The 70,969-nt window shown below is 51.6% G+C and overlaps 1 protein-coding gene across 1 annotated transcript; it reads right to left on the bottom strand.

Annotated features, from left to right (window-relative positions):
- Nucleotides 1–35,196: 35,196 nt before the first annotated feature.
- Nucleotides 35,197–62,484, bottom strand: MAP2K3 (mitogen-activated protein kinase kinase 3). Its single transcript, XM_019715980.2, has 12 exons — nucleotides 62,232–62,484; nucleotides 48,070–48,136; nucleotides 47,668–47,716; nucleotides 46,491–46,604; nucleotides 46,208–46,327; nucleotides 44,612–44,728; nucleotides 43,554–43,605; nucleotides 42,060–42,187; nucleotides 41,461–41,538; nucleotides 37,798–37,937; nucleotides 36,739–36,784; nucleotides 35,197–36,154 (listed from the first exon to the last, which is right to left on the bottom strand). Exons 1-12 carry the CDS (start codon nucleotides 62,278–62,280, stop codon nucleotides 36,071–36,073), a joined length of 1,044 nt encoding a protein of 347 aa, XP_019571539.2. The 5' UTR covers nucleotides 62,281–62,484; the 3' UTR covers nucleotides 35,197–36,070.
- Between the last annotated feature and the right edge of the window lie 8,485 nt (nucleotides 62,485–70,969).

Below are 70,969 nucleotides of genomic sequence, written 5' to 3'. Positions count from 1 at the left end.
TGCTGTGAACTGCCAGAACTGGAGAGAACTAGGAAAATGACATTGTGTGACCTCTCAGTCCTGCCTTATTTGGTGGCAGCAGTGCTGCAATGCTTCAGTTACCAGTTTTTTCTCCAGATGAAATATAGAGAAGCAAAGATGCCTAAGTGATCTGTGCCCCTGTCCTGTGGTATGCACAAATGACCCTGGGCAGGGGCCACCAATGCAAATGCTGCAGGACTCAGGCTAGAGAGCATAGTGAGAAGAAACACGAGGCAAGGGGGTGGATGCTGTCTAACTCCAGATTTCCAAAACGAGGGCTCATTGTTGTCAGAGCTTTGATTTCTTAAGAGAGGCTGGAAATCTGGATTGTTCATGGGTACAAAAAATATCAGATTTTAAAATGTTAGCCACTAATTCAAAATTTTAAAACCATCAGGAGAACTAATTCTATGAAGGCCAGACTGAAGGTGTCTGCAGGCTGGACCAAGTCTGTGATCCCTGCCAGTTCTTAGGTAACTTCCTCAACTGTGCCAAGCATGTGCAGACCTCAGGGCCTTTGCACTTGCTGCTCTTCTGCCTGGAAAGTTCTTCCTCCAGACATCTCACAGCTTACTCCCTCACTTTATTCAGGTGTCTGCTCAAATGTCATCCCCTCCAAGAGGCCTTCCCTGACCTTTTCCTTCCCATTTCCCTGCATTCTTTTTCTTCATAGCACTTACTTCCACCTGGCATTTTAATATAGTCTGTTTCCCTGACGGGAACATCGGCTCCATGAGGTCAGGGTCCCTGTCTCATACATCCCTGGATGCACCAGGACTACCTAGCATGGGGTAGACATGCAGTAAACATTTGGGGAATGGGTGGTTCATCTCCTCCCCAGAATTCTGAGGCACTCAGAGGGGACTGACTTGGGGGTGGGTGCTCATGGCCAAAGGGACACTGAGGGTCCAGGACCTGAGAACATGTTGGCATCAGGCCCAGGGCTACTGTAAGGAGGCCAACTTATGCCTGGGGCAGGAGTCAGAGGGGCTGGTTCCTGACCCATCCCAACCCCCACAGCCTCAGTGGGTAACTTTGGATAAGCCCAACTCCACTGGAGGCCTCAGTTTCCTCACTTACACAGTGAGGGGAGTGGCAAACACTACTGTTTCAGGAGCACTCGTGAGAGCCCAAGGGGGACATATCCATGGATCATTTCAATATTTATGAAGTGTCCACTGCTGCTCAGAAGGGGAAGCAGAAGGCTGCAAAATGAGTGGAGTCAGGGCCCCTGAAGGAACGAAAATACATGCCACAGTCCCACTCAATGCCAGAGCCGGCTGCAGAAGGGCTGTGCTCTTGCCTAGGCAGGTTCCTTTCCCTGCCGCCTTGGGACTTCAGAGAGGCAGCCTGGTAGCAGCAGGAGGTTGCTGCCTCTCTTTGGGAGAGCAGGGGGACAGCAAAGCCCCCTCCCAAATGCGTGCCCCGAGGAGGCTGTCTGAGAGTTTTGATCACATCCCCACCATTGAGCATCCAGGAGCTGCAGAGGAGTGGGCCCCTGGCACGTCCATGCCCATCCAAGCCAGGACATCGCTTGGACACCTCTGACTGAGGGTGAAAAATTCATGTGAGGTTACCATGCTGATGCAGAATCTAGCTGAGGTTTGTTTTCACATAAAAGTGTCACATCCTGCCCAAGATCTTCCTGGAAAGCTGAAGCACCAAGAAGATAGGATATGAGTGCCCTGTTGCTTGGCTTTCTCCAGGGGTGTTCCATATGACACAGGCAGAAACAGTGCAAGGTCCCATGGGCCTGGGCTCAAGTCCCATCTCAGCTCCTCATTGGGCCAGGCCCCTTTCCCCTGTGGGCCTTGATTTCACCGTCTTGGGCCCCTGGCCAGAACCCCCAGAAATAAGGGAGGGAAGGAGCAAAGTGTAGCCTTGAGGGGACAGACAGAGGGCTCATGCCCAGAAGGGAGGACACATGCAGGTCAGATCACTGAGGGGAGCAGAGGGGAGGAGAGTGCTTCCATCTGACAAAGGAGGGGTGCTAATCATGAAGACTATGATCAAGGCCTCACCAGCAAGAAAACAAATCCTTAAAACACCAGGGCCCATATATGGCCCAGTAATTCCCCTCCAAAGTCTCTGCCAAAAGAACTGAAACTGGTGTTTACATCAAACTGGTGCATGAACATTGATAACTGCACTATTCATAATGGCCAGAGGAAGAACAACCCAGTGTGGATCCACAGATGATGGATAAACAGCTGGGGTCCATTCACACATGGAATATTACTTGGCCATAAAAAGAAATGAAGTTATGACACATGCTACAACGTGGATGAACTTTGAGGACATCGTGCCTGGTGAAATAAGCAAGACAAAAAAAGCCAAATACTATATGATTCCACTTATATGGAATGTCCAGAATAGGCAAATTCACAAAAACAGAAAGCAGACTACAGGTTGCCAGGGGATGCTGGAGGAGGGGAATGGGGAGCGACTGCAAATGAGTGTAAGGTGTTCCTCTGGGGTGATGAAAATGTTCTGGAACTAAAGAGTAGAGATGTTTACACAACACTGCAAATGTATTCAATGCCACTGAATTGTACACTTTAAAATGGGTAATTTTATGTTATGCAAATTTTACCCCAATAAATGTGGGTGTGAACCACCAGGGACACAGCAGGACCATGGCAAACACAGCAGCTGACATAGTAAGCCAGACTGCCTGGGTGCAAATGCCTCCTCGGCCACCTGCCTGATGTGTGATCTGGGCACATCCCTTTACTTCTCTGAACCCCGGTTTTCCCATCTATGAAGTGGGGATAAAGAGAGTGCCTGCTCTGGGGCTCCTGAGACTAAGCGAGTGTGTGAGAGTGCCAGAAGCAGGCTTGCCTTGCCGAAGCACTAGGCATCGTTAGTCTTCTTCTCTTGAAGAACCTGCAGCCACCACGAACAGGAGCCACGGGATGTGCAGGAAGTGTGGATGGTAAGGCTGGCTGCCCAGGGGGCGGAGGCTCCGGAGCTGTCCTAGTCCACGTCTGGGGCCATGGCCCCCACCCCGATGGCCCAGAGCTGAACCAGAGTGGCCGTCTCTTTGTGTCCTTGGATCTTTTCCCTGGGCTTTGCCCACCCATCTGGGGAGGGGGATGGACATCGATCTTCTATGAAGCTTCTAGGCGCAGAGCCTTTCTGCTTCTGGGATGTCCAAGGGAAGGCAGTCAATCGGTGTGCTGGAGGGTGTGCTGGAGAGGGAGGCGGCGCGGTGCACTGGGTCAGCAGTGGTGATTAAGCCACAGCGGAGGCTGCAAATCCCAGCTCCACCGCTTCACAACTCTCCACCCCTCAGGATCTGGTTGCTTCAGCTGGCCTCTCTGTGCCTCAATTTCCCCATCTATAAAATACGGATAATAATTGCAACTACTTAGTAGAGTGTTGTGAGGACTGAATGAGTCCATTAGAGCAGTGCCTGGCTCTACAGAGTGGATTCTCGTCGTGTCTAATTCCTACAACAACCCTTTCTTCAGCTGAAGGAACAGAGGGGTCATGAGTGCAGCTGGCTGGAATGTGATGCCACCGGCCATGGCCCCTCCATCCTAAATAGACTGGCTGTGCTAAGCCCAGGTCCCCCCAGGAGTGGAAACTCAGGCTGGTAGGCAGGAAGAGGGGAGGACAGGAAGAAAGGAGGCTGAGGAGAGGGCAGGGGAGGGAGCTGGTCCTCACACACATACACGTGCACATGCGCACACACAGGAAGAGCTGCCCGGAGTGGGAGGAGGGGTGGGGAGTGTGGCCTATGCCAGGGGTGGATTCAGCCCAACCAGCCACACTTTATAAATTTTGCATCATCTTGGCTATGAATAGCTTCCTCCACAGCACGACAGACAGTTCAAAGGGAAGAGAAGGACCTGAGGTGGGGAGCAGGTTCTGCAGACAAGGGTGTTGGAAGATGGGAAGGGCCTCTCACTACATCCCATAAGGGCCAGGTGAGTTTCCAAGTCCAGGGTGCGAGGCTGTGCAGGGGTCCCCAGAGAGCCCTGGCAGCCCCATGAAGATTTCCGACATTGGCCCAAGAGGATTAGGCAGGGGCAGCGGAGGGGTCTGGGAGCCTGGAGTGGCACGTGAGCCTGCCTGGACATCCCATCTTCCCCCAGCCCTTCCCCTAGTGAGGCTGCAAGACAGGGGCTGCAAGGCCATTTCCCAGATAGGCACACCAAGGCCTCGTCACCCTCCACCAAAAGTCACACACACTGGCCTGGGCCTGAGATAAATGTGCGAAGTGGCCAGTAGAGCTGAGAGAGAGGGGACCTACTAGAGAGGGGCTGGCTGGGCTCCAGAAAGTGGGGTTCAGCAGGGTGTAGGCAAGGGTCTCGGAGAGACCATGGTGAGACTTATGTTATCATGGTGACTTCCACAGCTTCTGTGGCTAAAAAGCCTGGGTTCAAATCACAGCTTTACCCCTTCCTGGCTGGGTGGCCTTGGGGAAGACACACACACACACAACCTCAGTTTCACCAATAATAAATGCATTATAAAATAATAAAATTACCCACCCCGTAGGGTGGGGGTTAAGGTGTGGCCTCTGTGACCCCCACCCAGGTTCAAGGCCCAGCCCTGCTGCTCACCAACTGTGGAACTTTGCCTCCCAGCTCAATTTTCCCATCTGCAGAATGGGTTGACTTTTCCTGCCACACATGGTTGTGAGTAGACAGAGCATTTAGATCAATCCTGGCACAATGTAAGGATCATGCAAGCGTTTATCATGGTTGTGAAGTTTTTGGTCAGTGAAACATGAAGGGGGCCTCTTCATCTGGAAACAGAGCAAGTCACTGCTGGGCAGACCCACTTGCCACCAGGGAGGCACCCTAAAGTGTCCAAGGCAAAACGTCCACTCCCCACCAGGCTGGCCAGCCCTGGCTGAGGCCAGGAAGTGTGGTGACAGGATACTCAGACACTGGTGATGGCCCCAGTGGATGAGAGCCGGACACTCAGTCCTGGCTGTCCCCTACGGCAAGGCTGCGGGGGGGGGGGGGGGGAGGCCAGGCCATGTCCCCATGGGACTCTGCTGGGCCCCACCACCTGTACCCACAGCCCATGTTCCCCACTCAGGAACCTCAGGACATCTCCTTAACCCCACGCCTCTGTGAGCAGGTCTGTAAACTGAGGAAAGTGTACCAGACACCTCAGCAGGCTGCAGGGAGAATTCACACACCCTGCACCCCAGCCATGCCAGTTATTCTTAAAACCATGCCAGCCAGCTTTCCTGAGTGCTTACTTCATATGTGTTAACTCACTTCATTCTCAAACTGTTCCTCTGAGACGGGTGCTGTTAACACCTCATCTTTCAGATGGGGAGACTGAGACCTGGGGAGACAAAGGAACTGCCCATGACATGGGGTCCCCCTCATCATCCCTTGATCATCGTTATCACCTGGGGTTTGGGTCCTCTCTCTTCTATTCAAGTGGTGGGAGCCCAGGGGCCTCAGTTTACCCAGCAGGTTCTGAGGTGAAAAGAGCAAGATTCCAGGGCAATCCTTGGCCCCTTCGTTAGCGAAGTGGGTAGGTGAGTCCTTAACCCTCTCTGTGCCTGTTTGCTCCTCTATAAAGTGAGAGCAGTCACAGCTTTTGCTTCTAGGTTGAAGTGAGGCATGTGTGCCAAACTTAGGGCAGCACCTGGCGACTAGGAAGTTCTCAAGCAATGAGAGCCGTGTTATTATTGTTGCTGCTGTTGCTATAAATTAAGGGGTCTCTAAGACCCCATGTTGCCTAGAGACCCCGGACGGGAGGACAGGATTTCCAGACAGCCAGGGCCCCTCAGAGCACATGGATTGGAGCCAGGTCAGGCTGCTCTGTTCTTGCCCACAGTTTCCCATGTGCCAGAGCATTCACCACAGCCAGGTCAAAGGGGAGCCCCAGGAAGCAAAGATTTGGAGAGTGGACCTTCCCTAAAAGGAAAGATGGCCTCACTTGTCCCTTGGAGCCCTACTCCTCAAGCAGCGTCTGGCCACATGCCCTGGAACCTGGACCGTTCCCAGCATGGCAGCTCAGGTTCAGGACTCTACAGAGTTCCAACTGCTTAGGACTGACTCCTGGGCTCTGCCACTTGCCATCTATGTGACCTTGGGTGGGTTGCTGTACCTCTCTGTGCCCCAGTTCCCCCATCTCTGAGATGGCAGGTGACAGCAGCCCCACATCAGAGGTGGTTGTGGAAGTTCTGTGCCATGACACAGACAAAGAAGCTGGCTGGGACCCACGGAGGCCGATGTCTGAGCTCCTGAGGCTGGTCAGCTTAGCAGGAACAAACAGGGCCGCTGGAGTCAGAATTCCCAGCTCCATGCCTTGCCTCGCGATCGTGGGCAAGCCACTCCCCTTTCTGTGCCTCTGCTTCCTCATCTGTAAAACAGGCTTCATAGCACCGAACCCGGGGTGTTGTCGTGAGAATGAAAGGAGGTAAGCCCCGGACAGTGCCTAGCAAACAGTGTTGCTACTATTATTGCTGCTGGTGCTGTCGTGGTCCCCACCATCCAGGAGACGCCAGCAGGAACCCAAGGCTGCCCCTGGGGCAGGCCCCAGCCTGGGAGACAGGGCCTTGTATTTCTCCTTAGATTGAACCTTCCTCCCCAGGGGACAAGGAGCAATTGACGGGTGCGTCTCCCTTTTTTCTGACTGACACACGACAAACACATCAGAAAGGAAAGGAAAGGAAGGTTGTGAGGCAGCCGGAGAGCTCAGCAGCAAAGCAGGCAGAGCGGGGGCTGGCGAGCAGGTGCCTCTCACAGAGTAGGGCCTGGCCAGGGCCCCAGGCCATTGTGCCTCCTATAGACCCTCTTACTGCCTGCATTTTGGAGGCTCCAAGTGGGTCTGGCCCAGCCTCCATGCCCGAGCCCCAGCCTTCTGCCTCTCTAAGCTCATCTGCGCACACACCTACATGTTGGGACCTGCGAGCATCATGGGCTCACCTGGGAATGTCTTACCTACTGAATCACCAGTTCAAAGCCAATTCGTCTAGGATCGGTGCAAAAAGATGTGATTTGCAATGCCAATGGGATAAGGCAAAGGCTATGCTGGGCCAGGCCTGAGACTAGGTCTCAAGAGGCCTTGCAGCTTCCACTGTTGTGCTGCAGACCCATCCAACTGCCACATGGACTAATGTGGGGACAGAGCCCCAGAGAGCAGTTTCCAGGCTCTCTGCCTCACATGGAAAGGTGCTGGCTCAGGTAGTAGATGGCCGTCAGCTGTAGCCGGTTAGCCAATTGGCCACTGATATAACTGCCGCAGCTGCACTGGTTGGTGAGTCAAGGGGAGTCGGTCAGTTGGCAGGTAGAAAAGCAGACAGCAGGTCGCACGTCGTGTGAATCCAGCCTCCAGTGAAACTATAGTGGTATGACTCCCCTACCTATGGCTCCATGGGTGTTCCTTTGTGGCCTCACCATGTCCTGCGTTCTTATGTGGGGAGCGGGACCAGAGACCCCGCATGACATTCTGCATGACAGAGCAGTTTCCAGGCTCTTGGCCTCACATGGAAAGGTGCTGGCTCAGGTAGTAGATGGCTATCAGCTGTAACTAGTTGGTCATCAGCTGTTACTGGTTAGCCATTAGCCACTAATATGAGTGCCGTGGCTAGGCAGGTGGGTGGGTTGGTTGGTTGGTAGAGAAGCAGACGGCAGATTGTGCATCGTGTGGCTCCTGCTTCCTTTGTCTCCAGCCCAGCCGTCAGCAAGACTATGGTGGTATGAATCCCCCATCCATGGCTCCGTTGGTGTTCCTTTTTGGCCTCGCCAAATCCTGCGTTCTTATGCGGGGAGCGGGACCAGAGACCCTGCATGACAACTAACATGGCTTGCCTGCTGGAGAGTGAGAGACCTCGTGGAGAGCAAGGCCCACCTATCCCAGCTGAGGTTGCAGACAGTGAGCAAGCCCAGTAGAGAAAGGCTGAGCCCAACCCAAGGCACCAACTCAAAGAATTGTGAGCTAAGTAAAATTTGTTTTATATCCTTGAGTTTCAGGGATGTTTGTTACAGAGAACTAGCTAATTAATACACACCACTTTACAGGTGAGGAGATTGAAGTTTCAATGGGCCTCATCTCCATCTGCAAAGGGCCATCCTACCCACTCTCCCATCAAGAGGAAATCAAGGGATGCAGCAGCAGTAAATGAAAAGTACACACCTAAGAGATGGGTGGCCATGACAGTATCTGCCAGCAGTTTTGGTTGCATTATTAAAAGCATCATTAATAAAGATATATTGCTGCAGATACAGCTCATGCCGAGGGTGTCTTCTAAGTGCTCCTGACATTTTTGCACTGGCTGCTCATTGATCAAGCAGGCAGCCTGGCCCCTGCCAGAGAGAGTGAGAGGGCCAGCATCAGCCTCCTCCTCACCAGCTTTGGGGGCCATGAGGAGGCTTCTCCTCTATCCCAAAGTTGGCTGTGCTCTGAATGGTAACAAAAAGGAGGCGAGGAGGGGGACTCAGAACTGGCTTAGCTTCCCACTGGCCAGCAGGGCTCGGATCGGCTGGGGTAGAACAAGGGTTTTTAAACTTGGCTCCAGAGCACTCTAGGATCTACAGTGGCACAGGGTGAGTGGAGGGTGAGGTGTAGGCTCTCTCCCTGCTTTGAATCTGGAACCTAGCTTCCAGTCTGTTCTATATATCAGGACTCATGGGCAAATGTTTGTTTTGTTTTGTTTTTTTCCTTTCGATGGGCTTATTAACTTCCATGTAAGAGTACAAGTAGGACAACCACGTTGGAAAGCAGTCTAATAGTATCTACTAGAGATACACAGAAACTATGACCAAGCAAGTTCAGCCCTGGGTGTGAACTCAACGGACACATGTCCCCCAGAAGATAACAGAGTGTTCTTGCAGCTTTACTCAGAATAGTTCTAAACTGGAGCAAGCCATTAAGAGGAGAAACGATAAACACATTGTGTTCATTGGTGCCATGAAATACAACACAGCTAGGAAGAGGACAAGCTGCAGACGCAGCCATACTGTGGATGAACCACGCAGATATTATTCTCAGTGAGGGAAGACATATGCAAACGGGCACATAGTGTACAAGTCCAGCGACATGAAGTTCAAGGACAGGCCACACGATTCTGGGTGATAGTGGCCCAAATGGTGCTGCCTGTGGAGGTGTTGTGCTGGCAGCGCTCTATTTCCTGAGCTGGGTAGTAACCACATGGGGGACACATGTAAACATGAATCGAGCTGTATTTAGGTACACGCACTTTATCTAAGCTGAATCTTGGGGGGAAAATTTTGACAAAATGAGTTCATTTAACAACCACTGGTGTCAAGGAAGAAACACTGGGCTCAGAGATTTTCAGATCCGGGTTCAATCCTGGCTTTGCCCCTCACTAGTCATGTTGCCTTGGGCAAGTCCCGTCACCACTCTGGGTCACGTGGTGACTCTGAACCACAGGAGGGGGTGGGGGAAGACTTCCCCAATTTCAGGGCTACTGGGGATGAGGGGCCTCTGCCACTCCAAGTGGGTGCTTGTAAAGGCCCGGGCCTCCCACTGACCCCATAAAGACTGCAGGGAGGGCCAGGTCCAGCAAAATCAGCAATTGGAAAGCGGGCATCAGTGCTTCCTCTGGCCAGAACACAAAGCTCTGTGCTGCTCCCCGAGCCCACAGCCAAGCCCGGTAGCCCTGCTGGCCTGGATGTCCCAGTGGCCTGCTCTCTGCAGCCACCCTGCTCTCTCTCCATTCCTCCAACAGACCTTACTTGTACCTCACCACAATCCCTTTGCACATTTTCCTGCCAGGATCACTGTCCCCCCAGCTCCCTGCACGTCTGGCTCCTTCTCATTATTCAAGTTTCAACTTTATGTCACCTCCTCTGAGCGGCTTCCTGTCAGTTCAGCCAAATGTTGGAAAAGCTAACGCCTGCCCTCATTCTTCTCCATGAGCGCCTCTTATGACTGTAATTATGATTGTTTGCTTCTTGGATGTCTGTTCGCCCCAACAGCTTGAGCTCCTCAGAGGCAGATCGTGTTCAGTGCTGCGTCCACAGGGGGTCTGCTCACAGTGGGGCTGGCAAACATATATCAGATAAGTAAGTGAACAAACGAATGGATAGCCAAACTCAGACCCTCCTGAGATTGTGAGCAGGAAAGGAAGTCTACAAGGAGCAGAGGCAGAGACCACCAGGATGAGGGGGTGGGGAGTTGGGGCCTCAGCAGAGAGTGGTAGCCATGAATGAGCCGGCATTGGGGGATAAGGCAAACAGCGCTGCCGGTAACAGCCATAGAACCAGCCTGTCTGAAGGGCAACAGTTCTGAGCCTCAGCCATGAAGCAAGACTACTTGGGCTTAGGTCTTTACTCTGCACCGTACCAGTGTGTGAGACCTTGTGCAGGGTACTCACTGCTCAGATAGCTGCCGCCTATGCAATCACTGCAGAGATTCATTGTGGGCTGGTACGGATTATACTCAGAACAGAGCTGGCCACACAAATGTTAGAATTGTTTTTGAGATTTGCTGTGGGCAGCGGCGGAGCTCACACCCACTACATGAGGTAGTGTTGTGATACCATTTTAGAGATAAGGAAACGGAGGCAGAGAGGTAAGGTAACTGCCAAGTCATACCATTGGGCAGAGCGAAGCCAGGATGTGAGCCACGTCCTCGCTCTTGAGCCCAAGTGCTTCCCCCAGCAAGGCAGGAGGGCACTGGAGTCTGGTGGTCCTTCAACTCCCAGCCCTACCCTCCTCTGCTGAAACACGCACTGTATGATCTTGGCCATATCAACATCCTCTGAGCCTCAGTTTCCCATCCTCAAGTCATGGCACATTGCCCACCCCAACACCTCCGAAAGACCTGGTCAGCCAGATGCTCTGCCCCCTACCTTGCCCATCTATCCTCACTAACGGCACAGACCAGTGCCTTCCTCTCAACTCACAGCCAACAAGGTTAAAAATGCACCCAAATGATGTTTCCATTGACTTTTCCTGAGTTATGGCTGCAGCTGCTGCCAGCTCTGACTCCAGAGGCCTCAGAGGAGACTGTGCTGCTTGGGGTGAGCCAGACCAGAGGCGCATCCCACCTTCCAGCCCAGCAGGATGCCCTCACTTTTCTCAACTGTGAAATGGGCTAGCGGCACCCCTCCCTGAAGGCTCAGGTGCGACTTTCCATGATGACACATCTGTAATTGGCTCCTCCAGTCCCAACACCCTGGCCTGAGGGGTGAGGGCAAGTTAAGAGTGTGATTCAGGAGAGGATAAAGGACCCTTGGAATTGTGCTGTGTCAGTCCCTCCATGCTCTGGCGTAGGGGGCCCACAGCTGGGGAGACCTGAAGAGGGGTTGGAACACTTAGCAAAAGCAGAAATCAAAGCCAGAGAGTCCTCGGGGATGCTGGAGAAGAAGCTATGCTTCCCAGAGCTCGAGGTGGGGCTGAAGCCGTGGAAGGGGTGAGCTCAGCACACCAGTCCACTCATGGGGTGAGTTCTCTCCAGCTCCCCTCCCAGGGAAAGAACCAGAAATGTTTGAGGTCAAAAAGGCCTTTTAATGCCTCTTTCCCACCTGCCCTCCCTTCCCCCGCCACACACCTGGATCTTCATCTATTTACAGGTGCTGCCCCTGGCAGGCCTCTTGGTTACCCTCTCACCAGCCATCTCTCTTCTCCCCAAAGAACCAAAGCCAGACCTTATTCATCCAAAGGCAAAGTGCCCAGCCTCTAGAGATGTGCTATTCATTACAGTAGCCTCCAGCCACATGTAACTATTTAAATTTAAATGAATTAATGTTAAATTCCATAAAAATTCAGTATCTCAGTCTCACTGGCTATGTAAAGTTCAAGTGCTCAATAGCCACACGTGGCTAGTGGCTAACATATTGGCCAGCACAGATCTAGACATGTTCCATCATTGTAGAAAGTTTTCTTACACAGCTCAGCTCTAGAGCATAAATCCTCGTCATGCAAGGTGTCATGCGGGGTCTCTGGTCCCACTCCCCACATAAGAACGCAGGACATGGTGAGGCCAAAAAGGAACACACACGGAGCCATAGATAGGGGAGTCATACCACTATATTCTTGCTGGCAGCTGGGTTGGAGACACAGGGAGCAGGAGCCACACTACTCGCAAGTTGCTGGCCACCTCTCCGTAACCCGCAACCCGCACTCTGCCATGCGAACTGCAATCCGCACTTGGCAGCCACCATCTTCTTGCTAGCCCCCATTTTTTTCTCTTTCTGCTAGCATAGCAACAGCAGTTATATTAGTGCCCAAGGGCTCACTGGTTACAGCTGACGGCCAACTAGCCACAGTTGATGGCCATTTACTACCTGAGCCAGCACCTTTCCACATGAGGCCGAGAGCCTGGAAACTGCACTCCTGGCTCTGTCCCCACAATCCTGATTGGTGTAAACCAGTCATGGAATTTCATTCCCTATTGCTAGTCACATTAGTCTGTTGTTGTCATGTGACTTCTGAACAGTGAGACATAAGGGAAGGCTGAGAAAGATGTTCTTCCTGGGATAAAGAGATAGACGTGGGAGGAGTAAACTCTTTACACATTGGCAACCTCTCTTGCCTCCAGCCTTTGAAGGCGGTAATAAAAGGATGTGATGGCTCGAGCTGACTCAGTGTGGGGACAGAGCCCCAGAGAGCAGTTTCCAGGCTCTCGGCCTCATGTGGAAAGGTGCTGGCTCAGGTAGTAAATGGCCATCAGCTGTGGCTAGTTGGCCGTCAGCTGTAACCAGTGAGTCATTGGGCACTAATATAACTGCTGTGGCTACGCTAGCAGAAAGAGAAAAAAATGGGGGCTAGCAAGAAGATGGTGGCTGAGCTAGCAAGCGCGGATTGCAGAGAAGCGGATGCCGCCAGTGAGAATATAGTGGTATGACTCCCCTACTTATGGCTCCGTGGGTGTTCCTTTTTGGCCTCACCATGTCCTGCGTTCTCTTGTGGGGAGCGGGACCAGAGACCCCGCAGGCCGCCCTGTATGACACTCAGCCATCTTGCAGCTACAAGGCAATAAGCCTAAGAACAAAAGTCCGCACATTGTAGGGGGCAAAACAGAAGAATGGAAGGAACCTGGGACTCCATTAAGCTGTGGAACTAGCTGACTCTGAACTTTTCTTTATATGAGTTAATTCAATGTCTGTATTATTCAAACCACTGTCCTTGGGAATTTCTGTCACCTACAGCTGCATGCTTTCTAATTGACACCTGCATGCAACTTTCAGGGCTCTGAGTAAATTGCTCCCTCTAACTGAAATGTCTCTCTTCTCACCTCTTTCAAAATTCCATCCATGTTTTAGGGCACAGATCAAGGGCCTCCTTCCCTTAGAAGGCTTCTCTTAAGATCCCCTACAAAGCCAGACGTGACCACTCCCTCCTGTAATTCCAAATTGATCCCTGCCTTCTAGCACTTGGCAGCAGTCACTGGCAGAGTGGGGGCAGGGTCTGTATCCATCGTCATGGAGCTGTACTCCCAGACCCTACAAAAGTGCTTGACAAGTAGCAGGTACTCAAGTTATATTTGGTGAATATATAAAGAATAGATGCTTTATTTTAGCATCCCCACCATGCCCTACACATGTGTAACTTTACACTACAGCTTATGAAATGAAGGAGTGAGTTTCTCACAGTTCTCAGAAGTGGAGAAATTCCGAAATTCCAAGTAGGCTGCCTACTCCTACCTCACACCATAAACCCAAAGACATCCTAGTAAATTAGAGTCAAATGTAGAAGCAAAGAGTTGACATTTTAATTTATTTTTAAAAAAATTCTACGTGGAGTCCACGCATGGTTAAATGGGTAAACAAAATAGGGTATACACGTACAATGGAATATTATTCAGCCTTAAAAAAGAAGGAAATTCTGACATGTTACAACATGGATGAACCTTAAGAACATTATGCTAAGTGAAATAAACCAGTCACAAAATGATTACACTTATGTGAGGCACCTATAGCAGTAAATTTATAGAGACTGTCGATTGGACAAATAATTCTCCAGGTAATCTACCAAAAGAGTGGTTTTGAGAAGAAAAAGAAACAAAGCTACCAAGGTGTATGTGTACGCATACTCGCTGGCCGCTTTTCCAACAAGCGGCCCGACGTGGGGAAAAAAAAAAAAAGGGCTGAGACAAATATGGCTTCACCCTGTATTTGCATCCCTCCCATGGAAGTTACCATAAAGTTCAACAGGAAGTCAAGACTAGAATTAACAAGGGGCCCAGCTCCACCCATAGTCCTTCCAGCTCTATGGTTAAGCATCTTAAGATGTCAGTTCACGTTTATCAAGACAGAAAGTAGAATGGTGGTTGCCAGGGGCTGGGAGGTGGTGTGAAATGGGGAGTTACTGTTGAATGGGTGCAGGGTTTCAGATTTACAAAGAAAAAATATCTGGAGATGGATGATGGTGATGGTAGCACAACAAGGTGAATGTAGTCAACACCACTGAACCATACACTTAAAAATTGTTATGAAGGTAAACTTGGTTATGTGTATTTTACCACAATTAAAAATATTTTAAATGCTATGTGGAGTATATATGTACAAAAGGGTGTATACACTGATTGTATTAGAGTTTAAACCAGAATGCTAGGCCCGCCACTCATCTGCAGAAATAGAGCATACAATATATTTGAAATTCTAAGTGTCCCTGCTCCCTTTCAGCCTATTCCTCCTGTAGAAGAAACTACCTTTCAGAGTGCTGTGTTCATCATTTCCTTGCTTTATTTTACAGTTGTTAATTTAAGAAATGTCCAAGCCTGTAGAGAATTTTTATAAAAGTTTATTTGAGCCAAACTGACGACATATGCCTGGGAGCAAGATCTCAAATGCTCTGGAGAACAACAGTTTTGCAGTTTCTTTTATGCATCTGAAATTAAGGAGGGAAGGTAAAAAAGATTACATGGAGGTGGGAGAACAAGGCGGAGATTGGATTACAGGCTAATTAACAAGATTATGTGCTCTTTTGAGGGTGGTTATGCTTATTTCAAAGTGTGCTAACCTAGAAGCACAGAAACAGTGGGCAGACCTTGCTTAAAAACTTTCACTAAAGAAGTGACATGCCTGGGGCAAATCCAGGAATATATCTGGCAATCTTCAAAAGCATAGGCTTTTGTAATAAAATACAAGATATATTTACTAACAGATCTTAATTTATCTCTTAACATTCCTGTAAAAAGAAGCCAGAAATAGATGAACTTGGACCTACCTAATAATTAACACCTCAGCATTTTGTTATTTTGAAATACCTACATATTCAATAATTTTTATCATTTAACACAACTTAGTAAAATTGAAATTTTGACTTACCAACAGATGGTGAAAAACCTTGTCCAAACATCCACACTATATTATTACTGAAAAATTTTATCTGTTAATAGGATTTTAAAAGTAGACTTATTTAGAATAAGTCTGGGACTGCAGTCTAAAGGTTCTTTCCCTTCCAATGAATCCCAGGGCAGGTGGTCCCTGGAGGACTCAGAGCAGTGGAGTAAGGGGAGGGGTCTCGCTTGAGAATTAGCCGCTTGGTTTTAAAAGTGCCACTTTTTTTCCTTCTGTTACCTCAGCCTCAGGAATTTCTGTTTATAGGTGGATTAGGAGATGGGTGGAGCTCCTTCCCCCCCCCCCCCCCCCGAATTAGTTCCCTTTTTTATGTCCCCAAAGAAGGTTTCTAGAAACCTGGCACATCTGGCCATGCCTTTTACAAAATAAATCTAACTGTAAGATAGTATCATAGTTGTCATTTCCCTCAGGAGGCCAAGTTTCCCTATCTTCTAATTTGTATTGTGGCCAAACCTCAGAACAAAAGACCAGGTGTCATTTTTTCAGAGTCTGAGGGTCAAATTTGTTTCAAGATGTAATCCAGCGGGGTGAAGGCGCATGGGGGCTGATTGCCCATGTGGAATGGAGGAAGAACAGAAAGGTGTCCCTTTGCAATTCATCTCCCACAACTTGGTCTAGGGCGTCCCTTAGAAATCTTGGGCCACGGAGACTGTGCCACCGGTTCCGTGTAAGTAGGGGGACACGGCATGCCAGGGTTAGTTGCGCTTACCTGGGCTGCCCAGCCCGGGCCTCTGGTGGGCACCTACCCAAATCCGTGGGAGACCCCGCCTGGTTGTTTAGCACAGGCACACAGGCCGATAAAGTCTGTGGCTGATAATGAGGTGCTTTAAAGTTGGGGGATGTATGGCTCGACTCTCGGCATCTCGAAAATTGATGGCGCCAACTAGGAGTGGAGACAAGGGAGCAAATGGCCCCGATCTGGAGGGAGGGAGCCTGCCTGTGGGATGTTACACGGCTAAGATGTGTAAGGTCAGTGGAGGCCTTCTTTCTTACATTGACTGCAGGACCATCAGGTTAGGCAAGAGAAGAGATGACGTAAAAGTTGGTATAGAGGTGGAGACAGGAGCTTGGGCGCCGCTCACGGAGTCCTGGCGGCCCGGTGCTCCGGAGGAGCTGCCCTCTTGCGGCCTTTCCCCCTCTGCTGTCGCTGTAGTGGCCCTGAGCTGGGGGCGGAGCCAGGCAGCAGAGAAGCAGCCGACTGTATCCCCAGAGGAGTTCAGTGAGATGGTGAAAGAACAGAGATGAAAAATCAAGTCTCCAGAGAGACATTATGCCGTACAAACACAGACCTCACTGGTTCTTGGATTTGTCTTGAGCCCGGCAGGTCCTAGATGACCTGTTCCAAGACCGGGTTATCCTGTCAAGGGAGCCTTCAAGCAGCGGAGGCCCTAATGGCCATTTAACTGTCCGACTGGTGCGTGCAAAGGATGGCAAACAAACAGAGGTTACAAAAAAATGAACAAGAAGTTTTGAGATCCCCTAAAAGGGGCTTACCTCCTGGCTGGCTTGTCAAAATATGTTCGGAGAGTGTTGAGGAGGTCTCACAGGTCAGGGACCCTGGACCAACATCTCAAGAGCTCTTCTTCAATCCATGGCGAGCCCCCAGATGATGTAGGAGATTTGTCTGTGCATGAGCGGGGGATCGTGTCTCGTGAAACCGAAGAATGGAAGCAGGGACCAAGGAGAGGCAAGGAGTTGCAAAAGAGGATAGTTTCTTAAAAGTAAAGAGTAAAGAGTCGTGGCTCTCAGAGCAACGGGGTCCCCGCTAGGTTGCCCAGTGACAGACAAAAGTTCTTACTTTTTCTTTTTTAATACTTTCCCCTGCATGCTTGGGGAAGGGGACTAGTGCCTTCTAAAGGAATTCGTCTATCGGGTTTGTCCTGTTTACCCACCCTAAAGGGATTAATAAACCCATTCCTATCAGATCTGCTCTTTTGTCCGGCCAAAAGGGATTTATGAGATAATGTCGTGCGGGAGACCCTGCTTGCTGCGCCATTTGTCGTGCGGGAGACCCTGCTCGCTGCGCCATTTGTCATGCGGGGCGGCCTGTGGGGTCTCTGCTCCCACTCCCCACACAAGAACGCAGGATATGGTGAGGCCAAAAAGGAACACCCACGGAGCCATAGGTAGGGGAGTCATACCACTATATTCTCTCTGGCGGCACTATACTCTCACTGGAGGCTGGATGCACACAGTCCGCAAACCGCCATCCATGCTTGCCAGCCCAGCCGCCATCTTCTTGCTAGCCCCCATTCTTTCTCTCTTCCTTCCTGCTAGCACAGCCACAGCAGTTATATTAGTGGCCAATGGCTCACTGGTTACAGCTGACGGCCAACTAGCCACAGCTGATGGCCATGCAATCACAGTTGGCCATTTACTACCTGAGCCAGCAGCTGTCTATGTGAGGCCGAGAGCCTGGAAACTACTTTCTGGGGCTCTGCCCCACAGATAATTTATTAACCTCAAGGCGTGTTCTCATATCTTTGTCCTGGAGTGAAGGAAACATTCCAGAACCTGGAGTTTCAGGATATGGCTGCCTTTTTATTCCACCAGGGACCTCCCTGTTTACCTAACAACAGGCTAACTAACCTGTCTCAGTAGGGTCTCAATTTTGTGTAAAAAAATAGTACACATCTATGTTGGTCAGGATAGATTAAGATGCACTGTGATAACAAAACACCACAATCTTGGTAGTTTAATCAAACTAAGTTTCATCTCATACTCACGTCCCAGTCTAAAATAAGTTGAATGGTTGTCCAATATATGACAGTGGAACAGAGATCAGATAACCACAATAAGGATTCCCATTTGGAGCCCATCAAGACACTTCAAATTTATCTAGATTTCCAAATAAAAAACATCTAGAACTTCAAAATTCATAGCAATCTTGAGAACCCACGAGGCACACTTTGCTCAGCCCCCACCTGGAGGGTAAGAAGGGACTTGAATTCGGCCCTGAGTCCTCTCTCTAATAAAAACTCCCAGTCCCGTGTCCTCTACGGCCCCTCACACTGGCTTTTGTAGGTGTGCTTCTTCCCCTCCCTCGTCTATTTTCCTTCTGGGCCATATCTCAAGTGAGCCAACTCACTTTCTCAGCCCATTTCCTGTCTCCTAGAAGGGGTGAAGGCTCGAATGTCATTTCATCCCATTTAAAGTCTCAAATCATCAAAGGATTTTGTAGGCCAGGCGTGGATTTCATTGGAATTATATTCTCTTTAATAACCTAGCAGGCATCTGATCTATTTGTCTCAGGTCTGTTTTATTCACCGGTCACTGCATTCAAATTTGTTTACAAGAGAGCGTTCTTACTATTTGCCTTTGCTTTATCACCAGCCGCTTTCTCTCAATTTAATGATGGAAACTACCTGAAACAATAGGTGGGAAGCCATGCCCTTAACCTAATATCTATCTTCAGGCACCTTAATCCTGTGAGAGCTGTTGCTGGGTTTCTGGCCCAAAGCTTTTTAAATATCATCTCAGGCTGTTAGGAATCCAGAAGCAGCTGTGTGTTTCAGCCCGGCTCTGTCCTGAGCTTCTGACTTATCTGAACTCCTTTCCATTCTTTTGAGCTGATTTCTGTTGTGTAATCCTTCCCAAATGCAGCCAACAGTAGTGAAGACACGTTACCAACATCTTGATAGGGACCAAATGAAAGGGCTTCTTGCTACAGAAACTCTAAGTTTTCTTTTAGTGTTTTAACTCCGCTAGTTTCTTAATCATAAATAACAGATTGTTTTTAACCTAAATCATAGAAATCTCCTCCCCCTGCTTTAGATAATGACCCTAAAACTTGTGATTCATACTTGTTGATTGTAATCATTGAAGCCTAATGTTCTCTCCTACCCATTCCAGGCCTAACTCCTGGACAATTAACGCCACCTGAATGACGGGTTGAATGGCCACAGGCTCCACAGAGCTAATGGATTTATTAATTAAAATCTATTTTTCCTCATTCAGGGCCCTTGGGGATACAGAGGATATCCCAGCAAGGTTGCCAGTCGCAACCAAAGAAGCCAATGCGGTCTTCTAGGCGGATCTCGAGACCTGACCTCTCATCTAAGATCAGAGAGGGCAAGAGTTCCATGAATCCCCCAATAGGTAGGGACAGCTCTACGCAACTGTCCAGCAGGAAGCAGATACAGAAGAAAAGACCTCCTGTCCCTCAACTTCCCATAGAGATTTTATGGGGATCATGTCTCTCAAGGGGAAAACAAGGCAGGCAGTTAGAGATAGACATTGGGTCTCTGCATTCCTGCATAATCCACAGAATGCCACTGCCAGAACTTCCACTTTTCATTGTAATTATCTATCCCTATGAGGAATAAATGGGTACAAAATACCCAACTAGATTAAACCGGCCACTCACACCTGCACCGTAAATAGCCTCTTGTCAATCAAGTGGTCCCACGCCCAGAAAGGAGCAGCCCATTCTAGAGAAAAAAGATAAAAACTCCAAGTACTCGTAAGTTGGAGCCCTTTTGAGCCTCTTGAGCCTCGCCTTTGCTCAGGGCCCGCTCCAAACCCTTCGGAGTGTACGTTCTCTTCTAATAATAGCCCTTGAGCCATTCTCTGCTGCTCGGGTCTGCTCCTATTTCTTTGGAGTGCACTATCTCTTCTAAAAAACTATTCTTTCACCACTTTATTTCTGTGTCTGGTTCAATTCTTTGCTTGAGACACCAAGAACATGGACACAACTCTGAGAACAGCCCACTCTCTGGTAACATTCTTTTCCAACTTCCTCCACTAGAATGATAAATTAAGGAGTCACTTGGTGTGTCATCCAAATTGTCATGGGAGACAGGTTTGCAAAATGGTTTGCCTCTGCGCTACATGATCTCTGTCTTTCCAGTCTCTCATATTGGTTTCCTTGCCACCTGTCCCTATACTACTAAGCCAGTGTCACCTATTTCAGGGCTTTGTAATGGCAGAATTTCTCTTTCATATCAATTTCTGTATGGGTCAAAGTAGGACAGGCTGTGTTAAGAAGCCCCCAAAATTCCATGGCTTACACTCTAGAAGTTTACTGTTTGCTCACATTAAGTCTGATACGGACTGATGGGGAATCCAGGACTCAGGGGTCCAGGCCCCTTCATCTCAGATGCAGCTGTGTCATCCACGGTGACCACAGCTCTGAAAGAAAGCTGGACGAAGCGCACACACCACGTCTTAGCTGCTTCAGCCTGGAAGTGACATGCATTGTGGAAACTGGAAGGACTTACTATACACTCCCAGGTGTGGGTGATCGCAAGGGGCCCATGGAAAGGTCTGAAGGGGTGGGAACAGTGCTGGCCCTATGAACTCTCAATACTAATCAAAGAAACTCCCTTCCAGGGCAGGTCCCTACACTGTCAAGGACTTGCTGAGAGTAAAATCAAAATTGGGCAGAACAGAGACTATAGGGATCAAAACATAGAAACAAAAGAAAGAGCACGGAGAGAGAGAAGAAGAAGAAGAAGAAGAAGAAGAAGAAGAAGGAGGAGGAGGAGGAGGAGGAGGAGGAGGAGAAGAAGAAGAAGAAGAAGAAGAAGAGGAGGGAGGGGGAGGGGGAGGGGGAGGGGGAGGAGGAGGAGGAGGAGGGGGAAGAGAAGGAAGAAGAGGAGGAGGAAGAGGAGAGGGAAAGGAGGGAAGGATGAGAGAGTCTAGATAAAAGGGAAGACGTGATACAAGACCTTGTTGTTTTCTTTTAACATTTCATTACAAACAACAGAAGAAGGAACTCTCGAGCCATGAAGCTTAAAAAGTGATTCTGACCCACCCCTCCTCTTGAAAGTTCAGAAAATTCGTTTTGTATAAAAATGAGCATCAGGGGCCGGCCCGGTGACTCAGGCAGTTAGAGCTCCGTGCTCCTAACTCCGAAGGCTGCCGGTTCGATTCCCACATGGGCCAGTGGGCTCTCAACCACAAGGTTGCCAGTTCAATTCCTCGAGTCCCGCAAGGGATGGTGGGCTGCGCCCCCTGCAACTAGCAATGGCAACTGGACCTGGAGCTGAGCTGCGCCCTCCACAACTAAGGCTGAAAAGACAACAACTTGAATTGGAATAAAGTCCTGGAAGTACACACTGTTCCCCAATAAAGTCCTGTTAAAAAAATGAGCATCAGAAAGAGATTGTAGTTAAAATCTCATACAAAGGTATCATAAGAAAAAATTAGAATAATGAGCAATGTCTCTACAGATAATGAAGGCATTCCAGAAATATATGCCGACAGAATCATGCCCCAAAACATAAAACCTGTATCCTAATACTCAAAAATGCCTCAACCAAAATTAAGAAAGCAATAAAAGATACAAAAGAATAAAAATTAAAATGAGAGACCTCAGAATAGGTGTGCTAGAACTGAGGAAAGAATCAGAAATAAAAGAAAAAACTCACTAAAGATTGAAAACTAAACTAGAAGGAACACAAGAACAAATAATCACAACAGATGATGCCTAAGAGAATCAGAAGATAAAATGGTGGGAGACTTTTAAACAAATGAAAAAATGAAAGCAATAATTAAGATTCAAGAAAAAGTCACTATGTAGAGAGCAGGCAAAAAGAGCTAACATATGTATAATAGAAGTCACTGAAGAAGGAAACCAAGCTAGGGAATCAGTCAGAAGCTAAACACTATAAATAAAAAAAAGAAATAGAAAGAAAGAAAAAAAACACTTCCCTGAAATAAGTAACTTGAAACAATGTTGGGTTCTTGGAAAAACTGACCCAGAATGTCCATCACATACACATATTCTAAGACATAGTCTGTGGATGCCTTTGGGAATCCAGGCAAAAAAGACAAAGGCACTTAACTGGAACATCAGGTTGGCATCAGACTTACCTGCATCAACACTTCCTGCCAGAAGAAACAGAAGCATATTTACATTTTAAGGGAGGACAGCATGAGCGAAGAATGGTATATCTAACTAAACTGACTTTCAAGTGTAAAGGTCATAAACAAACCCAGTTCCAAAGGACTGAGTGTCACGTGTGGCTGAAGTGGTCATAAGTCCTCAGAGGCATGGGGAGGGACATAGACCACACCTCTCAATGGGATGAGTGGCCAAGAATTGTGGCCATGTTTTACAACTGCCACCAAGAATAAACTGTATTCTTCTAATAGTTACATGGACGGAGAGACCCTCAATAAGGGTAATTATCGCAATCAGTTGAAACATAAAATATCTTTGAATCCATGAGTTCATAATTTTTTAATTCCTACTGGATCACCACTGGAAGACCAATTCAAGTTACAAAAGTGTTAGAGCAACCGAGGCAAGCATCTATCCTGCCTTTCCTTTACAAACCGTACCACCAAGAAGCCAAATAGTAGAGGAGGGGAAGTTTCTCTCCATAGAAATATTTTAGCAAACAAATGAAGCAGGAATGACTGATTTAGGATATTACCAGTTTACAACTAATAAATTAGCATCAGCAGCTGCTAACACCAGAGAGATGGTAGGACTTCGTGCCTCCCACTAGGGAAACACAGGACTCCCTACCAAGTATTCTTGCCAAAATAAAAAAAAAATCCCACCAATAGATCAAGTATCTAGACCCAGCTCCCAATTTACAGGAAATGCAGAAATAGTGGGAAACTCTGCAGGCCTGGCAGTGTGGAGGGCCAACCTTGAGACGTGTGACACTTGGGAAAGACATTAGCCAGTGTGATGTGGGGACCTTATTCAAATGCTGATGAAAAGCATTTTTGTTCATTTTGACGTTTCTGAGATGATTCTATATTTAAACAGAGACTGTAATTATTGTTACATGTGAAATATTAAATAATGGCATTGGCATTGTTTTTTAAGTCCTAATATTTCAGTAATACACTGAAATATTTGTGGATGAAATTATATGATGTCTAGGACGAATGAGATGAATGTCCCAATAATTTGGGAGGGAAAGTGGGTGAGGGTAGAGATGAGACAAGACTGGCATACGCTGATCACTGTTGAAACTGGCTGCTGGGTAACTGAAGGCTCATCACTTGGTCTAATCTTGTATATGTTTGAAACTTTCATAATAAAAAACTTATGTATGTAAACTTTTGCCGAGTAGAAAAATATATATAAAGAGAAAAAAGGCTGAAAGGATATAAATCCAAATGCTAGCTGTACACCTTAAACTTACACAATGTTATATGTCAAATACATCTCAATAAAAATAAATTTTTAAAAATGTTAGCCATAAATAATTCTGGCAGATGGGATTATAGGTAAGTTTTCTTTTTAAATTGCTCAATATCTCCTAAAATTTCTACAATGAACACACAGCACATTAAAAATCTAGGAAAGAAGGATTAAGCCAAAATAGCCCACCCTTCTTACAGGAGTTTTCTCTCAGGCTCTCAGGTGGACAGATAACAGCAAAAACAGGCCAGGGAGCTATTTGGCTGCACAAACCATGGCCCTCACAGGCAAGTGTGATTTGCTTGGCCCAACTTCTCTTCTGGAGTCGTGCCCAGAGAAGTCATATAACACCTGAAACGCCAACCAAGTTCCCTGCTCAAGGACGCCCATTCCAGGGTTACTGGAGTGAAAATGTGGAGTTGGAGGTTACATCCAACAACAGGGAATTATCTTGGTGAAGAATGGCACTTTATGACAATCGAATGCTAAGCAGCCATCAAAATGGTGATTATTGGACAGAGCACCTCAGACTTAATGTGTGTGAACCAAGGATGTACATCTGTATGTTTGGCATGATTCCAGTTTGGCAAACAGGTGGAAAGTGAATGGAACCCAGTTATCGGCCTCATGGGACACCCATTAATATTTTAAATTAAAATGTCCTGACCCGTTATGGGGGAAATATGGCTTTCTCAAAGTCCCTCCGACACCCTCAGGAGGCTGATGTCCCTGAAGCCCCACTTGCTCCAGTGCCCTGTGCCTCTCACATCCTCAGTTTGGCTTTGTCTTTTGCAGCCATTCCCACGGCCTACCTGGCAAGCGTCCCGTGGACACGGCTCCTTCTCCTTGATCTGCAACCCTCTCCACGTTGTGTTTCATAGTAAGGGTCTCCTCATTACAGGCAGCTCCTCCCTGGCCACTTTTTGTCTCTTCCTCCCCAGCGCCTTTCTCCAGGATGCTCTGGTGTACCGCACGTCTCCAGAAAACTCCACAGCGTCCCATAGCTCCCCGACTGGAGGCCCCTTACACACTCACAGAATCCTCAGCATATCTGCTTAAACAAAGACTGGTCTCTCTGGAAGAAGAATTTTGTTCCAGCTTTAAAATACTATTTTGTCCTTATTTTGGGTCGGAATTGATAGATTTCTCCCATTTCCACCTCTACCCACCTACAATCATAGAACCTCTGGTATTTAGGCAGGCACCTGGCTGCCTGTATAAACACTACATTTTCCAGCCTCCCTTGCAGCTATGGATGAACCACTGACAGACTGCTTCTGGGTTATGCCCTTCAAGAGGAGGGGTGTGCTGCCTCTTCATCTATTCCCCTATCCTGACACCCAAAACATGGGCTGGGCACTCAGGAACCATCTTGGGTCATATGGATAAAGGCATCAAACACTTTAGGAATGACAGCGCAACAAGATGAAGGAATTTAGGCCCTAGCACCACGCAGCTACCATTGTTACTATAGACCACTGAGCCTCAAACTGTTACTGGAGAGAGAGAAATAGTCATCAGTCTGGTTTAAACAATTATAAAATTGTTTTTTGTTGTTGTTGTTGTTTTTAATAAGCAGCCAAACCTAAGATCCTACCCAATAAACTTGCTCTATTAAAATGCACCCATGACGTCCAGTGCCAGCAAGTTGTCTTATGTCAGGTTCTCCCAGAAGCAGAGCCTGAGGCAAGGATTGAAGTATGGGTCCTTCAGGAAGGAATTTCCCTTGGCATAAACCAGTAAGGAAGCAAGAGAAACAGGAGACAGCAAGAGAAGCCCAGCAAGCATGCATTTTGGTCCTGGCCGAGGCCGGATCCCTGGGAGCTCCGGTGTGTAGATTACACCTCTGAATTTGTGCTCTTAAGGCAAGGAGCTGGGCTTTTGTGCTATCGTAGAGTGGCTGGCAGTGCCCAGGGATATGGGTATCATCTCCCAGGCACTCCAACTCTGTTGTACGGGGTGAAGCAGGCCTGAGGGAGATTCTCTGATAAAGGCTTAAGATGTGCGCTGTCAGCCGAGAATGCAGAGGAGAGGCAATAGGTGTGAGGTTCCCATAAAGAGATCTTTAGACACTGAACCTGGGTGGTGGGGAGCGGGGGCTCAGCCCTTTGTGATTCCCAGCAGCCTCTGCTGCACTCCGCACACTGTGGCCCAGACAAGATGAACAACGACAGCCCGAAGGGCACTGTCCTGGGACCCTAAGCCAGGAGTGCTGGCAGATGCTATGAGAACTGGGACCGGGTCGCTGAGTAAACCACGTCGGTATTTGCCCTGAGAAGGCAAGAGGTGCCAGCACAGGGGGCTGAGAAATGGAGAATCAGAGAGGTGCAGGGACGTGCTCAAGGCCACACAGATAGAGTGGAGGGACTGAGGTGGGAGGGCAAGGGGAGGAGCAATGTTACAGAAAAGCTTCAAATTGTGAGAGACCCTGGGTGAAGTAGACCCCAGACTCTGTGGGGAGCCAGGAGAGCTTATGAGGCCAGATGGCCCCAGTGGCTCCAGAGGACCCCAGAATGACATCAGTGGTCATTTACCAAGCACTTCTGTGGACTAAAAATCCTGACCTCTTTTATCTCCTGCATTCTCCACCATAATTCTCACCATCTCCTTGGGTTCTCCCAGTAACAGACACTGAGAGAAGGATTTGAGTCCAAGTTAATCCTTGGAAATACACACAGAGAAGTGAGACAGGGCTGGAAGGAGCCAATTAGGGTGTATTCTCAACAAGGTTCCCCCTGGGGGTGCCTGGAGCTCCATCCAGCTGAGGAAGCCAGGAGACAGACCTGCGCTGGTCCCGAAAAAGCTTGTGGGCAGAGCTGCGGTGACTGTGGCAGGGGCAGGCATGGCAGACCCGCTAAAGGTAGGTACTTTTATTCTCCCACAGAGGCAAGGAAATGCCCATGGCACGTGGCTGGGAGACATGGCCACCCAGGCCTATTTGACCCTGGGCATAAGATCTTCTCAACTCTTTCCAGCTCTTTCTCTCTTTTAGTTCTAAAAATAGACTTGCCAATGTTTTTAGACCTCTGTGCTTTCTTTATTTCATCAACTTCAAGATGTGAATGATGCAGAGCTTTTACTTTAGGCATTGGCATTTTATTTACTCAGCGCAATTAATCCACCCTGGGGGGAAGACGATCACTGTCTTCAAATACCTAGGAAAGGAAGAGCAGCCAAGTGGCCAGACCCCATCTGGAGGGAGAAAGCCCTGGGGGGCTGGACACGCCTTCACTCACCAGTCCTTAGAGCCAGGCTACCTGGGTTCAGATCCCAGGCCTGCCCGCCACCCCAGCTGTGTAATTTGGACATACTGCCTAGCATCTCTGTGCCTGGTTTTCCTCATCTGTAAAATGGGAAAGGCAATAGAATCCGCCTCCTATGGCTGTTGTGAAAATTCAATGTCATAATCCGTGCAAAGTGCTCATAATTGTGCCTGGTGCTTAATAAACGTTGGATCAACCTCTGTCTCAAGGGAGCAGAGTCTGGTGCGGGAAGAAGACTTGGACAGAGACGTGGCCACCCTGTGTGACTGGGGCTACAGAGAGGGAAGGAAGGCTGTGGGAACCCTGAGAAAGGAGGGACTGATACAGGAACCTCATCAAGGTAGAGCCAGCAGAAGTGAGTTTTGAGGGATGAGCAGGAGTTCACAGGCAGAAAAGGGGAGGTGCAACGATTATGTGTGTTGGGGTAGGGTGTCTGCACAACATCCAAACCTCTTCTTATTTGGGAGCCAGCGTTCTGTGTAGAATCCCAGGTGGACAGTCCTATTTCCCACTACAGATGCTGAACGAACCAGACTTTGGTTTGGTCAACAGGCCACTCCTGCCTGGGACTCTTAAACCTAAGATCTGGGGCACGGGCCACAGACAAGTCCTGACCAGATTAGCCGGGATGCCCAGGCCCCTCTAGCCTCCTCAGCCCCTGAGAGTTCTCCTGTCCACTGTGTAAGCCCTGAGATTGAGCCAAGAAATCCCCCTTTCACCCAGAATGGACACAGTCACTTCTGTTGCTTGCAACCAAAAATTCTAGAGGGAATTTCTGGCAGAAAGACCAGAAAGCGCAAGAGATTCTAAATAATAATATAAAAGGAGCCACTTCAAAATGGAGGCGGAGCTGCCATGCTAGAGGAACTGCCTTGCATGTCTTATGCCTCAAACCTCGGAATGTTAAAAACAGGGAAAAATAACCTTTGGACTGGGCCTAAGCAGCCTTGTTTCCCAAAAAACTGCAAAGATAACAAGAAAGTAGTTATTATGACTACTGGACTGATGACTACCAGACTGAAATGTTAAAATATTGTTTAGAATTAACATCACTGTTATGTTATCTTCCTCAATAGAAATGCTTTCCTTCGATTGATGTAGTTGTTCCCCTTCCGTTCCTCACAAATACCCATCGCAACTATGTGGGCTTCTACCTGAATCAGTGCCTCCCGAATAACATTCTTTGATTTCAAATAAAGTCTTGTTGCCTCTCACTTTGAAAGGCCCTTTGATTTTATTTTATTTTTTTAGGTTATCAATATCTTTTTTTTATTAGTTTCAGGTGTATAAAACAATGTAATAGTTATGCATTTACACCCCTCACAAAGTGACCCCCCCAATCTACTACCCCTCTGACTTTGTATATAGTATCTGTTAGCACCTGCTCTAGTAGTTCTGACCCCAATCCTCCCCCTTCCCCAAGCTTTTCTCGTTGAGAGTCACTGAGATCAACCAAGGAGGCAGGCTGGGGTGAGGGGTGGCTCTCCACTCCATTTCACAACTAACCAAACTGAGCCCTGAAAGAACTGGTGACTTGCTGAAGGTCACCCGCAGACAGAGGGAATCAAGTGGACTTGAACAGAGGGTCGGATCCAGGCTCTGCCCTTGCTCCAGTCAGGGGCCCCGGGACCCCAAGATGGGCAGGTCTGTTCCCACCTGCCACAGAAGCCTGTGAAATCTTATAGTCCCAGGGCAGACACTGAGACCAAGGTTTAAAAGGGAAGCCTATCTCGGCCACAGATGTGCATCCTAGGGGGACCATAGGGAATGAGGTTTTGGTTTAAAGATAACTGTCTTTGGGGTGGCCAGATGGCTCAGTTGGTTAGAGCGCGAGCTATGAATAACAGGGTTGCGGGTTCGATGCGCCCCCTGCAACTAAAGGTTGAAACCAGTGACTGGACCTGGAGCTGAGCTGTGCCCTCCACAACTAGACTGAAGGACAACGACTTGGAGCTGATGGGCCCTGGAGAAACACACTATTCCCCAATTAAAAAAAATTTTTTTTTTAAAAAGATAACTGTCTAAGGAGAATGACTTTGGAACCTGAGGAACACAGTGCCTAATGCTCATCCATCACTCTCTGGTACTGGGCAGCCCAAGAGGGGGCGGGGGTGGAGGACAGGAACCAGAGGGACATGTTTATTAACTGAGCACCTACTGTGTACCAGGCTTATAATAGGCCTTTGTGCCCTCCAGGGTTTTATTGAAATCAGCTGTAGTCCTGCAAGTTCGATGGTAGTACCTCTGATGTGCAGATGAGGAAACTGAGTGTCAGAGAGGGTGACAGAGTTCAATCAAAGCTGTCTGACCCAAGAGCTGAGGTGGGGGGTAGATAAACCTTCATGTAGGTGGGGGTTTGGAGCGGGGCTTTGAAGCAGAAAGGCAACCTGGCAGAGCAAGAACATTTCAGAAAGGTGATCCTGTTACTGCTGTTCTTAATGTAAATCAGATTACATCTACCCTCCAGTGATATCCCTTTTGCCCTGAAAATAAAGTCCAGAGTCTTTACCACGGCCTGCAGGGCCCCGTGTGATATGCCCCCCAACCGCTAATATTCTCTTCAGTGGCACCAATTCCCCTCCTGCCTCAGGGCCTTTGCACAGGCTGTTCCTGGCATGCTCTCTTCACTCCTCATCTACTTAATTTCTACTCTTCCAGCTGCTGCCCTCCTTCCTTACATGAAGTCTTCTGGAGCTATGGGCTGTCTCCCATGACCAGCACCCAGTAAGGATCCCACTCTCATATGCCCCCTTTTCTTTCACAGCACTGAGTAGTTTATAATTTTCTTAGCCTTCCATTTTCAAGGGAGGCAAAAGTTGGTTCTCGGGAGAGTGAAAAAAACTTAGATGGTACAATGATTTGTGGCACTACACAACAAAATCTTATCCCTTTGTATTGTAAGTCTCACTAAGAAGAAATTAAATTTAAATAATTGTAATTAAGTTTAATTAACTTAAATAATTTAATTAATTCACTGATTTAATTCAATGTTTCTCCTTAGGGAGTGGTAATGAAAAAAAGTAGAAGACGCTTCTTAAAGCATCCGTGAGTTTGCTTCTGCTGCGTCTGATGCCCTCACATCTGCCAGGGCAGGCCCAGGTCTATCTTACTCCTGTTGAAGCTCCAGTTCTAGAATGCTGCCTGGCACACAGTAGATGTTCCCATGTGCCAAGCCTTGTAGAGAACAATCTAGACAAGGCTCTGCTGTAGAGAATCCATGCTGGGTCTCCTTTCCCTGGATCCCTGGGCATCGGGGAACTGTGGAAATTTTGGGAGCTGGGGAGGGAAGAACTTCCTGGGTTCCCCAACCAGAGATCACAGTTGCTGCTGCCTCCCAAGCCTCCTCCCACACAAGACCCACCACAAGACCGGTCCAGGACAGGAATAGAGCAGTCCACAGCTTCTGCAAGGCTGGAGGGGGTGGATGCAGCTAAACCAGGCTTAGCAGGTGGCTCCCTGGGTGGGTGAAGCCTGGGCGGGGTGTGGGGAGTGTGGCAGGACTCCTGGGACTCCTGGGCTCACTTGGCTCTGCCTCACTATCTGGGGTGCCTTGGTGTGGGGACGGAGTCCCAGAGAGCAGTTTCCAGGCTCTCAGCCTCACGTGGAAAGTTGCTGGCTCAGGTAGTAGATGGCCATCAGCTGTTAGCCAACTAGCCACTGATATAACTGCTGTGGCTGCGTTGGTTGGTTGGCAGGCAGAGAAAGGGACAGCGGATTGTGGATCGTGTGGCTCCTGCTTCCTGTGTCTCCAACGCAGCTGCCGCGAGAAAATAGTGGTATGACTCCCCCATCTATGGCTCCGTGCGTGTTCATTTTTGGCCTCACCGTATCCTGCGTTCTTGTGCAGGGAACGGGAGCTGAGACCCTGCATGACACTTGGGCAGGGCTGGACCCTGGCTGAGCCTTTGCAACTTCCAGGAGAGCCTGACTTCCCTGGGCATGAGGATAGACAAGCTACGATAAACATAACACAGCTGATGTTTATGTGCACCCTCCCACCTGGTTTCCAAAAGGATTCACAATGGCTTTCACGAGAGGCAAAGAAATGAGCATTTAAAACATTCCAGGAGGGCAGGTGGGGGCTGCAGTTATGTTTGCTCAGCAACAGTCCTGGGAAGACTCTCCAGGAGCAAGGCAAACCCCTCATTGTACTGACTAGGGACTGTGCGCTCAGAGAAGGGAGGCAACCAGCCCAAGGCCACACAGCGAGCAGCACCAAAGACAGGAACTGAATGATTACGTGCTCTGGATCTCCCAGACGTGGGGTAGCCTTGCTCTGTGTCTGAGGGCAAGGCTCCCTTGTGTGCCTGCAGATTTCACAGCAGTCCCAGGAACTGAGATTAATGTTTACTCCCCAGCTCCCTTTTTAAAGCCTGTCCAGTAATTCTGGCCCAGGGAAGGGGGAAGGAGCCAGCAAGTGGCTTCACCAGCTTTATCTCCGGCTGTGTGAGTAGGGGCAGTGAATGAACTGGCAGGGCTGCTGTCATCTCCTCTCCCAGCAGAGACGTAACAGCATCTGGCTCGGCCTCCATCTAATGAATAGATCCCTTCCCAACAATACACCACCAGGGGCTGCAGCACCTGCTTGCACACCTCCACTGATGGGGAGCTCATTCCCGTTGAGACATGATTCCTGGAGGAATCAGAGATTCTTCTTGTCCTGGTTCTACTCCCTGAGGCCTGTGACGTGAGGGCCTCATGTGTAAACTCTGCAGTCCTTAATGGGGGTGTGGCTGGGAAGGGATCTGTGCATTAGATGGAGGCCGAGCCAGATGCTATTAAGTCTCTGCTGGAAGAGAAGATGACACCAGCCCTGCCAGTTCATTCACTGCCCCTACTCACACAGCCGGAGATAAAGCTGGTAAAGACACTTGCTGGCCCCTTCCCCCTTCCCTGGGCCAGAATTACTGGACAGGCTTTAAAAAGGGAGCTGGGGAATAAACTTTAATGTGGCTCAAACCTTGGCACAGTAGGCAGACCCAGCTCCCTGGACCCCACTGCCCTGGTTCAGGACTTGGTCTTGGGGCTGGAGGGCACCTTCCCTGTGCTTGCCATTTCCTAAGTATGTCACCCTCTGTGTCAGGCTCTGAGCAAAACAGACTTATCCTGACCCTAGAAGAGCTCCCAATCTAGTGGGGGAGGTGGACAGTGGACAACAACGTGAATAAATTGCTAACCTAAAAATAAAAGGGCCTTTCAAAGTGAGAGGCAACAAGCATTTATTGAGATCAATAAGAATAGCTATTCGGGAAGCACTGATTCAGGCAGAAGCCCAACTAATGTTCTGATTAGGAGAAAAAGCAGTGGGTACGTATTAGAAAGGGAAGGGGAACAATTACGTCACTAGAAATAAGGCATTTCTATTGGAGCAGACAACATAACATAGTGATGCTAATTCTAAACAATGTTTTTAATTTTCATTCCGGTAGTCATCAGTCCTGTAGTCATAGCTGCTTTTTTGTTATCTTTGCAAGCAGTTTTTTGGGAAACAAGGCTGCTTAGGCCCAGTCCAAAGGTTATTTTGCCCTGTTTTTAACATTCCAAGGTTTGAGGCATAAGACATGCAAGGCAGTTCCTCTGGCATGGCAGCGCTGTCCCCATTTTGAAGTGGCTCCATTTATATTATTGTTTACAAAATAAATCTGAAGGAAATACAGCAGAGTGAGGGGATAAAGTGATGGGAGGTCAGGGAGGCCTCTGTGAGGAGGTGGTGTCTGAGCACAGATGTCTGAGCCAGACAGCAGAACATCCCAGGGGAGACATTCTGGGCAGAGAGGAGAGCAATTGTAAGGCCCTGAGGCGGGTCTGGGCTTGATGTGCTGGAGCACGGAGAGGCTGCAGCTCAGGGAGCAACTAGGAGAGGACTGGGAGGGCAGTCCAGCTGGGCCAGCTGGTGTGGGCGTTATGTGCCATTGGGAGGCTTGGACTGGGGAAGCTAGGAGCCACAGCACAATCCTGAGGAGAGGAGAGCCTGAGCTGATGTTTAACAAGGAGGCTGCATTCCCTGGCCTCCAGAAGGGAATTGACCAAATCCTCCCTTAGGGGTCACCTCCCAACTCAAGACCACGCCTGAATGGTGCATTTTTTACGTTGCCTGATGAGGAGGTTCTCATAACTGTAACTGAAACAGAAAGTTCACATGCCTCTGCCCCTTTGTTAGTCCAGAAAAGACTCCGTAGCCCTGGTCTGGGACATGTGGCTGCCCAACTCCTGCTGCCAGGAGAGCAATGGAGACATCTGGCCTTGGCAGAGGGCTCAGTTCAGCCCCTGTGCCTGTGCCTGGGGACAGGGAAGAGGGCCCTGCTACTTGGACAAGGCGCATGGGGGGAGGTCATTAGTTGTATAAACTGTCACGGGACAGGACTGCACAGGTACTGTGTAAATGTCAAAGCAATCTGCGCACGGCTTCCCCAACTTGGATGCCTGGACAACCTTTCTAAAAGCTGTAAGGGTCTATGAAATAGTAACTGAACCTGTAAACAACCAGTGTTTGAACTACTGTGGAGAAGAATCTGCAAACCCTAAGGTGCTTGCTAATCTGGCCATTGCTTGGCAAACTAAACTATTTGGTAAACAATAACGTGCCTTGTAATTCTGCAGTGGACTTTGCAAACTGCAGTCTTTTGTAAACTGTAGAGGTATTTGCCAGCTATAGAAGGCTGTGCACCCATGAAAATCTGCGCATGAGAACTCCCACCCTGTCACCCTACATCAGCCCAACAGGGCCTATGCATGGACGTGGGGTGGGGAGGACGCGCACACAGGTGGGACAGTCGGCTTATGGTGCAAGGGTAGAGAACTGAGCTGAGCGGGTCAGAACCTCCGCGCAGGCTACTGGCTCACCTGCAGACCCTGCGCCCTCTTGGATCCTGGGGGCAGAGTTGGCGGACGGAGCGCTCGAAGGTCGGGATTCTGCCGCCGCCTGGTGGCTGCAGGAGGCACGACTGGGGCCGCGCCCCGGGACTCAGGTTCCGCCTGCCCTGAGCGCGCGAGCTCGACAGCCGCATGCGCGCACACTCCACACGCGCGTGCACACACACACACACACACACTCGCACGCGGGCCAATCCGCGCATGCGCACACATCTACGTGCGCACCCACACACACATACGGCTTCGGGATTCATTCATTCGTGTTTTCATTGACCAAATGTTGACTGAGCACTTACTAGGTGTCGGCATTGGGGACACAATAGTGGCAGATCAAATCTGCCCAGATAAAGCTGACAGACTAGCTAGACTGGCTGGACCAGGTGTGGGGCGGTGGCCTCCCTGAGAAGGTGCCATGGGAGACCAGGAATGGTGCGGAAGGGGTTTCCACGCAGAGGGTACAGTCGGTGCAAAGGCCCGGAGGTGAGAACAAGTCTTCATCATGGAGGAAGGGGCGGGCAGAAAAGCTCCTTGAAATTGTTAAATGCTGTGCTGCAGAAGTTAATAGGCAGAGGCCTGTCCCAGACTGAGGGCTGTTTGCCAGCTGAGCTAAGGATGGGAGGAGTGGTGGACTGAGGTAGAGAGATGGACGCCAAGGGGATCCATTCCTTCTGGGAACATGCCCCGATTTCCCATGGAAGGCGCTGCTCTGACTTGACGATGTGGGGAGGCTGACTCCCCTCCTCACCCCGTTTGAGCCTCTGGCTTGATTGGCTTGGGGATGTGCATTGTGACCCCTTCCCACCAAGCCAACCCTGGGACTTCAGCTGGAGCCCTGGACCCCTCTGCTAAGCTGGTGGGAGCCACTGGGTCCTGACTTGTCCCCATGAGTATGAAACTGAGACAGAAAACAGAGCTAAGGTGGACACAAGTTTTACAGGGTATTAACCATGCTCCTGGATCCAACTGTACCTGAAGCATACGGTTCTGCTTCCATGAGCAAACAAACTCCCTTCTGCTGAAGTAGGATGGAGGACCGTTTCTGCCCCAGCCCAGGCTTCAAGGATGACAGACCCAGATGACCCTGAAAAGGAGGGGCCTTCCTTGAGTTGCCACCACTCCCCTGAGAGCCCTCTCCAGGGGACTACTATCTGTCCCCAAGACTCAGTTTCTCCATCTTACAAGCTATGTGGCTTTGGGCAAGTTACTTCACGTCTCTGGGCCTGTTTCCTCATCTGTAAACTGGGGATAAAACATACTAACCTGAGACAATAACATAACACCCTCTATGAGGTGACAACATCAAGGCCCAGCAGTGCTCATCACTGTGCCTCTGGCAAAGCGCTCTTCGATGACAGGGAGACAGGCACCCACCAGTGGTTGGGCCTGTGTCCAGCACATGGCCTGGTGCCTCATCACGGTCCTATGGGAACATCGGTGTCCTCAGATGTGCAAGTGCAGGACCCTGGCAGGTCAGCAAGCCCCTGCTCCCCTGATCACACTGCCCTGGCCCTGTCCCAGGGAGAATGGGTCCTTCCAGGGGCCACAGACCTTCACCGAGATGTGGGGCTCGCCGCTGTCACACATAGTCTCACACAACCTTTTGACCCACTTTTGTTTTTAAAATCAAAACAGCAATCAGGTAACCGCCCCAACTCATCAGGGATAGGACCCAGGACAGGCAGTCCTTTCTTCAAAAAAATATATTTTCTTTTTTTTTTTTTTTTTTAAACAACACCAAAAGCAAATCCATAGCCCCTATCAAGCTGGTTCGCAAGAAGAGCACCTCTCCAAGGAGAGACCTTGGGCCCATCCTCCGAGACCCCAGCCTGAGCAGAGAGGGTGGGTCTCAGCCAGCTGGTCCCCTAGGGGGCGGCAGAAAAGTTACCAGCTCCAAACCATGCAAGAAAAACCAGCCAAACCCACAAAGCAAAAGAAACAAAAAAAAAAGAAGAGGAAAAACATTTTTTTAAAAAAGTGAACCACTACCCCTAGAAGTGGCAGGCAGAGGCTAGGTATCTTTGGTGCCCCTTAGAGGCCGTTTGCCTGGCTGAAGGCCGGGATGGCTCTGGCATCTCCCTCATAGTAGGCTCAGGGGGATTCATGTGGCTCATCCCTGTGTCCCCCCTACTGATGCCAGGACAGAGGTGTAGCCACCCTGGATCAAAGTGTGCAAAGTCCATTCAGTTGAGAGATAAAAAAATATACAACTTGGGTGGCATCCAGGGCTGGGCCAAGGCAGTGGCCTATGCATAGGCACCAGCTGCCTTCTCTGTGAGGGGCAGCAGCATCTGGCAGGGGCATCCGGGCCCCTCCAAGTCCAGGGCCTCCAGGGATGGAGACTTGGGGTCCTTGGAGTAGCATGACAGAGGCACTGGTGGGCCCCAAGTGGGCCTGGCAGGGGGCCCCGACAGTCTGGTTCTTTGGCATTTGGGAGCAGCCCCTTCAATTCCTCCTGGAATGCCCAAGGCCAGTGTGGCAGTAGCTTATGGGTGTGGGCAAGCACTGCCCTAGCAGAGGGGTGCTGGAGGGCTAGAGTGGGGTCCAAAGCCCTGCCCCCTATGAGTCCTCTCCCAGGATCTCCTTCACAAAAGCAGTGATGTCTGTCTTCTTTGTTTTGTGCAATGTGAAGAAAGGGTGCTCCTGGTGGGAAACAGGAGAAGGCATAAGGTGGAGGTGCCCCCACCCCCAAAACCAGTCCCACCCAGCCCATGTGCTCCTTCTGCCTGGCAAACTCCTACTCATTCCTCTAGGACCTCCGCCCCCAGGAGGCCCTCCTTGTCAGAGACATTGATGGCTTCCTCTTCAGACCTCCTGTAGGTGTCCTCCAGCCACACTAAACTCTCTTTTCCCCACATTGCAGGCCTCTCCCCATGATGGGCATTCCACTTGGAACGCCCTCTCCATCAGTGGATAAATCTTTAGTCATCCTTCCAAGCCCAGTTCAAATCACATCTCCTCTGTGAAGGCTCCCCTGATGCCTTTGGATAAAATGGTCAACCAGCCGACCCCACCCAATCCCTCTGCACCATCTGTCACAGCACTGCCTGTATGCCCCTCCACAGGGCCTGGCATGGAGGAGGAAGGAGGCAGCCAGCGTAGGCGTGAGCAAATGAGTGACGGAGTACCTGAATGAATGAATGCAGGAGCAAGCCAGAGGAGCTGTGTTCGCGGATGCAGCCCTCTCCCCAAAGAGCCTGCCCAGTGCTGCTCCCACCCACACTCACCATCAGCTCCAAGTAGCTCATGCGCTCCGCAGGGTTCTTCCTCAGGCTAGGAGAGAACAGGGCATGCTGGGGTCAGGCTGGCACAGAGGAGGCAAGTCCAGCTCCTCCAGGCTGACCAAGCCAGCTGGGCTTAACTCTGACAGCACTGCAAGGGGACATGTGTGTTCCTGGGGCTCAAGGAAAGAAGTGCTGGGACTGTTCTGGGGAGTTCCCAAGGGCGGGGTGGGATCTGCGGATGCGAACTATAGACTTGGACCAAGTTCTCTGCCTCTTGGGGTGATAGCCTTCTTGTCTCTACAACAATCTAGGAAATTTCCAATAACCCTAATAATAAAATGATACGGAAATGTTACCATTCACAATCGCATGCTGGTGCCCTTAATCAGGAGGGGAAATTCCTATCACAGGTCCTGGGAGAGGAAAGGCCCCAACTGTTTGCAAGGCTCATTTGTTTTCAGTCTTTTTATTCCCTAATAAAATAAAGGCTACAATTTTTCCTCTGAGTATCTCTTTACCCACAACCCACAGATGTTGACATTTTATGTTCTGTCTTTCACTTCTGAATATCTTGTAATTTTGTCAAATCTCTTTCATAACCCAAGAGTGAGTCAGAAGAATTTACTTTGAATTTCCATGTAGCTTTTTTCTCTTTAGTTTTGCACTTCTTGTTTTATTTCATTATGGGCAGGGAATGTGGCCTGTATGACTTTGCCTTTTTCCTTTTTCCATTTCCTATGTAACCTCAAACACAATTTTTATAAGGCTCCCACAGGCATTCTTTAATTTGGTACAAAGTTCTAAACATCAATAAAAGCAACTTTCTTTATGCAATTCAAATCCTACAAGCTTTTTGTTTTCTTTTTTGGTCTACCTGGTCTCTCCACATCTAGGACTGTATTAAAATCCCCATAAGGACCATAATTTGCCCTATTTTCCTTGTGCTCTATTTCTGCCTTATATATTTTGATGTTATATTGTTTGGGGGTTATTTGCTAAAAGAGAAGGGGACTGGGCCCTAGGAGGAGCTGGGATCTGGCCAGCGCAGGGCTGGAGACTCACCACTGTGCAGTGAAGTCCACAAACTCAGGGGAGAAACGGTCAGCTGGGAGCTGGGGGGACGGCTCCTCCACCACCTGCTTCAGCTGCTGGAACGGGGTCCCCCAGGACTCATAAGGAAACCGTAGAATGGCCATCTCGATCTGCAGTGGGGACAGTAGCACTGAATCAGATGTATCCACACTGCACCCAGAAGCAGGGCAGTTTCAGAACCTACCTGTCCTGGCTCAGTATTTGGAGCTGGGCTGAGAGGCAGGTTGGGGAGTTGACATGTGACATCAAACCAAAGATGAAAGCTAGGTGGACACAGCAGTTGGCTGCTCTGACCCAGTCAGCAGACTATAGCTCATAGAGCAGATCCTGTCCTGGGTTGTGACTGGTTTTATCAACCTCGGATTTTCAAACAATCTGAATTCCGAAAATTTTACATAAAAACCCAGGTTCCAGCTAATGTGGAAAAAATTAAGAGGAGCTGGCAGCCCTGGGCCACCTTCCCACAAGGTACCAGTCAGCAGAGGAACTCGGACAGGTAACAGCTTCACTGTTCACTCACTACAGGCCACTCCCCTCCCTAATGTCTCCATGATGTCTTAGTCTCTGCTGCCATTGATTTGGGTGGCTGTTATTACAGACGAGGCAAACAGGAAATGAAATGATGTCCATCTGCCCGTCTTTCCCCCAAGGCTGTAGAGGAATGTTGCACCGTGAGGCCCACATGTGATCGGCACCTTCACTCTGCAACAGCACGTTCCAGGCCCCCTCAGGAATTGAAGTTTGCAGCCCTTTCTCATCCATAGCCCCACTGCCCACCCACCGGCATCCTGTAAGGCCCATCTCTGACGTCTCCTCTCCAAGAAGCCTTCTCCTCTGCCCCATCACTGTTTCTCCGTGACCCCTGGACACGTGGCCACCATGCAGGCAACATTGGGGCCACCAGCCTTTGCACCCATGCCAGGCACCTAGCCCTGTGCCTTGCCTGCAGTGGGCTGGAAGTCATTTATGGAAAAAACTGGCTCGCTTACGACAAAATCAGAGTTCCGATTTTGACGGCCGAAATGAAAAAAAAACAGACAGGGCCCTGTCTGAAACAGCACAGAGGCTTCTCACTGACAGGGCATAATGACCATAATGAACAGACAATACCTCAGCTCAAACAAATGCTTCATGTTGGCAACTGGTGCCTGAACAGATCACTAATTATCGTGCTAAAAAAAGCCTTTGCATTAGGCTAAAGGCCCCTTTCAGCCAAGATATAAACACACCACACAGATGGAGCATGCGCACTGGGTGTGATTCTGCGTGTGTATTTTCACAGGACAAGCTCAGTCTGCTCTTTCCTAGAATTTTCTCTGATTCCAACAAGCAGAAGTGAGGATCCTGTATGGGCTGGCAGAGAAGGACCCAGAGGCCTACCAGAGTTTATAATCAGGAAAATGGAAACATGGCCAAACCCTCGACGTGGTAATCCATTTCCTGGTAATTTTTTCTAAAGAGCTCAAAAAATGGATAACAAAATAAAAACAGCCTCGAGGCACAGAGTTGCACGAGGTGGTTATTTGTAACAGTAAATACTGAGAAGCAATCTAAACACCCAGCGCCAAGGACCAGCCTGCGGTGACTGTGAGGTGTGTCCTCTGACACCACAGACAAGAGTTCACATGATCAGCACTCGGTCGACACTCATTATGGCTGAAAGCCTTCTCAAATATTATTCCCTGTCTATTCTGGTAAATGCCCTTTATGTTCCGTGGCTGTGGTCAAGTGACCGCAGAGAGCTACCCAGGGTGGGTTCAGCCAGGACAGGAGGGCGACCACCCACAGGGGCGAGCCTGGCACGCAATGTTTCACCAGTTGCTTACCCAGGATGACCAGCGATTTTAAATGCAAAGGGATAAAAAAGGAGCACGTGAAATGTCCCGAATTAGGAGACTGGCTGACTAAATAGTGGCAGATAGTTGTAAAGTCTTTGGAAGAGAGGGCTATCAGGGTTTATAGCAATCCAGAGAAATATGAATGATGTGAGACTAAGTGAAAACAGCAAAATAAAAACTATATATATATACATATGGTATTTATGTATAAACTAGATATGTATATATATTTACAGAGGCAAAACACCTAGAAGGAAATGCAGAGTGTTGGCAGTTGACATGGGAGAAGGGGCTGTGTATCTGGAGTGGAACAACCAGGGCGATTTTTGTCCCTTTTGTATTTTTATCCTCTGTATTTTTATATTGTGTCTCTGTTACTTTGTAACTTGTGGGGGGAACCGGGTCTGTTGTGTGATGGCAGCGAGTCTCCTACATGGCCACCACGGCTTCTCCTCTCTGCGTGCACTCACCAATGCCCCCATCCAGAGGTGGAGTCTATTTCCCCTTGAACCTGGCTGGCTTGTGACTTGTTTTGACCCACACAATGAGGCAGAGTGATGCTGTGCCAGTCCCCAGCCTAGCACTTAATAGCACTTCCCTCGTGATGGAAGCCACTCACCATGAAAGACTTCAACTTCCCTCCCCGCCTGCTATGACGCCCAGCGAGCAGCCAGCCCTAAGGAAGCCGTGTGCAAGCCCGTTTGTAAAGGCTTCTTGAATCTTCCAGCCCAGGCCAGCCCTGACTTCAGCTGTGACCCCACCCCTGACCCCGGCCAGAGCCAGGTGGAGTAGAAGACCCGCCCAGCTGAGTCCAGCCCAGACTGCAGAAACATGAGAAATGAACAGTTGTTGGTTCGAGTCACTAGGTCCAGAAGTGGATTGTTCTGCAGCATTTGGTAACTGAAATATATACCTAGCACACACTTTTCCAAGTTGCACCAGAGACAACAGGTGGTGACAACTTGTGGTGGGTCCGCAATAATGATGTACGGTGAGGTGCAAGGAAGGGAGGGTCAGAGGAGGGAAGCAAGCAGGGATGAGTGTGTGTGTGAGGTGTTTATGAGTGGGGTCTCTAACATCCAACCAGTTGTCTGTCACCTGTAAATATAGCAAGAACTTGGTCTTCTTATTTCTTAACTGAGGAGTTGGAAAACTTCTATCTGCAGGTATAGTATCTACCTTTCGACTGAGAATATTCCTTTCTGCTTCAAAAACAAAAAAATTTGAATTGGAAAGTGATGTGTCAGCAGTATTAAGGAAAATTGAAGGTATCACCCAGTTCCATGTCACTGACAAAATGATTGTGACCCTTTCCCAGTCACTGTAAAGAGACACAGCTTCTAAAGTTAGTGATACAGTGACGACAAAGATTACAATGATAATAACTTCAACATCAGTAAAAACGATTTTTAAAGATTTTTACCATTTTCCTTTTAAAGTTATTTTTATACCAGAGCCTCACTTAATTTGGGGTTGGCTGGGAAGTGGGAGTCGAGTCCTGGCCATGAGGTCCCTTAAGCACAATGAGCTCTGGGGAAAGTCCAACAGACAAGGAATCCTAAGCTGTTGAGAACTTTCATGAAGGGCACAGCAGCCCTCACACTAGGGAAGGGCTTACTGTCACATGCAGTGTGACATACCTTCGATATACTGTAATTGGGGATGGCACATTTTCTTCTCAGATTGTGAAACCAACACTTTCTTCTAGGGCCTGAACTATTTGATAGGCTCCCAAAAGCTCACTGACTGGATACCCCACCCGACTAGCCAGGCGGTACCAGGCCCCAGGCAGTACCATGGTGATGCCCAGGCTCCAGACGTCGGACTTGACATTGTAGCCCTTCTGGTTCAGCTCCGGGTTGATTCTCTCAGGCTGTAAGAGAGACCAGTGAGGCGTGAACACACCCTATGGGGAGGGGCCAGACCAGGGGCTACCCAAGCCCCCTCACCTAGGTCTTGCCTCCCCGACCTGAAACTGCAGGGTCAGTGCTCATTCTATCCCACCTTCTTATGGGACAGATGAGGAAACAGGCCAGCGAGGGCCAGGGTCACGTAGTGAAGGCCAAATCTGGCGGGGGGGTGGGGGTGGGTGGGAAAAGTACCTACAGGACACCAGGGACTGGGCGGGACCTGCACAGAACCCACAAGTCGCCTCCGCATGGGTGTCCATGAAACTTATCCAAATGAATACTTCAGGACACAGTTAATAATGGGTAAGAGGGGCTACTTGGGCAGCCCAGGTGGCAGGGGGCCCCTCTGTGGCAGGAAATGCAGGGTCTTGGGGAGGCCCCGTCCCTGATGGACAGAGGACATGACCTGATAGTCATTTCTCAGCACATCCTCTCCTGACCCTCAGCCGAGACCGAGGCCCTGGGGTGGCAGGGGACCACTCACGGCCATGTACGGCTTGCAGCCGGCATCCATCGTCTTGGCCACAGAATCCACCAAATAGCCGCTGATCCCGAAGTCACACATCTTCACATGGCCCTCCTTGTTGATGAGGACATTAGATGGCTTCACATCTGCCAGAGACAGAACACCCCTTTTCAGCTCTGGGAGCCCTGGCTGGAGGGCAGCAGGCTCCTCCTATACCGCAAGTGCCCAGGGAACAGATGAGGGACCGAGGCTCCAAGAGGTGGCAGTACAGTGAGGACATGCCCCAGCCACCAGTGGGGAAGGGAGTTGGGGTTCAGCTGCTTCGCAGGATGGCGTCTTGGCGCCATCATCAGCACTTTGGACAAGAGGTCCCGAGGGACCTCACGGCCAGGACTCGACTCCCACTTCCCAGTATGACCTCTTGCTCTGGGGCAGGGGCAGGGGATCACTGACAGGGTGAGGCCCGAAAACCACCCAAGTGTACACGCCGAGAAGTCGGCAGATTCAGCCAGGAAGCACAGGGCAGCAGCTAAAACACAGGAGGTGCGTCTGCAGGAAACGTGGAGCCCACCGCACGACTCCAGGTCACACAGAGCAGGCTGCAGGACACATAGCAGGGAATCTTCCAGCAAACGCACACACACAACACACACATGCCATGTGCTTTCCATGGGGACGTGCATAAGGACAGAAATGCACAGAAAAAGGACTGACAGGTTCGGTTCCATGCTGAACTGCCAACAGTGGAGAGCTGGGGGATGGCATGGCCACTGAGCGGCCAAAGGGGGCTTAATTTAATTAACGTTGTGAAAAAGCAATACGTTGGGGTAAGACAACCACTAGTAATGAAAAAGAAGAAACTACAACATACACAACCTGGGTGGATCAGAAACACTAGGCCAAGTAAAAGAGGCCAGACAGAGGGAACATGCGTGTGAGTCCATTTCTAGGAAGTTCAAGAACAAGAAAAAGCAATCTATGGTGGGAAAAATCAGACAAGGAACGTGAGGGAATGTGGGGTCAGGGACCGGCCAGGAAGGGCCAGGAAAACTTCCTGAGGTGAGGTGGGGAATGGAAACATACTGCATCTTGCCAGGAGCAGGAGTTACATGGGTATAAACTCTGAACAGATTCACCAAATAGTAACTACAGATCTTTGCGTTTCCCAATATGTAAATGATACATCCAAACAAAATGAGTCAGTCTTCCCAGGGCAAGAGTCCATCCAGTCCTTACTCCAAGTACCAGCAATCCTAAGGGGAGGTGGCTGGGGGGTAGGACTGGTTCTGGGGTGCAGGCCAAGGAAAATGGCTTGGCGAAGTAGAAAGTGGCCTAAATTGGGAAGCAGGCTCACCTGACCCCAGCAGGCAAATCCCTGCCTATCCCCCCTCTGAGCCTCAGCCGAGTCATCTTGTAAAAGGGGAGAGGTCCACCTGCCTCACAGGACAGAGCAAACCCACGCGTGTGAGCAGACTGTGGGCCTTGCCCTCATGGTTGGGGCCGGGCACTGACCTCTGTGGATCACGGACAGCTTGCTGTGCAGGTGCTCCAGCGCCCTCACGATCTGGCGTGTAGGACCGGGGGGAGCAGAGAAAACAGAATTGAGGTTACTTCCGGTCACATCAACAATGATAGAGCAATAAGACCCCCTCCCCCCACACAGCCGTCTGTGTCCATCTGTCTCCCTCTTCCACTTACATACCCAGCCCCCCATTAACCCAGGCTCCTGCCCGAATCCCAACACTCTCCCCAGTGGCCTGGCAACCTTGGTGCTGACACACCTGGCCTCCTGCTCACCTGAGTGAGCCAGGGTCTTGCGCCCAAGCCACTACCATGGAAATGATGTACCGGAGACCCCTGCAGAGTCCCTGGCCTGTGACCCCCCAGGGCACCATCACCACCCCCTACCAGGCTCTTGGGTAAAACCCAGCCCTTCTGCAACCTGCGTGGCTCCTCTCCCCTTGTCAGCAGAGACAGCGGACAACATGCTTGAGCTGTTCCCCTCAGGAAGACATGGTGGGAGAGCCTGGGCAATTACCCCCGAGATTCTGACTCAATACCTATGCATGGGTATGTTTGACATGGTCCCAGATGCAGTCAGGATTGAGGACCACCGGTGTATACATTTGGTTTGGCTGCTGGGATGCTTGAACCCAGGGCTGCTGCCCTCTAGCGATGTTCAAACTCAAAAGGCAAACATTTTGGATGCTAACCTTTCCAACTTAGCTTGTACCTCTTTGAGTTCCCTCAGGGACCTTTCAGCATGAGGAAGTTGTAAAACTCCCTTTTTAAAAGTGGTCTAGGAATCTCAGGTGTTGCACACAAAAGCCTAGAGACCCAAGAGCTGCCAAATCAGTGTGGTTCCAGGGGCCCCTGACTCCGATGTCTCCTCAGCAAGAAGGCTCTGGTACGGGGTAAAGAAGTTGAGCCCTGGGAGGGGACAGGAGCCCAGGTTTAGGGCCATACTGGGGCCCGGTTCTGCCCAAGATACTACCATCAGACTGGGCGTGGTGCCTGCTGAGGCCGCTGGCTATGTACCTGGAACTCCCGACCCCATGCAGGCCACTTACAGACACAGCAATCTCCCCCAGAATGTCCTCCGGAATTGTCATGTTCTTCTCAAGCACCTTCCGGTAGAACTTGTCCAGGGATGTGTCCATAAGCTCCATGCAGATCCACACATCTCCCTGTGGGTGGATGCCCAGAGGTCAGCCCATGCCCGCCTGAGGCAGCACCTGTGCCTGGGCAGCCTGCCCTGGTGCCAGCGCCAGCCAGGCCTCCGGCGGGCACATCTGCTCATTCTTCAACCCACAGAGATTTACTGAGCTCCCAGCTCCTCCCATCCTGCCTCCCAAAATCTCTCGACCTGCCCACTTCTCCACCTTCCAGGCTTGCCTACACTGCTAGGGCCACACACTAGCCTCCGCCAGCTCTGTCGTCTCTGGTTGCCCCTATCTGATCCCTAATTCTATGGCAATTTCCAGGGAGAAGTGATTAAAACACCTGGTTGTGTTCCTCCAATGGGGACTTTAGGGATCCGGCTGCAGCTCGGCTCCATGACCCAGCTCTGCAGCCTCCTCCAGCTTCAACCCTGATGGCCCCAACACACGTGGCTCATCCCTGCTCCGACCTTAATGGACGGTTCCTTCCTCTACCTGCAATGCCTTGCCTACCCCGTCCAGGCCCCCAGCAAGTTCCTGGGTGGCCTTCAGGACAGCTTTCTGGGAAAGCTTGGTGCAGCATCTCCTTGGGGTATCCACAGGCCCATGGGCCTCCCAGCTAGCTCTGACTCAGCATGCGGCAAGGCTTGGGTGTGGGCCTGTGCCCCCAGTGGCAAGGGGACAGATGGCGTGAACCTGGCATGCAGTGGGTGCTTAGCCAATCAGACAAGTGGATGATGAGGCACTGACCCACTGGTGGGTCTGTCACACCAGCAAGCTCAGGGACCCAGCAGGTGCTCAGAATGAGGCCAGGCAGGGGCAGCCCTGACCTCGCCCCTGAACTGTAGGTGGCAAATCACCATCGCAAACCCAGCACATCTAACCCAGGCTCCTGGTGTCCATTCACACCCCACACCAGCCCTTTACGCCTTCCAGCGGAAGCCCATCCGTGCACCCTCAGGCCACACCCCCTTGGTATCACTGAATTCTCTCCCAGCCAGTCATCTGGTTCTTCCATAGACCCAGAATCAAACCCTCACACACCTCCACGGCTGCACCTGCTCAGAGCCCCAACCTGCTAGCCAGGTCACTAGTAAGGCAGGTGGTCACACAACTTGGTGGAACACTCACTGAGTGCCAGCCCCTAGGCATATCATTTCACCTTCATGACAACCTTCTGAGGTGGGTACAATTACTGGCCTCATTTCATAGATGAGGAAACTGAGGCAGGAAGCTAAGGAGCCAGGCAGTCTGGCTCCTGGGCCTGAGCATTCAAGAGCCCTGCTTTATTGTTTCACAAGTGGGCAGGGCCTGTTTCATTCCTGTGCCCAGCACCTGGCACAGAAGGGCACTTAGCAAATGTCTCCTGGGGGCCCGGAAGGAGCCAGAGCAGGCTGCAGGCTAGATGGACGAGGGCAGGTGTGCAGACTGAAGGTGGGGTCAGGGCAGCTTGAGTCCCAGCCCCTAGCCCAGTACCCACCTCCCACCCTCCCTCTAAAGCCGCACCTCTCTGAAGAGGGCCCCATAGAAGGTGACGGTGTAGAAGCAGTCGACTGTGCGCATGTTGACATCCAAGTCCATGAGCAGACGCTTCTGCTCCTGCGAGTTCACGGTGGCCCGGATCCGCTGCAGGTGAGAGGCTGTAGTTAAGGAGCCACACAGCAGGGGGCGAGCAGGGCCGGGAGCTCTGAGGGGACTCACAGGCAGGCACAGACCCCACACCTCCTCCAGGCTGCCTCCCAGGTATCCCCTGGCCCAGGGATCCCTGTCAGGGTGGGACCCTGCTTACCTTAACAGCCATGATGGTGCCACTCTGGGCATGCCGCACCTTCTCCACCACCCCATAGGCTCCACGCCCCAGCTCCGAGATGGTCACTAGGTCATCAGCCTCTACCTCAAAGTTCTTGGGGGACAGAAAAGGGAGAGGGTTGGTGGCCAAAGGTCAGGAGGTAGCCCTAACACCTCAGTGGAGATAGCTGGGGCAGTGGAAAGAGAAGATGGCCAGTTAGTCAGATATGGGCTCAAATCCTGCACCAACATTAAATCCTGATGTGTGACCTGAGACAAGTCACTTAACCTCTCTGAGCCTCACCTTACCGTTTATAAAACAGGCACCAATATCCAAGGGCTGTTGTGAGGTATAAATAAGATGTCCCAGCAGGCACAGGGAGCTCAAGAGATGGATGCCTCTTCCTCTTGCCCCCCACCCCGACTGAGATGGGGAAACTGAATCATTCACTTACTGAGCACCTACTTTGTACAAGTCCCTGTTTAGGCACTGGGGACACAGAGAGAACAAGACAAAGGCCTTGCCCTCACAGTGAGCAGTGTGACCTTGGCCTACCTACTTTCTCTCTTGCCTTCTATTTCAGGAGGCAGACAAAAAGGAATACGCGAGCTGGACATCAAACAGTGATACGTGTCGGGGAGGAAAACTAAGCATGAGAGGGGCTGTCAGCCAAGGAGAGGCCTCCAGAGTGAGATCTCTGCCTGAAGCCCCTCAGCATGTCCAGTGAGTTAAATGCGGTCCCTGAGCCAGGATTCTCAGTCCCCGCTGCCCAAATTATCTGTAGGCTGTAGTTAAGGAGCCACACAGCAGGGGGCGAGCGGAGCCGGGAGGTACGTATGGAACACAGGTTCCCAGGCGTTGGCCCAAAGGGTAGGCCAGGAGTCTGCATGTTCCACACACTGTTCCCATGGCTGATATGGGCACAGGTGGTCAAACTCTGAAGTCAGGAAACTCACCAGGGACCCATGAGGCAGGCCACTGTCCCCATTCTAGATGGGAGGCCCAGGGTTACACAGCCAGCATCTGGGGAGCAAGGCTCCTCTCCAAAGCCCAGCTCTGTTCGACACCCACAGCTACCTCCCAGTGGCCCTACGGGGTCAGCTTGGCCTACTGTCAGATGAAGACACCAAGGCTCGGAAACGTGAAGGCCATGCCCCAGGCTGCAGCCAGCACATACCCTGTCTCCAATGGTGATGAAGGTCCGGGAGTCCAGGTTCCGGGGAGGGCTGCAGGGAGAAAGCAACCCTGTGAGCCTCAGAGAGAACCACACCCTGCCCGAGAGGAGCAAATCAGGCCGGCACAGGGACCAGAAGCAAGTCCCATCCCTGAGAGGCGGCACTCCTCAAGGCACCTCACCCAAGGCACTGAGCGTCTGCTGCGCCAGGCACAAGATGCCTGTCTTTCCCATCTCTGAGATGGGGCAAGAAGGGGCACAGAGCAAATGCACAATGCCTGAGCCCCTACGGCCACCCTACACCCGGCTCACAGGAGACACTGCCTGGGACACACTTCCTGCTGCTTGCTCCCCTCCAGGAAGCCTCTCTAGGCTGAGCCAGGGGAGAAACTGAGGCAGACTCACGTGGGGTTGGGCACGGGCGGCTTGGACATGCAGGAGATCCGTAAATCCTTCTTCTTCTTGGATTTTCCTAACAGGGAGAGACAGCGCGGTGTTTGTGAGACAGTAAGTTTCTATGAAGCTCCTCCAGTCGCTGGTGCTTTGTTCTGGCAGATGCCTTCCCCCAGTGTGGTGCTAGCCTTGCGGGGGCATCTGAGGCAGCAAAGCTCCTTTCAGGTCCCAGCTCTGCAGCCCACGCCTTCTCTGACCCTTGATTTTCCCGGCGCTCACTTTAGAACACAAACGCCCCCCTCAGGGGTGGCTGGGAGGCTTGAAGGTTACGCAGGCTGGGGAACCCCTGCCTGAAACCCCTGGGGTGCTCATGTCTCTTCCACTTCCCTAGTTCTTGCCTTTGCTGCTCCCTCCAAGGACATTTCAGGAAGCCGGCTCCCCTTTCAGGTCGCAGGGCTGGCTTGAGTCCCAAGGTAGGGGCCTCCCTCGCCCTCCCCTGGGATGCGTGAGGGACTTGGCCTCTCAGAGCCCCATTGTGGCTGAGCTCCATGCCTCTCAACCCAGCTACGTGTGGCCGGGCGCCAGCCCGCGGCCGGTGCTAAGTAAGACTCGGCATTGTGGAGCGCTGGACACAGCAAAGGGAGCTTTCACGGGGGCCACCCTTTGAAGAAGGCGCAGCATCACCTCACAGGTGGGAACGAAGGTTCGACTATATCAGGGAGCCATCGGTGAGGAGGGAGGCGGGCTTGAGTCTGTAGCCCCTGCTCCCAAGCATCCAGATGAGGGGCTCCATTTTCCAAAGAAGGGAAGTGACTTGCCCAGGTCACTGAGTATGTGAGTGGCAGTGCTGTGACTCAACCATGACTCCCCAAACCACCCACAGCAGAAACGGTGCCTCCCACCTTCCTGCTCCAGCAGGAGAGTCTGTACTGCCACCCGCTCCGCCCTCCCAGCCCACCCAACACTGCTACTGATAATGCACTCTGGCCACCAGGGAACTAAGAACCCCCCGAGGCTCTGCCGCCACCTGCCATGGGTGGGCAGGAAGCACTGGGAAACCCCAGCCCCAAAGCCACCTCTGAATCAGGTTCAAATCCAGCCTCTTCTAGGCCCCAGCATGTGGCCTCAGTGCGTCATCTGTGAAGCTGGCATGGGGGCCCCACACTCTCAGGCCCAGCAGCCAGGCTGCCTGACACCACTGTCAAGGGATGGGATGGGGTTGTAACTGCCACTGGGAAGACGAAGCCCAGGTCCAGCTGTCCTTGGAGCAGATGAACCTCCAGGAAACAGAGCAGCCCAGTGGGGATGGGTCCCAGTATCTGCAATGACGTGGGTGGGCAGAGCTCAGCAGACACCTGCAGCCTCTCCACAGAAGCCACCCCAGGGACCCCCCAGATGTCAGGCCAAAAGCATGGGCTCTCTGCCCCAAGTTCAAATCCTGCCTTTGCCCCATACAGACTGGGTAACCTCAGATAACTCCCCACGCCTCTCTGAGCCTCAGTATCCTCATCCACGCAACGGGGATAAAAACACCACCTGTTTGGTAGAGTTACTGAATAAAGCACTTAGAACAGCACTTGGCCTGCATCACAGCTACGGCACCTGTCCAGGGCCTGACCCAGAGGCTGCAGGAAACAACAGTTTCCACAAATAGTACTAATAGCAGCAGCAGCAGCAGCAGCTGTACTCACTGGGCACCCGCCATTGGCTTCCCTGGCACCAGGATAGACCAGTCACCTAATCCCAGCCTTGCATTTGAGGTGTCTTCACCCTACTTATGTGGCTGGTTGTCAGGGTCTGGGAGGGTCTCACTCCCAAGCCTTCATCCATCAAAGCAGCAGCCTGCAGGTCACACGCGTGGCCCTTTCCAACTATTCCAGATGCTCCACAACCTAAGGGAGAAGATCTTCACTTGACTTTACTTGGGGAAACTGAGGCTCAGAGGCGAAGCAGCCGCACAGCGAGTTAACATTCTGGCCCGGGAGGCAGGTGGGCCAGGCCAGCGGCTCACAGCGCCCCTCCTGCAGGGAGCTTCTCCTTGTGGCCAGAGGGACAGGCCTTCTACACTCCCCAATGGGAAGCACTGCGGTATCTCATGCTGACCCCAGGGGCCTCCCGGGCAGCACATTCTACACAGTAAGAAGAAAACAGAAAATCCAAGGCATCAGGGCCATCAATTCCCGAGGCCAGTTCTGTGCTGCCCTTGGGTCAGACTAGTTCAACACTGACCTCTGGGGTAGGGACACAGGCCCTGGGGAGGAGGCCACTGGTCAGGCCGGTGTTGCCAACCCTGCATTTGGCATGGGGCAGCCTGAGGAAGTCCAGCTTCGCAACCTGACTGAGACCTAGCACAGCACCCTCCTCTCTGCACTTCAGGTTCCAAATCTCCAAAACAGTTGCTTGGAGAAATGTGCACCTGCCCAACAAGGCGAGGTCTCATCCGCGAGGCACTCAGCACAGAGCCGGGCACACAGTAGGTGGTCCTATAACAGTAGAAATGGTCGCCATGGTTACTGTTAGCCTCTCCACACAGGTGAAAATTTCATCCTAAGTAGTAAGAATTATAGCTACCTTTTATTCCTGACTTGATACTTTTGTTGACTAGAAAGTAAACTATCTTAGGTTAAAAGTTAACAGCCCTTGGGGTTCTGCTGGGGCTCACAGCCACAGCCCTCCCACACTGCTCTTGGCCCCGCACCTTCCCCCCTCTAGCCTGCACACACGTCTCCTGCCCTGGGATTTGAGAATGTCATCAGATATGCTCCCCTTCACCAAGCCTCAGTTTCCCAATATGTCAAGGGAGCTTCCACACCTGTGGCGGGGCCAGGTGGGTGAGGACGATGTGAAGAGCCATGAGGCACTCAGTGAAGGTGGGTCCCACAGGCTGCTGAGAGCACATGGGCTGGGTGGGTGGGGGGGAGAGTGGTCCTGGCCTTCTCGCCCATCTGCCTGTCAAGGTCACCAGGCCTACGTCTGGAGGGACATGGCTCTGTGGAGCAGCCGTGCCAGCTGTGGGAGAGAGTGGGTGTGGCCACCATAGAGACAGCCCAGAAACAGGTCGCAGGCCGCCAGCTGCTACTGTGTGCCACAGACGTCAGCACTGGGCCCAGATGGCCAGGCAGCCCAGGGCTGCCCAGGTGCAGGCTCATTGTGGCGACCGTCACCACAACAAACAGGTTCACAGGCCACCACTGGCAAATCACAACAAGCCTGCCAGCCTAGGCTTGCAGGGCCCCCAGCGCAGGAGGGCACAGTGCCAGGCATCTGTGTGTCCTTGGCCTGCACAAGCCTCCCAGCAGTACCACAGGCAGGGAACAAGGCATTTAGCCACTGACCTGAGATACACAGACAGTAAAGAGAAGTGTCCTAGCCTTGGACACAAGTCCCACCACGGCGTCGGCCCTGCCTTCATCTCCTCCACTCACCGTTCTTTGAATAAGCCACCTTCTTTCCCACCTCAGGGCTTTTGCATGTTCTGTTCCCTCTGCCTAGAATGCTCTTCCTTGCAACTTTGTCCCAGCTGCTATATGATTCTCACCTTTCACCTGAGGTTGTCCTGATTTCTCCAGCTAAGCACCCTTCTTACCAGCTCTGCTCGTGTCCAGCTGGCTTTTCTCCTGTCACTTCTCACAAGTCACCATTCTGTAGTTACTATTTGAGAGGCAGCTGGCAAATGCTTATGAACACTGATTGGAGCCACGAATCCTGAGTTCAAATTACATCTCAGCCACTTCCTAGCTGTGTTGCCTCGGGCAAGTGACTTAACCACTCTGGGCATCATGGCCTCAACTGTGAAATGGGATAAGGAACCAACCTCCCAGGGTTATCAGGAACATCCAATGAGGTTATCAGTGTCATGCCTTACCAGTGCCTGACACATGGAAGATTAGACTTAGCCACCCGGAAACCCAAAGTACCCAAGATAACGCCAGGCGCTCAGCCGCAGATGGCCATTCTGTTAATAGTCTCAGCAGCACCATGAGGGAAGTGTTTTCTCGTGTCTGTTGTACCAAGGGGCTCAGAGAGGACAGACTTGATGGAGGTCACACAGTGAGTGTCTGGTAGGAAGCAGACAGAAGACAGGCCTATCTGGCTCCAATGACCAGACATCAACAGAAAGCCAAAGAGGGGACCTCCCTAACCCCTGCTGCTATCCCCGCCCGAGGGCCTCGGGGGGATTCTCAGTAGACTGGTCTGTGCCACTCTCTCTCAGGTCCATCGTGGGGGGGGGCGGGCAGGAGTGGGACGACCCCTCTCCACGGACCCTGCAGGCCCTACACTCACAAAGAGAGCCCCCCACTCCTCGTTGCATTCAGTCCTATCCCATAGTTTCCAATAACGAAAGCAATACCCCCAGTTTATTATTCTCACCCCCACTTTTGAGTATTGAGAGTGTTTCTCCGGGTTTCTGATTCCACCGGAGAAGTTCTGGGCCTGGAGTGTCTGTGCCCATCAGATACAGAAGCACATACTGCCATGGAGATGTGGGAGGCCAGGTGTCCAGAGGTTCCTCGCGCCCCTTCACAGCCCCTGCCCCACTAATCTGGTCACCTCTATCCTGTGGCGGTCCTTAGAGAGAGATCAACTAGGCCAACCCACTCCCACTGCACAGGTGTGTAAACTGAGGCCCCAAGAAGGGGAGGGGCAGGCTTTTAGGTAGGCAATAGACTCACCTGGATAGCTAATGTTTACTGGCTTTGAAAAGCCAAAGCCTGTACCCAGCATTTGACATTCATTGTCTCTGCTCACTAGCCCCACCGGCGTGAGGTGCTCAGAGCACCCAGTTCACAGAGAGGACCACTGAGGCTCAGAGCCATTAAACAGGAGCAGTGAGGACAGGCAATCAGGCTCACATGTGTCTGAGGCTCGAGTCCCTGACCCACGGTCTCTCCTCTCAGAGTTCCCTTTGGAGATTTCAGGGGCCGCTGCAATGAAGCATTGGCGGGAAGCAAGGACAGACCTATCTTCCCCAGGCATGGGGCGCCCTTTCCCAGAGGTCCTGGAAGAGGGGAAGGGCTCCCTTGTTTACTGAGTGCCTCTATGTGCCACACTTGGCACCTACCACAGGCACCATCTGTACCCTAGCCCACAAGTGAACAATCGGCTGGCCCGGGGGAGCGCTCAACTCCTTGGCACTGCCCTCTCTTCTCCCAGCTGTGTGCTGGCCAATCCCTGGGCTCCAAGGCCCTTGGCACCCCCTCCTTGCCCCTCCACCTCTCAAGCCTCTCTTATCTGCACAGCACGTGGGGAGGATTCCGTGCCTGCCCACCTTGCGGCAGCCACCCGTTCTGCAATGAGCAGACAGGGCCCTGCACGCCTCAGACTATGCTCCAACCACGGACATGTGATAATGTCTGAGGACATTCTGACTGTCACAACTTGGGGGGGTGCTACTGGCATCCAGTGGGTAGAGGCCAGAGATGCCACTCCACAATCCACAATGCACACCCAGCCCCCACAACCAAGAATAAATCCAGCCCCCCCAAAAACAGCTGGCCACAAAACAATGAACCAACAAAGTCTGTGTGTAACGTTTACACAGAATGCTAAGTGCTCTGAAGAGAAAGGGAGCAGGGCACTGGGACATCTCCAGAACCTCTGAGAGGTGGGCTAGCAAATTGCCCCATCCTGAGCTGCGATGACTTGGTGATGAGGAGGCAGCCATGGAAAGCTCTGGAGCAAAGACGGCCCAAGCACAAGGGATGAACGCATAGGCGGCTGGGCCAGGAGGAAGGGAGGGAAGGGGGAGAGGCTACAGTCAGCCAGTGGAGCACGGAGGGCAGCTCGGGGCTGCCCCCTTGGTGCTGGTGGCTGTGTGGGTTCACAGGGCCCCCCTCTGGAGGGTGACTCAGTACTATCCAAATGCCCCACTGACCCAGAAATCTCATCTCAAGGAACTCATCCCACAGACACAACTCCGGTAAGATAAAAAGAATACACAGCTACCAACATTTGGTGAGCACCTACTGTGTGCCAGACGTGTGCTAAACATTGACTCACATGCCATTTGATCCCTTCAGCAGCCCCAAGAGGCAGGGACACAGGGATCTCCATTTTACAGACGACGACACTTGAGGCCAAGGGTTTATAAAATCAAGAGCCTGGCACCTGGAGTGGCGAGGGTCCAGTGGGCCCCTCAGCAGGACGGCGGGGCAAGCACTCTCTCAGTGGTGACACGGAGTCAAGTCTCAGGCACATTAGGAGCAAGGGGAGGAGAGGAGAATTTGTGACAGAGAAAAAATGCCGGTCTCTTCATGCAGAGTCCAGGAGAAGCAAGACACTGCCTTTTTGTGTTACTTTGAGATGCCCAACCACATGCAGTGCCAGCTACTGAAATGGAAGTAATTTAAATAAAATAGTAAGAAAAGCCCTATTTAAACCCCACGTCCTGCTGTGGGGCTGGGACTCAGTGTCCCCCTCCATCTACAGCGGGCAGTCCGGCTCGCTGTCGTCCTTCCCAGGAGCTCCGAGCAGCAGAGCCTGCTCAGAACTGGATGGTGCCTCAGACACTGTCGAGGGAAAATACTGGGCCAGAGGCCTGGGACTCGCCTAGGGTCACACACCAGGGCAACAGCACAGCCAAGACTCAAACTCAGGCCCCAAACTCCTAGGCAGCGTTTCTCATGGGGCCACCAGATCCTGGCTCCTCTCACCTCGGCCTTGACTGAGGCATCCCCCAAGCCACTCTGGTAGAGGCCAACAGAAAATAAGTGAGGACAGACAGGCTTTGGCATCAGGATGCCCGAGCTACTGCGTGACCGTGGGCAAGCCACACCCTCTCTCTGAACAGTGGCCTTGACCTCCAGGAGAGAATGAGCACAGGCCAGGGCTTGGAAAGACAAAGCCAAGCTCCCAGGACAGACGTGTGTGAGCTCAGGTAAGTCACGCCCCCTACTCTAGGCCTGTGTACTCGTAAAACTCCGCGATGGAAACACACACATTGCTGTGTAACCATGAGAGGCTGAATGAGATCCTGCATATAAAATGCCTGGCACAAAATGGGTGTGTCAGAGCTACCCTGGCCCAAAGGCCCCCAGTTACTGAGGTGGATTCTCAGACAGGAGGGTGGGACTCCAGCGGGCAGGATGAGCCCCCAGTCAGCAGGGTGAACCCCCATATGTCAGGGTGAGCCCCCAAAGGGCCAGGTGGGTTCCCAGACTGTGGAACCCAAGTTCCAGGCTTCAAGAGGCTATGGCTGGAGAGGCTGTTCCCTGAGTGACCGCAACCTTCCCAGAGCCTCAGGGAAACGGGCCCTCCTAGTGGGCGGGCTCGTGGGATGAGTCCCCAGAGGTCTCCATGTGGGGCCAGTGTGAGATCACCCAGGCCACCCCAGGCCACCGGGGAACACTGATGGGCCCACGCTCCTGCTCAGGGGAAAATGTTCGTGGAAACACCTTTCTTTAAAAATGCTATTCTTGCTTTTATTATCATCAGTATCAATGCAAAATCTGACAATACATGGGGTCGATGGGGGAGAAATACCTAAAAATTTATTCTTGGTGGTAAAAACACTAATATGTAGCACAGGTTCAAATTCAGCACTGATTGGGCACCTATGGTGTCCCTGGACTTGACAGGTCTCGTTGCTTCTCACCCTCAGCAGCGGCCTGAGAGGCGGGTATTTTTACTCCTTTGGGTCACATGAGAACTTGGGTCATGTGAGACTCAAGAGATCACAAAGGGAGCTGGGGCAGAGCTGGGCCTAGAACCAGCGCCTTCCACCTGGAAGTCCTCCAGACCCACCCATCAAGGGTTCAACGGCACCATCCTAGGGTCTGCCCCAAGCAACCTGGGGTGGGCAAGCTATGCCGGTAGCAGGAGGGCCCGGGGTTGACCAGAAGGCCAAGTCACAGATACACAGAAGGACAAACAGGGCAGGGAACATTCTCCAGCCCCTACACCCAGAGCAGTCTTGGGCAGGCCTCCTGACCAGGCCTCAGCAGCCACTGACCACCAACACCAACAAAGCACCTACTTACTGGGTGTACAACAATGCTCCGTAGCTCCCTATTTACTTCCTAATTGTGCCCAGACACCTGCACTGAATTCCAAGGCCCCTCTCTTGTCACCACACCCACTGGCTCATGCAATCCTTAGGACAAACCTTTGAAGCTGGAGTCATTAGCACAGTGATGCGGATGCAGAAAGTCAGGGCCGTCAGTACACCTGCACAGGCCGAGCACTGCACAATTTGGGCCCAGCAATTTAAGATTCACCTAAAGCAACAACAACAACAGCTGCAAACACTCACATATACAAACTCTGAGCCAGCCCCCATACTTAGCACTTCCATATATTAACCCATTGAATCCTCATAACAACCCTGCAATTTAAGTTCTGGTATCATCCCCATAATGCGGATGAGGAAACTGAGGCCACACAGCTCATGAGTGGAGGAGGCAGGCCTGAATCCAGCAGGCTGGCTCTAGCCTCCCCACCACCACATACCAGTGCTAGCCCCATGGACCATGGTGTAGACACTGGGCCGGGAATTCTGCAGGACAGTGAGCTTAAATATACCACATGTAAGCTAGAGTTCAATTTAAAAAAACAATGAGGGAGCATTTGCGATCTTACTCCCTGACATATGTCATCATTTTGGCTCAAATAAACTCTCATAAAAATTCTCAAAAAAGGAATTTAAAAATAAAATGAAATATTTAAATAAAATAAATAGACAAATAATAAAGAAATGATTACTATAAAAAGTCAGGACAGTTGTTAGGAAGATGCAATTCCAGCGGGGACTCCAGGGGTATAATAATGTTTAAGTTCTTTAGCTGGGTATTGGGTACACAGGATTCATTGTATTTTTATTCTTTAAAATATAGAGGTGCATTCTATATATTCTTTTGGTGTCTGAGATACATTTACAATTAAAAAATTAAAAAAGAATAGAAGGCTCCACTTGCTGGGGGGCTGGGCCAGGAGGGATCCACACAGCGGGTCCAGGCCCAGCCCAGACAGGGCAGGAGGGTGGGTACGGAGCCGTCGGGGCAGGGCAGCAGCCGGGAGAGGGGAGAGAAGCTAGGGCAGCCCCTGGAATGCCTGCCCAATCATGATGCCCCAGAAAGAGACACTCAGGGCAGGAGGGGGGTGACAGCGACCTGTGCCAGGACTGGGGGGAGGGGGACGAAAGCTGCTTCAGGGTGAGTCTCGTCACCCTCTCTGGAGTCGGATTCAGTCCCAAACTTGGTGTCTGGGAGCTACAGAGGGGCCTACAAGGTTGCCACTGCCACTGCTGGTGGAGGCATCGACAGAAGTAGCTGGGCAAGCCAGCCTGACTTATGTGGGCAGTGCCAAGAGGCACAAACCTGACCTGCCGGAGCTCGGCAGGCCAATCTCATCACCCTATCCGTCTGGGATGGGGCTCAGTGTGGCATCCCCCATGCTGCTCCCCGGGGTTCTTTCTCTGGGACCAAATGGTGACAAGGCACCCCTCCTGAATCTGCCCATGGTTGCTAAGGCATCCCTCAGATCTACCCTGCGGTCCACTGCACACCTGGCCTTGGGTCTCTACTCTCAGGACCACTATTCCCAAGGCCTCCTGTTTCCCAGGTGGAGCTCTCTGAGAGTCAGGGCACTTCTCTCAGCCCTGTATTCCTGCAGCCAGTACCACGCCTGACACTAACGAAGTTCTACCAATTGAGGTCCTGGCCCGAGAGGCTCCCATCCTCCTGATTCCCCATCCCACACCTCCCCATGCTTTGGGGAGGCAGACCTGTAGCACCCAGCTCTCTCTGTTCCCCATGGGTCCTCCCCAGGAAGGCTCAAGAGGCAATGGGAGCCCCCAGCTCCAGCTTGTAGACCAGTGGGGAAAGAGGCTGGTACATTCTGGCTGGCATTAGAGGACCCTGCAACCAGAGAATCCTCATGTCACAGAGCTTCCAAGTCCATCATCAGAGGTCCTGGTCCAGTTTATTCATCCTCCAATAAACAACGGCCATAACCATAACAGTAAGAAAATAATAACAGATGTCATTCGTTTGACAAACACTATCTCCAATCTTTACGAACACCCTGCAAGGGAGGGGTGTTTACACCCACTTTACAGAAGAGGAGACTGAGGGTCAGAGAGGGCATGTGAGAAAGTTGGTAAGCAGTGGAGCGAGTGAGAATTCCAATGCTGGCCCATCCACCCTGCAAGCTCAGGTTCTGCCAGACTCTTTGTATGCAGGGGACAACCTTGCTGTGCCCAGTATCTGACCCCTAGCAACAGTGGAATGAGTTTATCTGCATTCATCCTTGTGGCTGCCAGCAAGACTGGCAGGTGGGGTCCCCACCCCCATTCTGCAGGTAAGGAAACCAAGGCCCCTCATCCAAAAAGTAGGCCATGCCCAGGGGACTGAAATCATTGACAGAGTGCAGTGATTGTATCGTGCACGACTTGTCCCACGTCACACAGCAAAAGGGGCTGAGCTGGAATTTGACTACAGTCTTCTCCTCTCCCTACCCGTCTTCCCAGCTCAGGCGAACCCTGTACCACCTCTGCCCCTCGGTCTCCAGAGCCCCCAGCAGCGCGTCTGAACCTGAGGAGCCCCTGGGCCAAGAGCAGTGAACAGCCGCCACCAACTGTTCCTGCTCTGTGAGCAAGAGGAAGCAGGGCCGTTGCCTAACAGAGGAAGTTCCTGGGTGGGGCGGACATGGGGCCAAGAGGGCCTGCCCGGGGGTCCCAGCCTGGTCCGAGGTCCAGGAAGGCAGTCACCCCCAGTGCCCAGCTCAGAGCCGGATGCCAACCTGCGAGGCTGGGGCTCACAGCCCCTTCTCACCCACCAGCCGGCAGGCCATCACCCCTTTAAGCAGCCAGCCGGCTGGCATGCCCAGCGGGTGACTCAGCGCCCAGTGCCGGCTGACTCACCCACCGGAAGCCTCCTGCTGTCCTGGCTCTCGCCCCACACAGACAACTGAGAACTTTGATCCCTTCAGGCCCCGAGCCACAGGCTGGCTGATAATTTCCTGTGCGTCATGCCAGGGGTGGGGGAAGTCCCCAAGGTGGCACCCTCCAGTCTTTCCAACAGCTGGGAAGGGACAGGACTTGTGGGAGGGGGGATGAAGGCAGGGCATCGGCCATGGCCAGCAGGACCAGCACAGACAGTGCTTCTTGCAGCCTTAGTGTCCCATCGGGCAGCTGGGAGCAGCACGAAGATCAACCATAGGTGCCCGCATGGGCAGCACTCAGGTGCAGTGGGGCAGTGACAGGACATGTGTGGCGCCCCCAAGGACAAATGTGCTTTGAAGCAGCAGACCCAGACCATGCTAACCAAACGTGCCTCTGCCCACTGGCCTCAGTGCCAGCTGCCCTTGGCTTCTGACCCCAGCCAAAGATGGCACGTGGGCAATAAGGCCAGGAAAAGCCAGCAGGGCTGCGGGGCCTGGGGCCTCCAGCACTCACGGAAAACTCCCTTGGCCAGAGGTACGGAGGATGAGGCAGGGCACCCACTGCAAGGCAGGAAGTTCAAAGGTAAAGTTCCCTTAAGGTCAAGTGCCAAGCACGACTTTCTTTGTTCAAATTCCTCTGAGGAGCCAGAGAGGACCAGCACACTGGGGCCCTGTGCCCAGGACGGGGAGGGCGCAGGTGAGCATCTAGTTCTGTGGACTCAGTCCAGCCACCCCCCAAGTCTGACTTCCGTTTCTGCCATCAGTCAAATGGGTGGGACTGCAGTGAATATGAAATGTGCCAACTGTAAAGGGCTGGGCATGCAAGAGGCACCACCTCTGGCTTAGTCTGTCCTCCAGGTTGGGCATGGACTGGAGGAGACCGTGACCGGACACAGGTGTAATGGGGTGGGGGGAGTGCGCCACAGCTGAGCTCAAGCACCCGGCGCAGGAATAGCGGAGCACTAGGGAGGCCTTTGGAGACACACAGTCCTGGGGGGCACCCTAGCTCCATCTGTCACAGCGGTGTGTCCTCAGGCAAAGCACGGACCTCCTCTGAGTCTCAGTTTCCTTGTCTGTAAATAGGGCTGTGATAAATAAAAAAGGTCATGGCACATGAAGGAAAGCTTGATAAGCGGCAGCTTTTGCGATGTTTGGTGAGAGGGCATTGTGGATCCCTTACCACATCCTTTCACAGACCCCAAAGAGGCTGAGAGGGTCCCTGGGCCTTGGGGAGACCCCTGACCCTCCATCCAACCCACCCAGCATCAACTGTTCCCTGTACTCACAAACAGGAAATTCAACCTGCTCCTTTCTCTGCAGAGAGGCTCAGGGAGGGTAATGCCAGGATCCAAGTCACAAAGGGGGATCAAGCAGTGTCTCCCCAAAGTGCTTTTCCCTTTACACCCATGCCCCCTCTCCCTTCTCAACCCTGCAACTTTACCTTTTGTATTGATGATGCATTACCTACTTGGAAGAACTGACGAAAGGGCCTTCAACAACAAACACTGCTTCCAACCTCTTCCTTCCGCCCATGGAAACACAGTGTCCCAGAGAGACTGAGGGATCTGCCCTAAGTCCCACTACAAACCAAGGCGAGCCTAGACCCTGAGCTGGAGAAGAGAAGTGTCTGATTTCCCAGTTCTCTAGAGTAGAGAAGCTTATGGTTTCCTGGTTGCCAAGCTCGACAAGGTCTGTGCAGTACAAGTCCCTCCACAGTCACCTCCCCATCTCCAGTGCCATTTGTTGGGCAATGGTCAGGGATCCGACCTCCCACTTATGTAAGACGCAATTACGCTGCCCACCGGCGGTTGGGCTCTGGCTCACAGCCACCACAGCCCCTCCCCAGGACCCCATGTACCCTCCCACTGTCCAGGCCCCTCCAGAGAAAAAGAGGCAGGGACAACCTCTAATTAGGGACCCACTAAGTGCAAGCTGTTACCTTTCTCCCCCCACCACCCCAACTCTGCAGCTGCAACCCAAGCAGAGGCAAGGCCTTGACTCCACAAGGCTGAGCGCTTTCCAGACTAAAAAACAAAAAGGTAACGATAACAGGACTGCACTGCTTAGTCCCTTCCTAAGCATCTACTATGCATGAGGCGCCATACTGAGGTCTTCATCTCATCACCCACGCTTGCTTAAAACTCTAGTATTCACCATTTCACATCATATTCCAGAGTCCAAAGAAGGTAGGTGCAATTACTCCCATTTTACAGATAAGGAAACTGAGGCCCAGTTACACTCCTGCTGCTGGGGTGAGGCAGCCTATTCATTACAGCTATGTCCGGTTTGGAAGTCTCTCACACAGCCCAGCCTGCTGAGACACCAACATGCCAAAAACATCCTTTCCTCTTCCTGAAAAAAAATCCCCCTTCCACCCTCCAAGTCTCATCCCCCCGCCCCCTCCGCATGACAAATTCTGCTGCCACCGCAGCCGCCACCTCATAAAAATTTCCAGGAAGGCTGGCTACTTGGAGAACACAAGAGCAAGCCCATTGCACAGCTAGCACCGTGAACTGGCAGCTGGCCCAGGACCCACAGACAGCCAGGACAGGCCTGGTAGCAATCAACTCTGGAGACACTGGGGCGCAAGGGAGGGTGAGCTCCCCAAGTGCAGAGAGAAGCATGCAAGTCCTGACAAGGAGGAGCCCATGGAGAGGGCTGTGTGTTAGGGTAGGGTGGGAGATCAAGAACGGTTTCCAGGGGACAGGGCTGCAGGACAGGATGCGGGATGGCCAGGGATGGGGCAATGTGGGGCCTACAAGGATGGCGAGAGTTTGGGGAGAAGAAGACAGGGAGTTCTGAGCTGGAGTGTAGCCAGGGCAACCCACGGAGGGGGCGGAAGGTTACAGTGAGATCCCCGGCAGGGAAGCACCGCTGGGGTCCAAATGGGGAGTCAGTCAAATCCCAGCCTGGATACAGCCCTGGGACCCAGGAGTGGAAGGGTGCAGGATCAGAGTGAATCCCACCTGGGTCCAGCTAAGGAGCCCAGATTGGGCGAGTTCCTGTCCAGGGTGCAGTTCAGGCCTAAACGACAAGGTCAGAGTGAGGTTCTCGACCTGGAGCGGGGTGATCAGAACGAGATTCTAGTCTGAGTTCAGGCCTGGGTGCAGTCCTAAAGCGGGGGTCCAGGTGAGGTCCTAGGCTGCGACCCAGATCCGAGTAGGGAGGGGTTGTGGGCCGGGATGCTGCCTGGCTCCGGGACCGGCTGGGGTGGGATCACACAGAGGTCGCAGTTCGCAGCCTGGGCCCGGATTGGGCGCGGGGGTCAAGCCGCGGTCCCGACTGGCCGTTCCTACCTTTGGACTGGGGTATGCCGGCAGGCTGGCTCGGGGCGGGCGACTCCATGGTGCAGGCGGGTCCGGGGTCGACGGCAGAGACTAATCTAGAGGGCAGCGGGCTCGACCCGGGCGGAGAGCGCTCATGGCTGCGGGCAGGGGGCCCGGGCGCGGCGGAGGAGCAGGAGCGGGTGGAGTAGTGGCAGCAGCGACAAGGACGCGTCCACGACGGGCGGCGCCGGAGCCAGACTAGGCAGCGCCGCGGGGGCCCGGGACCGATGGCGCCGGCACAGGCCCCGCCCCCGCGCGTCGATTGGCCTGCCAGTCACTAGGGCCCGTCCCCTGCCTATGAAACTCTGGTCTGACCCTGCCTGTCAAGCACAAGCCTCGCCCTCTGCTGGCCCGGAATCCGGCTCCTCCCACTGTCTGTCAAGCCGGTCCACCACCCGGGAAACCAAAGCCCAGTGAGGCTCCGCCTCCTCCTAGGTTTGAGCTTTGTCCTACCCTCTGCCTATCCAGACGCAATTCCGGCTCACTGCCCCGTATCTGCCGAGCCCGCCTCACGCCTGTAGGGCTGTAGTCCCTACACCCCCGAGCCCTGAGCCCGCTGCGCCCCGCCAGTGCGCCTTGTGGGCCCGCCCGGGGTGCGTAATCTGGAGAAAAAACCTAGATCCCTTGTAGTGCCCCACATGGGGCCCCAGGGAGCCGGAAGGCAGGGTGCTGCGGAGGGATTAAAAGTGCGCCCCGGAGGGATTAAAAGTGCGCCCCGGAGTGAGACCTGGGTTCAGATACTGACTTGGCTATTTTCTAGCGGTGACCTTGGGCAACTCAGGTAACCTCTGAGCTTCAGTTTTCGCCTTTGTAAAAGAGCGACGGTAACAACCCTGCCTCCTGGCTCAGCTGTGGGAACAGGACCGGGCTTTCGCGGTCACTTAGTGTTTGTTGACTGAATGTTGGAAAGGGTTTAGCATAATACCTGGCATGTGCGCATTCATTCCGTTTCAGCAAATATCCACTGAGCGCCGGCTGTGCATCAGGCGCCGTGACCGGTGGTGATACACTGGTGAACTTGGTGGTAACTAGTGAGAAGCCAATAAACGAGCTTTAATGGTTGTGTCACTACTGTCCCCAGTTCTACACATGGGGAAACTGAGTCTCAATGGGCGTAAGATATCATTTCAATGCATTTTACTCCAGTCGTAAGCCTTAACAAAGGTCTCATCCTGGCTGTCTCCTGGGCCTTTGGTTCTCTCCTTTCCTCTGGGGCCTCAGTCTGCTCATCTGTATAATGGCCTGACTGGCCAACGCTACCTTCTGCTCCCACATGGAGGCTTGGTGGATTTCAGGAGCCACTGACCAATCTGGTGCTGGGAGCAAGAGACTGTTGAAAACCATGGGCCACTGAGGGCAGGAAGCACCTGGCAAAGGTCAAAGAGTCAGCCCCTTGCCTCGAGGCAGGCATGACTGTGTGGCCTGCCAGGGACTTCACGTGATGGAAGCAGATTCCACCACCTGCTAGAAACTCTTGGAGCAGGGGGCTGACCTCTGCTTGCTCCTTAGTAAAACATGGGTGATCCCTGCAGAGCCCCACCCACACAATGATGGGGAGAGACAGATGAGATGGGGGGGGGGGAGACCTTATAATTATCATTATTCTCTTCTTGCATCTCTTGCTCACCCTTTCCAGGCAATGGGTAGAAAGTCATGAGCTATGGACTGGACAGGTATAGATTGGAATGTCAACTCTGCCACTTACTAGATGTCACTCAACAGCTCTGTGCCTGTCCCATGGGGACAATGAGACCTCTTTGAAATCATTTCATGAGGTCAGGCTTGGGAATGCCTGGCTCAAGGCTTGGCACTCACTAGGTACCCAGGAAATGTTTGTAAACACACTGTGGGCTACCTCCTACAGGAAGCCATGCTGGCCTTCCCACTCCTAGGTATCTGGAGTGGCCCAGAGCACTGTGTCCCAAATGGGCCATGTCACCTTGGGCTAGTCATTTCCCCTCAGGACCTGCCGCTTATCCATCTCTAAAATGGGCACCCAGCAGCAGCTATGTCCCTACCAGTACTGTAAGCCTTGTCCGGTGGCTTTTTGGTTTCAGGCCCCTGCCGACCACTGGGACTTCCATTCCTCCCATGCTTCCCCTCACCTTTTCTGCTCTTTGCTATGTTCAAGGGTCTTAGTGCTGCCCCTTGAACATACCAATACCAGTCCTGCCTCAGGGCCTTCGACTTTGCTATTCCCTCTACCTGGAACATCTTTCCCCCCTACCTTCCCACCATGATTCCTGGGCTGATTCCCTTTCATCCTACAGGCCTCCTCGTAAATGAACTCCCCTAAGAGGCCTTCCCAGTCATGTCCCACATTGGTCTTAATTCTCTACACAGCATTCGTGTCACCAACACCTTTATTATTTACTGTTTTTAATCTGGCTCTCCTTCTACACTGTCAGCCCCTCCTGGGCAGGAATCTTGCCAACTCACTCTCTGCTGCATTCCTGATGCACAGCCCAAGGCCTGCCACATAGTAGGTGCCTAATAAATACTTGAGGAATGAACAAAGGAAGGATGGAAGGCATGCCACAGACATCGATGAAACAACTCTAGTCCCATACCAGCCTCCCAGGCACCCATATGACTCAGACAAGGCCCTCCAGTTGGAGGAGTTGACAAGGTTAGTCAGGGAGCCTGACAGAGCCCAAGAATCACAAAACTCCATGTGGGCTGCTATAAATAGATGCATGAGCAAGAGTCCCAGACTCCACCTGGGTGAGGTCAGGGAAGGCTCCTCAGAGGAGATGACTTTGAGACTGGACCTTTAAGGATCAGTAGGAGCTTGTCAGGCAGAGAAGCAAGAAAGAGTCTCCCTGCAAAGGGTTGGAGGTATGAAAGGGACCACACATGAGGGCCAGGCTCGGATGCAGAGCTGCATTGCTGCTGGGGTAGGGAGCACCACCAGAGAGCTGCTTTTTCTCTTCCTTGCTGGTTGCAGCAACATCTGTTGGCTTCCCTCTGCCTCTAAGTAGCACAGTAAGGCTGGGGAATTCTACAACCACCAAGAAACCAGGAGGGGCATTTGACAGGGTCACAACAGGCTGCCCCTTACCCTGACTCCTAGAAGAAAAGTCCCAAACATGTAGACTCAGGGAAACTAAGACACAAGTGAAAAGGAATATGACCAAAGTCATGATGTGGGTGTGAGCAGAGGTGGGCAGGAGCTGGGGTAACAGAGGGCTGGATGTAGAATGGTCTGAACCCAGGATCGGGAAAGCTCATTCATTCATTCAACACCGATTTATTGAGCACTTGCTGTGTGCCTACTATAGATAGCACAATACTGAATAATACAAACACAACTCCCTGCCCTCGGGAGGTGATGGTCTGGAGGGCGAACTAAGTGAAATTATAGTTTGCCAGGGGATAAGTGCTATGGAGAAAAGGAGAGAAGGGGACAAGGAGTGTGTCTGGGGGTGGGGGACTGTAATTTTAAAGAGGGAGGTCAGGAAAAGCCTCACTGGAAGGTGACATGTAAGCACAGAACTAAGGGAGGAATCATGAGGATGTCTGGGGGTAGACATGCCAGGGCAGAGGGAATACCATGTGCAAAGGCCCTGAGGTCGGTGGCTTGTAGGGAAACAACAGTACAGCTGGAGTAGTGGGAAATGATGGGGCCCCTATTCTCACCTATGCATTCTTGCACATGCTCATTCACAGGCCTTTGCACAGTCTCAACCTCACATTCCCCCTTTCACACTTGTGTTAAGTCCACACACCGTAATACACATGCACACGCTCATGAATACAGCGTGGTGCACAAGAGTGTACATGCACGGGGCGTGCCACACAGGCTCAGGTACATTCGCAGACACAATGCACATGCACGTTGTGTCCACACACCTCCCTGGCACCGGCAGGGGATTCCACGGCTTGCTGACCCACAGCGCCCTCTGGTGGCCAGTCCTTGTATGGCGCTGGACATGAGCTGGTCACTCTGTGGAGCCCTGGGCAGTGTCATCGACCCTCTCTGCCCCTCCTCCTCTTCTGTGCTTTCTGCCCCCAGTTCCTCCACAATGCAGCCAGAAAAAGCCTTCCAAATCACAAGGCTCCAAACCCTGCCGAGGCTCCCTAAGTGGGGGAACTGCCCCAGACGTCTCCCCAGTCCAGCCACTCCCAACCCATGCTCTCCTCCCCGGACCTTTCTTTGCAAAGGCTCTTTCTGCAGCCAGGAATGCCCTTCCCTGCCTTCTGCACCTGACTCATTCCATCCCCCTTCAAGTGGGACCAGCCAGTTCTGAAACCAGGAGGGGAGACTCTCCGTGGCACTACCACTCTCAGTACCCCCACTCTGGCCCCTCTCACCAGGGACCCCAGCTCTGCCAGTGGCCACATCCCCATCTGCCTCTCCGTCAGACTTGTGCTGCTCCAAAGCAGGGGCTGTGGCTGGTTCCTTCTGGCCCAACTTCGGGCTGGCTAGAGGTAGTGCTTGGTGGCAGTAAGAAGCTACGGTTGAGGAGTTTGGAGGGAGGTGTGAGCCTCTTAGGGTCAGACTCTGAAGTTGCAGCACACGAAGGAGAAAACTGCAAGGGAGGGCAGTGCTCAACAGCTCTATTTAAATTGTCACCATGCCCAGATATCAGAGGGTGAATTCATACGCTTTGGATGGCTCCACTAGCAAAACAGTACCATTTTTAGAGCAAGGGTGCTAATCCCTTAAAGCACATTATCTCACAGACTCAATCCATTGCAAGATGCATCGAGACAGTGACTGCTTTGGTCACTGAGGTGTCCTCGACACAGAGCAGGCACTCAGTGAACAACTGTGGAATGGAGGAAGACTCACCTCACCTTAGCAAGGTAAGAAACAGATGGGAAAACTGAGGTTCCGAGAGGTGCCGGAGGCCACTGGTAATGGTGGAACTTTTCTTGGAACTGTCAGATGGAGAGAGTTTTCCCTGCCTTTTCCTGCACATGCTTCCATTAAAATGGTGTACAAGACCCTTCTGAGCAAAACAACTTACCCCTGAGCTCCCTGGAACTTTCCCCTGAGCTTTCTGGAACGATGCTAAGCTCTTTTGCTTCTGATGGAGCCCTCAGGTCTGTTCTGTCCCATACCCTGCAAAGTTGCACAGAAACCCTAAGACTGCCTCAGGAGCACCCCAGGAGCCCCAGCTCAGAGCCTGTCTGTCCCTTGTCTGGTCCTCACATGTGGTACTTCCTGCCTGGGAGGTGGTGACAAGCATTGATTGACACCTGTTGCACTCCAAGCCTGACACTTGGCATGACCTGATGAGGCCAGTGTGGTTAGACCTTCATCTCACAGGCAAGGAAACTGAGGCCCAGGCTTCAAGCAGCTTGCCCAGGTCCCACTTATAGGAAAGACGAAGACAGGCTTCTAATCCAGATCATCAGAACCTCATACTATGTATCGGGCATTTTACTAGAAGGCTCATGCTTGTTATCTAGACTCCAGGACCTCGGGGTTGTTCTTATCACCATGGTGTGGGGGAGACGTACTGCAAACACAGAGACAAGCAACTTGCTCAAGATCACACGACCAGAGAAAAGAGAGGCAGAAATGCATGTAGATCAGGCTGGCTCCACGACCTGGGTGCATCCCAATATCTGCCCGCAAAGTGCTGTATTTGAATTTGAGGGGTGTCCTGGCTCCCTCAGGAAGTAGCTGAGTGACCTTGAGCCAATCACTTGTTTCAGCCAGGCCTCTGAGATCATCACATCCATTCTTATCAATGTTTCTGTCCCTTTTCAGCCATCCCCAAGCCTGGGGTTACAGCTCTCCCATGATGAGGGTGTCACCCTCTCATTAGCAATGTCTTCCATTCCCAGGAAATTCTGACCATTACCAGCTTCTTCCTTAAGTTATGCCGAAGTTTGTCTCCTGGAGATCCCAAGCTCAAATCCATCCATCTATTCGACATAAATTCTTAAGCATCTATTTTTAACTGACTTAAAATAGTCCATGGTACACAGAAGATGGGAAGATGCTCAGACAGAAGGTGGGGGGAACTTCTGGTTAACCGTGAACTGAACAGGGATATTTATCTCCCTTTCCCCAACCCACTGAAATGACAGTAAAATTAATTAAACAAACAAACAAACAAACAAAATCTTTAAGGCATAAACTCACAAGGGCACAGAGAACAAGAAAGTCAATGACAGGCCGGCCTGGTGGCTCAGGCAGTTAGAGCTCCATGCTCCTAACTCCGAAGGCTGCCAGTTCGATTCCCACATGGGCCAGTGGGCTCTCAACCACAAGGTTGCCAGTTCAACTCCTCAAGTCCTACAAGGGATGGTGGGCTGTGCCCCCTGCAACTAGAAACGGCAACTAGAAACGGCAACTGGACCTGCAGCTGAGCTGCGTCCTCCACAACTAAGACTGAAACAGGACAACAACTTGACTTGGAAAAAAGACCTGGAAGTACACACTGTTCCCTAATAAAACTTCCCCAATAAAACCTTTAAAAAAAAAAAGAAAAAAAGAAAGTCAATGACAGGCACAAAAAGAATCTACAAATTTTTTTTTACCCCCTTTCTTCCGCCCCACTCTGGTTCAAGCTGTTGATTCTCAGTCTAGCTGTGTAGGACACAGCTCCCTGGCCCATGCGGGTATTATGAGCTTCGCGCTCGCCCCCAGCTGAGGCAGTCGGTCACCAGTAGTGGGTGGGCAGCTCACGGCAGCACAGGGCAGCCCAGCTCCAGGGAGAGCTGTTGTTCATAATGTTAGTTGTAGAGGGCACAGCTCACTGGTCCATGTGGCAACGGAACCAGTGACCTCGACCGGCGACCTCAGCGTCAGGAGCACGGGCTCCAACCACCTGAGCCACCAGGTTGGCCCTACAAATTTTTCAAACCTGGAAGATAAACAGAAACATGGTAACTAATGTAGCACAGTGGAGGAAGGTGAAATGGAAGTGTGCAGGGGGAGGAAGCCAATCTGAGGCCAGACCACTATGGCCCCCTAGAAACACTTAGCCTGGAAGGCACCAGGTTCCTCTGGAGGTGGAGGAGCAAGTGAGGACGTAAACAAAATGAATTAAGAGTTTGTAAAGGGAGTTATGCATTACAACTTCCCAGAACCACTGGTCATGAGTCCCCATGTTGAAAAGATCCTGAGTGCCCAGCTTGATGCAAGAAGAAAACAAGGCAATTACTAACTCCTGGAAAAATAACACAAAATAGAAAATGTGGTCATAAAGTACTGCACAGCTCAACTGGGAACAATATTTACATAATCATAATACTGTAAACACTGATGCATCCAAAAGTTATGTTGAAATGAGAGTGGGCACTCGGGGGAGAAGTGCAGGGATCCATGTGTAAGACAACTAAATCCTCATCTTCTGTAGTAGGAAACCATCAGATACTGTCTAAAATTGAAAAGAAATAAAAAAAAGAAATAGCAATATAAGCATGTGATTGAGAAATAAGGAAGAGCTAAAAGGGTTGGAAACACTATGATATCAGCTGTGGGAGGGTAGGGATTTGGTGGGTTTGGGCCACCGCTGTATTCCCAGGGCCTAGTACAGAGCCTGGTACACAGTAAATGCTCAATTCCTGTTTGCCCATTGGTGCGAGCGCTGTTTTTGTTGTTGTTCATATAAGTCTTGTAGTGCTCTTTGACTTTTAACACTATGTACATGCATTGCTTTAATAAAAATAAACAGGAAACTTTTGGGAACAATTAAAAGAACAGCGTGTCTAGAGCATAGCACAAGCGGGAGGGGGAGGAGACAAGAGGTAGAAAAGACATGAGGTAAAGTGGTGGAAGGCCAAAAACCAAAAAAAAGGACTATTTTTAGAGGATCTTGAGTCATTCAGGGATTCTCCAGCCTGCAAGCCACACTCTCAGGAAAAGAGGAAAAGCCACGTGGGAAAAGACACCAGGCCTGGCACTGCGGCCACGCCCCCGCTGAAGGGCCGGGCGCCCCTCTTCCCCCGCCTGGCCCCAGTGTGGTTTCCACGCGGAGCCCAGGACTGTTCTATTGGCTGCGCCCAGTCACGTGGTGCACAGCACGCTGAGACAGCAGGGTCAGGCGTGTCCCTTGTCTCTAGTGGAGGCGGTCCAGCCAGGGAGAGAGGGGAGGTGGAGGGGCCCCTAGGGCAGTGTCTGCTGCGGGTCAGGTGAAGGAGGGCCACACGCCCATCCGCGGGAGAGGCCTCTGTCCGGGTTCCAGCTGCTGGTGCAAACCTTGGCTGGGACGCTACCTCGGGGCCAAGGGCCTCTCTGAGGGGCCTGCTGGGGAGATAGCTGGGCCAAGCAGCCATGCAGACCCGAAGTCAAGCCCCAGACCGGAACTGAACGGTACTTCGCAGAGCTCACAAACGCTTTCTAGCAGAAACAATATCGATTTTTTTTCAGGAGCTTTTCCCACCTCCTTTCACAGTGAAGAGGCTGTGTCTCCTCAGGAGAAAACTCCCGACCAGCTGGGCAAGGGCGCTGCTAACTGATTTGTGCTGGAGATGCTCCGCCTCACAAAATGCCCTTGGCTGCCACCCCAGCTTGCTCGGCAAAAGCTCAGCCATTCCAGCCTCACAAATGTTGTTTCCAGATCCTTTCCAGCAACCAACAGGTCTTCCTCATATCAGGGGAGAAGGGGTGTTCGAGAGGTTGATCTTGGGAAACTGCAAGCATTCTTAGCTGGAAAGAAGAATTTGTCCGGTGGGGGAAGGTGGGGTGCTGGGGAGCCCTTGAGACCTCCAGTGAAGGAATTCATTTCCTCCCCTGGTGCCCAGCA

The sequence above is a fragment of the Rhinolophus sinicus genome, linkage group LG15 (genome assembly GCF_036562045.2).
Source record: "Rhinolophus sinicus isolate RSC01 linkage group LG15, ASM3656204v1, whole genome shotgun sequence".
NCBI lineage: Eukaryota > Metazoa > Chordata > Mammalia > Chiroptera > Rhinolophidae > Rhinolophus > Rhinolophus sinicus.
Note: the sequence above shows the minus strand (reverse complement) of the source record. Positions and strands in the feature narration are given on the sequence as shown.

What these genes read in the sequence shown, in the direction of transcription:
- MAP2K3 (XM_019715980.2), bottom strand. Translation starts at nt 62,280, where the DNA reads ATGGAGTCGCCCGCCCCGAGCCAGCCTGCCGGCATACCCCAGTCCAAA. An exon ending in TCATCACCATTGGAGACAGG is followed by an intron (nt 46,605 to 47,667) that starts GTATGTGCTGGC and finishes CTGTCCCCCAAG; the next exon opens with AACTTTGAGGTAGAGGCTGA. An exon ending in GCTGCAAGCCGTACATGGCC is followed by an intron (nt 41,539 to 42,059) that starts GTGAGTGGTCCC and finishes TCTCTCTTACAG; the next exon opens with CCTGAGAGAATCAACCCGGA.